This window comes from Zea mays, chromosome 3, assembly GCF_902167145.1.
Source record: "Zea mays cultivar B73 chromosome 3, Zm-B73-REFERENCE-NAM-5.0, whole genome shotgun sequence".
Classification (NCBI taxonomy): domain Eukaryota; kingdom Viridiplantae; phylum Streptophyta; class Magnoliopsida; order Poales; family Poaceae; genus Zea; species Zea mays.
The window spans coordinates 116360286-116432374 of NC_050098.1; positions in this window are offsets into that span (position 1 = coordinate 116360286).

The window sequence follows — 72089 nt, forward strand, 5'->3', positions numbered from 1 at the left end:
ACAACAAAGGCAAAGAGAAGAAAAAGGGCACTAACCAGCGTTAGTTGCCTCCAGCTCGGATACACGACGATGAAGTGACACTGGATTCCAACACGCAAGAGACGAAGCTACTTCTGGGACGGAAGCACCTTGCAATCTCAGCTGGCTGGCCATCCCATCTACCAAAGCCTGATAAGAAGAACAGATGAACATAACGACAAAAGTTCATGCAACGTAAAGGTCAAGCTAAAGTACAGCACAGTACCTGGAGGTTGGAAAAGAACGAAGGGATCCCCAAATCAGGAGAAATCAGCTGATAACCAGGTGCAAGACCACCATCCGAAGCAGTTTGCAACGGACCAGTAGGAATCAGCTCAGTGCCTTCAATAGAGCCAAACGCCAGATCAGCGGGGACGCTGCCCTCTAAAGCGACTCCCTGGTCCGGAGTTTGGGCTACCACCATGCAGCCAGAGTGTGGAGGTGAACCCGCATGAACGTCCATGGAAGTGCAGGAAGGAGACCCTGCTCAGGCACCCTCGGGGGCTGGGTCACAGTTGGCACTGCCCACTTGAGCCGGATCATCCCCGGCAACACCCTCGGGGGCTGGGCAGTGGCTTACACTCTTCGCCCGAGCTAAGTCATCCCCGGCGACATCCTCGGGGGCTGGGCATGTGTCAGCACCATTCTTGGGGCCCAGGCTCTCTGCGGTAACCACCTCTAAGGTTGACAGGCCTTCAGCCACTTCCATGGGGCCAGGACAATACAAGTCAGCATCCTGACCCTCGAGATCGCGCTCTAAAGTCGATGAGGCACAGGATGACCTCAACCTAGCATCAGGCACGGCAGCACAAATCTCTGTTGCATCAACATCCACTGGCTCTGATAACAAGTCCTCCGGGACCATATCCTCAAGAGTTTGATCAAAATTGGCCAGGGACAGCTCTTGCAGACCGATGAGGGCGGACAAAGCAGGAGAAGGAACTCCACTACTTCCACTGCTAGCGATGAACTGCCGACTGTTTTTCCGAGTTAAAGGAGCTTCATCTTCTTCCTCCTCATCTTCCACAGTAACAACGTAAGCAGCACCCCCATTGGGATCAGCAACAGATGGAGCACCCCCATTGGGATCAGCAGCAGTTTGGGCACACCCATTGGGGTCAGCGTCAGTAAGGCCAGTTGCAGGCACTTCTTCAGCAGCAGGAGCTAAGGTACCGGCGTCCTCATCAAAACTGGATACTCGCCGGAGGCGTCTTCTCTTCTTCTTTTGCTCATCAGCAGAAGGCTCAGGCTGACTGGTTTGGCTAGGGCGCCTCGGGCGAGTACTGACAGGTTTCGGGACATCCAAAGTTGTATCAACCTCTGGAAGGGGCACCACTGCCAACGTACCAACAGGAGCAGCGTCGGATGAATCCTCAGCTAACAGATCAAGCATGTCATTTATGTCCGCATCACTAGGGTTCAGGGGCACTTCAAAATAAACCTGCCGTTCATCATCAGGAATCTCCCCAAGCGAAGCAACCAAAGTACTGACCTCTTCAGCAGAGGGTCGCACTCTAAGGCCCAAATTGCCATCAGTCACAGGCGGATTTGACACAAAAAGGGTGAAAGCTTTGGGAGGAGGTAGGTTCCAGGCCGAGTATGCCACTGGAGCACCAACATTTGAAACCTTACCCCTGAGGATCATCTCAAGTCGGCTTACCAAGTCTACAGAAGGAATTCTCCTATTGGTAACCCGGGTTGAGTCGGCTAGCCCTCTATACAGATATGCCGGATAGGCCCTGTCTTTCAGTGGCTGAATGTTCTTGAAAACAAAGTCAGTGACCACAGCTTCAGCAGTTAGACCTCTCTCTTTCAGCAATCCAACTTCAGTTAGCAACACGCCTGCCTCAGCCACTTCCTGATCTGTGGGAGACTCAGTCCAACTCGGAGTGCGAACGTCTGGCTGTCTTCCCGACCGGGAGGGGAGAGAATTTCCATAATTATCAACTATGAACCACTCTAGACGCCACCCCTTAATGCTATCCTTGAGGGGAATCTCAAGGTACTCAGTTTTCCGCCCACGGCGCATCTCCAAACTGGCACCTCCAACCAACTGATGTTGTCCCCCGGCCATCCCAGGGCGACAATGATACAGATACTTCCATAAACCGAAATGCGGCAGCACGCCGAGAAAGGCTTCACATAAGTGGACGAAAATGGAGATTTGCAGAATGGAATTAGGATTCAAATGTGTCAAGTTAATGTGGTAGAAATCAAGGAGGCCGCGGAAAAAAGGAGAGATGGGAAGGCCGAGGCCGCGGAGAAGAAAAGGAGCGTAGACTACAGACTCGTGGGTATCCTCTGTTGGGACAGTAGTCCCGCGGCAAATCCGCCAAGAACAAAGTTCTCGCGGAGGAAGAACCCCGATGGATACGAGGTGGAAAAGTTCAGCTTCGGAAATAATGGACATATGGTTACCTGCGAAAGGCAACTGGCTGTTGGGGTCGATTGGAGGGATCACCGCAGCAGATGAGCTCGCAGTTTTCCTTTTGGGCGCCATCTCGATTTTTACCAGCGAGCGGAGTAGGAGGCGAATGGCAGAGAAGATTCAGATGCGGGAATGCAAGAACTAGGGCACGGAAAGCAAAGGCGGCTAAAAGAGCAACTCTTATGGGATATTCTCGAGCCAGATACCGCTTCAAAAAGTGCCCAGTCATCACCCGGCGGTTATTTCCGAAACCTCAGCATGCCACGTGGTCATCCGGCAGTTATTTCCAAAAAGCCGGCGTGCCACTTCATCACTCGGTTATCATCCTCGAAATAACTCATGTGGCCGGCTATCACTCGGCGTGGACTCTAAAACGCTGAGTTCATCTTCAGTCGCTCGGCATTACCTCTAAAAATGCCGACGTCACCTCCACTCACTCGGCGTTGCCTCTAAAACGCTGATCTCGTATTCAATCGCTCGGCATTACTTCTAAAATGCCGACGTCACCTCCACTCACTCGGCGTTGCCTCTAAAACGCTGATCTCGTATTCAATCGCTCGGCATTACTTCTAAAATGCCGACGTCGACCTCCAACCACTCGGCATTGCCTCTAAAACGCTGATCTTGTGATTCAATCGCTCGGCATTACTTCTAAAATGCCGACGTCGACCTCCAACCACTCGGCATTGCCTCTAAAACGCTGATCTTGTGATTCAATCGCTCGGCATTACTTCTAAAATGCCGACGTCGACCTCCAGTCACTCGGCGTTGTCTCTAAAACGCTGATCTCGTGTTCGAAAGCTCGGCATTACTTCTAAAATGACGACGTCGACCTTCAATCGCTCGGCGTTGCTTCTAAAACGCTGATCTCGTGTTCGAAAGCTCGGCATTACTTCTAAAATGACGACGTCGACCTTCAATCGCTCGACGTTGCTTCTAAAACGCCGATACCGACTACAGGATTACTCGGCAGCTACTTCTGGAAGCGTCAGTGTGATGCACAAGTTATCCATCTACTGTCTCAAAAGAATCAGTTCAATAATCAGGGAAAGTGAGTCATCGAGAAGGGGCCAACGTCAGTTTTTCATTAAAGGGAAGATAATAAGCTTACAAACCAACTCTTTGCGAGTTGGTGCTTCCCTACTATTACTACATTACTACTACTACTATACTACACTATACTACTCTACATTACTACTACTAGTATACTACACTATACTACTCTACATTACTACTACATTATTCTAACTACACTATACTAATATCTAAAGACCAGTGGCGTTTAGCCACTGGCCTTGCTGCTGCTGCCCTTGCCGCCGCCGCCCCTGGTGCTGCCCTTGCTGCTGCCGCCTCTGGTGCTGCCCGTGCTGCTGCCGCCTCTGGTGCTGCCCTTGCCGCTGCTGCCCCCGCCGCTGCCGCTGCCGTCACCGTCGCCGTCGCCACCGTCGTCGTCGTCGTCGTCATCTTCGTCCTCGCCGCCGTCCGAGTCCTCCTCGTCCGAGGAGAACTCAGACTCATCCGAGCCCTCGAGCCCGGAGCGCTCGACGGCCCGGATATACGTCCAGACCTCCGCGGCAATCCCCTAGGAGTCGTCTGAATCATCAGACGACGCCGGGGGAGAGACGGGAGCCGGAGACCCCTCGGACTCGGAGGAGAACTCCTCCTCCGAGTATTCCGAGTCGCCGAAGTCCTCCGACGGAGGAGTCAGCTCACGCTTGCGTTTGTTACTCTTGCCCATGGCGGAAGCAGACAGAAGGGAAGAAAAGGATGCAGTAAGGAACAGCGAAGAGATGTGAAAAAACCAGAGGAGCAACGGCGTTATTTATAGAAGGGAAAGGCAACCGCTCACCTCCAACCGTGGTCACTGAACAGTCGCAAAGCATTCAATAAGCACTTCCACCCGTCTGGAGACACGACAGGCGGCTGACGCCGTTTCATGCAACACTACACCCATTGGGACTCCAGTCAACAGCGCAAAGGATATGATTACACTAGCCATCCCATCACATTACTACTCAGAAGCAGCCGGCTAAAACACTCAGCGTACCAAGTCGTCCCTTGCCCACACCCATTGGGGGGGGGACGCCCAGGAATTATCAGTATATTTTTCAAAACGGTCACATCCGTGCAGGGCACGCAGTGAGTACCTCAAGACAAAAATGAGATATCAGTAAGGATCAGAGGAAAGCCAAATATAGCCAGCAAAGTACAAGATATGGCCGACAGAAGCGACGTGAAGACTAGACAGAGAACGTCCATCAAACGTCCAATCAATCGCAGAAGCAAATAAATTGCACTACCTAGCAAGATATGAATGGATTACAAACTCGGCTGCTAAAGACAAAATATATGCTGACCTCTGCAGCAAGATACTGATGACATAATGTTGACCTCCAAAGCATAATGCAAATAGCTTTATGCCAATTTTTACAAACAAAAGGAAGACCTTCGAATGGATTATCCTTAAAAAAATCCATTTGAAGGTCGAGGGCTACACCCATTGGGTGCACCTCCGGTGCACCCCATGGATTATCATTCCAATCCGAGATAGTGCCGACTTCTAAGGCGTGAGACAAGATTAAAAAGACCAATCCTCAACCAAGATGCAGGAGCACAAATGGAGATAATTTCTGGGGAAGACCTTCGAGTAGATTATCTTCTAAAATCTACTCAAAGGTCGGGGGCTACACCCATTGGGTGCACCTCTGGTGCACCCAATGAAGTTCATAATCCTACAAATCAAAATGCCGACCTCTAAGGCACAAGCACGAAGCTAAGCTTTGGTCAAACGAGTGATCAGAGCAAGAGAAGACAGCAGGAAGTCATTTTTTGGACCTTGGATCTTTGGGTTGATTACCTCCAAATTAACCCAAAGATCGGGGGCTTGTGGGGGATAGATATCCCCCGGGTCCACTAAAGGGGTAAAAGACCTCACGAAAGGCCCAAGGGCCCAATAGATCGTAAGGTCATTCTTTCGTGGGCCTAGGGAGAGACAATCAACAAAGCAGAGAAGACGTAAGACCGGATTGGTGCAAACCCGGACGGCCCACAACGTCGAACGAGTAAATCGCAACAGAGACCCAACTTTCCCGCTCTGAAGCCCCCATACAGCGAAGCCATGCGAGGATAAGTCGGCGAGGGTTACGAAGGGATAAATTCAAGAGGTTCACTACCTTTAGGCTACTTGTTGTTATCATATCCACATGTACTGCCCCACGGTCGAGTATATAAGGCCTAGGGGGCACCCCTTCAGAACGATCGACCCTATCTTACTTAGCCATCCACCTTAACTCTCTGTGCCTTCAATCCAGAGAGCCCTCTTGTAACCTCGTTACATACTCACCAGGACGTAGGGTGTTACGCATTTCTAAGCGGCCCGAACCTGTAAATCTTGTCCACTGTCCCTCGTGTGATCGACACGAACCATTTTGCTACAGTCGTTGACACCGTCCTACTCCTAAAAACACCTTGAGGGGCAACCCCGGGTGTGCGGTCGGACCCAAAACACCGACAATCTCTTATATGATGAACATGATAAGTTTGTAGAAGCTCAAAAATCCCTTGCTTTAGAAATAAAGAGGAATGAAATGCTTTCTTGTGAATCGTCTACATGCCATGACTCTATTTCTAGTTTAAAGAGCATAAACGATGACTTGAGTGCTAAGTTAGAAATAGCTAATAAATCAACATCCCGTGAAGAACATGTTGTAGTTTGCACTAGGTGTAAAGATTTTAATATTGATGCTTGTAGTGAACACCTAGTTTCAATTTCCAAATTAAATGATGAATTGGCTAGTCTTAATGCCCAACTTAAGACTAGCAAGAGTGAAATTGATAAAATAAAATTTGCAAGGGATGCCTACACAATTGGTAGACACCCCTCAATTAAGGATGGTCTTGGCTTCAAGAGGGAAGTCAAGAACTTAACAAGTCATAAGGTTCCCATCTCAGCCAAAGAGAAAGGGAAGGCCCCTATGGCTAGTAGTGCTCATAAGAACCATGCTTTCATGTATCATGATAGGAGACATTCTAGGAATGCTTTTAGAAATTATGATGCTTTTGATTCTCATACCATGATTGCTTCTAGCTCTTCGATTATGAATGATAGAAATGTTGCTAGGAAAAATTCTATGCCTAGAAGAAATATTGTTCATGCTCCTAGGAAAGTAATGAATGAACCTTCTACAATCTATCATGCCTGCAATGCTTCATTTGCAATTTGTAGAAAGGATAGGAAGATAGTTGCCATAAAATTAGGGGCGAAATGTAAGGGAGACAAGACTTGCATTTGGGTCCCTAAGACTATTGTGACTAACCGTGCAGGACCCAACATGAGTTGGGTACCTAAGACCCAAGCCTAAATTTGCCTTGCAGGTTTATGCATCCGGAGGCTCAAGCTGGATTATCGACAGCGGATGCACAAACCACATGACGGGGGAAAAGAGGATGTTCTCTTCCTACGTCAAGAACAAGGATCCCCAAGATTCAATCATATTCGGTGATGGGAACCAAGGCAAGGTGAAAGGGTTAGGAAAAATTGCTATTTCTTCCGAGCACTCTATTTCTAATGTGTTTTTAGTTGAGTCGCTTGGATATAACTTGTTGTCTGTTAGTCAATTATGTAATATGGGGTATAATTGTCTATTCACAAATGTAGATGTGTCTGTCTTTAGAAGAAATGATGGTTCATTAGCTTTTAAGGGTGTATTAGACGACAAACTTTATTTAGTTGATTTTGCAAAAGATGAGGCCGGTCTAGATGCATGCTTAATTGCTAAGACTAGCATGGGCTGGCTATGGAATCGCCGCTTAGCACATGTGGGGATGAAGAACCTTCACAAGCTTCTAAAGGGAGAACACGTAATAGGTCTAACTAATGTTACCTTCGAAAAAGATAGACCTTGTGCAGCTTGTCAAGCAGGGAAACAGGTGGGAAGCTCTCATCATGCAAAAAATGTGATGACCACATCAAGACCCCTGGAGTTACTTCATATGGATCTCTTCGGACCCGTCGCCTATCTAAGCATAGGAGGAAGTAAGTATGGTCTTGTTAAGTTGATGATTTTTCCCGCTTCACTTGGGTATTCTTTTTGCAGGATAAATCTGAAACCCAAGGGACCCTCAAGCGCTTCCTAAGGAGAGCTCAAAACGAGTTTGAGCTCAAGGTGAAGAAGATAAGAAGCGACAATGGGTCCGATTCAAGAACCTTCAAGTGGAGGAGTATCTTGAGGAGGAATGAATCAAGCACGAGTTCTCCGCTCCCTACACACCACATCAAAATGGTGTGGTAGAGAGGAAGAACAGGACGCCTATAGACATGGCGAGGACGATGCTTGGAGAGTTCAAGACCCCCGAGCGCTTTTGGTCGGAAGCCGTAAATACGGCTTGCCACGCCATCAACCGGGTCTACCTTCATCGCCTCCTCAAGAAGACTTCGTATGAGCTGCTAACCGGTAACAAACCCAATGTTTCGTATTTTAGAGTTTTGGGAGTAAATGCTACATTCTAGTAAAGAAGGGTAGGAATTCCAAATTTGTTCCCAAAGCCGTAGAAGGGTTTTTGTTAGGTTATGACTCAAATACAAAGGCGTATAGGGTCTTCAACAAATCATCGGGTTTAGTTGAAGTCTCTAGCGACGTTGTATTTGATGAGACTAATGGCTCTCCAAGAGAGCAAGTTGTTGATCTTGATGATGTAGATGAAGAAGACGTTCCAACGGCCACAATGCGCACCATGGCGATTGGAGATGTGAGGCCAATGGAACAAAAGGAGCAAGATAAACCTTCTTCCTCAACAATGGTGCATCCCCCAACTCAAGAAGATGAACAGGTTCATCAAGAGGAGGTGTGTGATAAAGGGGGAGCACAAGATAATCATGTAATGCAGGAAGAAGCACAACCGACACCTCCAACCCAAGTTCGATCGATGATTCAAAGGGATCTTCCCGTCGACCAGATTTTGGGTGACATTAGCAAGGGAGTAACTACTCGATCTGGATTAGTTAATTTTTGTGAGCATTACTCCTTTGTCTCTTCTATTGAGCCTTTCAAGGTAGAGGAGGCCTTGCTAGATCCGGACTGGGTGCTGGCCATGCAAGAGGAGCTCAATAACTTCAAGAGAAATGAAGTTTGGACACTGGTGCCTCGTCCCAAGCAAAATGTTGTGGGAACCAAGTGGGTGTTCTGCAACAAACAAGACGAGCACGGAGTGGTGACAAGGAACAAGGCATGACTTGTGGCAAAAGGTTATGCCCAAGTCACAGGTTTGGACTTTGAGGAGACTTTTGCTCCTGTGGCTAGGCTAGAGTCCATTCGTATTTTGCTAGCATATGCCGCTCACCACTCTTTCAGGTTGTTCCAAACGGATGTGAAGAGCGCTTTCCTCAACGGGCCAATCAAGGAGGAGGTGTACGTGGAGCAACCCCCTGGCTTCGAGGATGAACGGAACCCCAACCACGTGTGTAAGCTCTCTAAGGCGCTCTATGGACTTAAGCAAGCCCCAAGAGCATGGTATGAATGCCTTAGAGACATTTTAATTGCTAATGCTTTCAAGGTTGGGAAAGCCGATCCAACTCTTTTTACTAAGACTTGTGATGGTGATCTTTTTGTGTGCCAAATTTATGTCGATGACATAATATTTGGTTCTACTAATCAAAATTCTTGTGAAGAGCTTAGCAGGGTGATGACTCAAAAGTTTGAGATGTCGATGATGGGTGAGTTGAGCTATTTCCTTGGGTTCCAAGTGAGGCAACTCAAGGAAGGGACCTTCACCTCCCAAACGAAGTACACGCAAGACTTGATCAAACGGTTTGGGATGAAGGATGCCAAGCCCGCAAAGACTCCAATGGGAACCGACGGACACACCGACCTCAACAAAGGAGGTAAGTCCGTTGACATTCCCTTGGATCGGATTGAAATCTAGCACACATACATACACTAAGCATAATATTCGGTCTACTAGCACATAAATAAAGTGCTGGTATGCCTTTTGATCAACGGACTTACCTCCTTTGTTGAGGTCGGTGTGTCCGTCGGTTCCCATTGGAGTCTTTGCGGGCTTGGCGTCCTTCATCCCAAACCGTTTGATCAAGTCTTGCGTGTACTTCGTTTGGGAGATGAAGGTCCCATCCTTGAGTTGCCTCACTTGGAACCCAAGGAAATAGCTCAACTTGCCCATCATCGACATCTCAAACTTTTGAGTCATCACCCTGCTAAACTCTTCACAAGACTTTTGATTAGTAGAACCAAATATTATGTCATCGACATAAATTTGGCACACAAAAAGATCACCATCACAAGTCTTAGTAAAAAGAGTTGGATCGGCTTTCCCAACCTTGAAAGCATTAGCAATTAAAATGTCTCTAAGGCATTCATACCATGCTCTTGGGGCTTGCTTAAGTCCATAGAGCGCCTTAGAGAGCTTACACACGTGGTTGGGGTACCGTTCATCCTCGAAGCCAGGGGGTTGCTCCATGTACACCTCCTCCTTGATTGGCCCGTTGAGGAAAGCGCTCTTCACATCCGTTTGGAACAACCTGAAAGAGTGGTGAGCGGCATATGCTAGCAAAATACGAATGGACTCTAGCCTAGCCACAGGAGCAAAAGTCTCCTCAAAGTCCAAACCTGCGACTTGGGCATAACCTTTTGCCACAAGTCGTGCCTTGTTCCTTGTCACCACTCCGTGCTCGTCTTGTTTGTTGCGGAACACCCACTTGGTTCCCACAACATTTTGCTTGGGACGAGGCACCAGTGTCCAAACTTCATTTCTCTTGAAGTTATTGAGCTCCTCTTGCATGGCCAGCACCCAGTCCGGATCTAGCAAGGCCTCCTCTACCTTGAAAGGCTCAATAGAAGATACAAAGGAGTAATGCTCACAAAAATTAACTAATCGAGATTGAGTAGTTACTCCCTTGCTAATGTCACCCAAAATCTGGTCGACGGGAAGATCCCTTTGAATCATCGATCGAACTTGGGTTGGAGGTGCCGGTTGTGCTTCTTCGTCCATTACATGATTATCTTGTGCTCCCCCTTGATCACACACCTCCTCTTGATGAACCTGTTCATCTTCTTGAGTTGGGGGATGCACCATTGTTGAGGAAGAAGGTTGATCTTGCTCCTTTTGTTCCATTGGCCTCACATCTCCAATCGCCATGGTGCGCATTGCGGCCGTTGGAACGTCTTCTTCATCTACATCATCAAGATCAACAACTTGCTCTCTTGGAGAGCCATTAGTCTCATCAAATACAACGTTGCTAGAGACTTCAACCACATCCGATGATTTGTTGAAGACTCTATACGCCTTTGTATTTGAGTCATAACCTAACAAAAACCCTTCTACGGCTTTGGGAGCAAATTTGGAATTCCTACCTTTCTTCACTAGAATGAAGCATTTACTCCCAAAAACTCGAAAATACGAAACATTTGGTTTGTTATCGGTTAGTAGCTCATACGATGTCTTCTTGAGGAGGCGATGAAGGTAGACCCTATTGATGGCGTGGCAAGCCGTGTTCACGGCTTCCGACCAAAAACGCTCGGGGGGTCTTGAACTCTCCAGCATCGTCCTCGCCATGTCTATAAGCGTCCTGTTCTTCCTTTCTACCAGACCATTTTGCTGTGGTGTGTAGGGAGCGGAGAACTCGTGCTTGATCCCTTCCTCCTCAAGGTACTCCTCCACTTGAAGGTTCTTGAACTCGGACCCATTGTCGCTCCTTATCTTCTTCACCTTGAGCTCAAACTCGTTTTGAACTCTCCTTAGGAAGCGCTTGAGGGTCCCTTAGGTTTCAAATTTATCCTGCAAAAAGAATACCCAAGTGAAGCGGGAAAAGTCATCAACAATAACTAGTCCATACTTACTTCCTCCTATGCTTAGATAGGCGACGAGTCTGAAGAGGTCCATATGTAGCATCTCCAGAGGTCTTGATGTGGTCATCACATTCTTGCTGTGATGCGCTCCTCCCACTTGTTTACCTGCTTGACAAGCTGCACAAGGTCTATCTTTTTCGAAAGTAACATTAGTTAGACCTATCACGTGTTCTCCCTTTAGAAGCTTGTGAAGGTTCTTCATCCCCACATGTGCTAAGCGACGATGCCACAACCAGCCCATGCTAGTCTTAGCAATTAAGCATGCATCTAGACCGACCTCCTTTTTTGCAAGATCAACTAAGTAAAGTTTGCCGTCTAATACACCCTTAAAAGCTAATGAACCATCACTTCTTCTAAAGACAGACACATCTACATTAGTGAATAGACAATTATATCCCATATTGCAAAGTTGACTCACAGATAACAAATTATACCCAAGCGACTCTACTAAGAATACATTAGAAATAGAGTGCTCATTTGAGATTGCAATTTTGCCTAACCCTTTCACCTTGCCTTGGTTCCCATTACCGAATATTATTGAATCTTGGGGATCCTTGTTCTTGACGTAGGAAGAGAACATCTTTTTTCCCCGTCATGTGGTTTGTGCATCCGCTGTCGATAATCCAGCTAGAGCCCCCGGATGCATAAACCTGCAAGGCAAATTTAGGCTTGGGTCTTAGGTACCCAACTCATGTTGGGTCCTACAAGGTTAGTACAAATATCCTTAGGGACCCAAATGCAAGTTTTGTCTCCCTTGCATTTTGCCCCTAATTTTCTAGCTACTATCTTCCTATCCTTTCTACAAATAGCAAAGGAAGCATTTAAAGCATGATATATTGTGGAAGGTTCATTCATTACTTTCCTAGGAACATGAACAATATTCTTTCTAGGCACATGATGAATATTTTTCCTAGGCATATCTCTACCATGCACAACATGGGAACTAGAAGCAGTCATAGCATATGAAACAACATTATTGCAATGAACATTCCTAGAATATTTCCTATCATTGTATAAGAAAGCATGGTTCTTTTGCACACTATTTGCCATAGGGGCCTTCCCTTTCTCCTTGATGGAGATGGGTGCCTTATGGCTTGTCAAGTTCTTGGCTTCCCTTTTGAAGCCAAGTCCATCCTTAATTGAGGGGTGTCTACCAATTGTGTAGGCATCCCTTGCAAATTTCAGTTTTTCAAATTCACTTTTGCTAGTCTTAAGTTGGGCATTAAGACTAGCCACTTCATTATTCAATTCAGAAATTGAAACTAGGTGTTCACTACAAGCATCAACATTAAAATCTTTACACCTAGTGCAAACTACAACATGCTCTACACAAGATGTTGATTTATTAGCTATTTCTAACTTAGCACTCAAGTTATCGTTTATGCTCTTTAAACTAGAAATAGAGTCATGGCATGTAGACAATTCACAAGAAAGCATTTCATTTCTCTTTATTTCTAAAGCAAGGGATTTTTGAGCTTCTACAAACTTATCATGTTCATCATATAAGAGATCCTCTTGCTTTTCTAACAATCTATTCTTATCATTCAAGGCATCAATTAATTCATTAATTTTATCAACCTTGGTTCTATCTAGGCCCTTGAATAAACATGAATAATCTATTTCATCATCATCACTAGACTCGTCCTCACTTGAAGAAGCATAAGTAGTATTTCGAGTACATACCTTCTTCTCCCTCGCCATGAGGCATGTATGACGCTCGTTGGGGAAGAGGGCCGATTTGTTGAAGGCGGTGGCGGCGAGTCCTTCGTTGTCAGAGTCGGACGACGAACAATCTGAGTCCCACTCCTTGCCAAGGTGTGCCTCGCCCTTAGCCTTCTTGTAAGCTTTCTTCTTTTCCCTCTTGTTCCCTTGTTCCTGGTCACTATCATTATCGGGACAGTTAGCGATAAAAATGACCAATCTTACCACATTTGAAGCATGAGCGCTTCCCCTTCGTCTTGTTCTTGTAAGGCTGTCCTTTGCGTTCCTTAAGCGCCGTCTTGAAGCGCTTGATGATGAGGGCCATCTCTTCATCGTTGAGCCCGGCCGCCTCAACTTGTGCTACCTTGCTAGGTAGCGCCTCCTTGCTCCTTGTTGCCTTGAGAGCAATGGGTTGAGGCTCATGGATTGGACCGTTCAACGCGTCGTCCACGTATCTCGCCTCCTTGATCATCATCCATCCGCTTACGAACTTTCCAAGGATCTCCTCGGGCGTCATCTTCGTGTACCTAGGATTCTCACGAATATTGTTCACAAGATGTGGATCAAGGACGGTAAAGGACCTTAGCATTAGGCGGACGTCGTCGTGGTCCGTCCATCGCGTGCTTCCATAGCTCCTTATCTTGTTGATGAGGGTCTTGAGCCTGTTGTATGTTTGGGTTGGCTCCTCCCCTCTTATCATCGCGAATCTCCCGAGTTCGCCTTCCACCAATTCCATCTTGGTGAGCATGGTGATGTCGTTCCCCTCATGTGAGATCTTGAGGGTGTCCCAAATCTGCTTGGCATTGTCCAAGCCACTCACCTTATGGTATTCGTCCCTGCACAATGAAGCTAGAAGAACAGTAGAAGCTTGTGCATTTTTATGAATTTGCTCGTTAATGAACATGAGACTATCAGTACTATCAAATTTCATTCCACTCTCTACTATCTCCCATATGCTTGGATGGAGAGAGAACAAGTGACTACGCATTTTGTGACTCCAAAATCCGTAGTCCTCTCCATCAAAGTGAGGAGGTTTGCCAAGTGGAATGGAGAGCAAATGAGTATTTGTACTTTGCGGAATACGAGAGTAGTCGAAAGAAAAGTTTGAATTAACCATCTTTCTTTTGTCATAGTCGTTGTCGTCGTTGTCCTTTTGGGAAGAAGTGGACTCGTCACTGTCGTCGTAGTAGACGATCTCCTTGATGCACCTCTTCTTCTTCTTCTTCCCATCTCTTCGTTTGTGACCCGAGACCGAGTCGGTAGGCTTGTCATCTTTCGGCTCGTTGACGAAGGACTCCTTCTCCTTATCATTGATCACAATCCCCTTTCCCTTAGGATCCATCTCTTCGGGCGATTAGTCCCTTTCTTGAAGAGAACGGCTCTGATACCAATTGAGAGCACCTAGAGGGGGGGGGGGGTGAATAGGTGATCCTGTAAAACTTGACACTTAACTCACAAAACTTGATTAGGAGTTAGCACAAATAATGCCAAGTGGCTAGAGAGGAGTCTTAGCAAGACACAATAACCACAAGAAGATCAATCACAGATAGACACAGTGGTTTATCCTGTGGTTCAGCCAAGTCCAACGCTTGCCTAGTCCACGTTGTGGCGTCCCAACGGACGAGGGTTGCAATCAACCCCTCTCAAGCGGTCCAAAGACCCACTTGAATACCACGGTGTTTTGCTTTGCTTTTCTATATCCCATTTGCGAGGAATCTCCACAACTTGGAGCCTCTCGCCCTTACACTTTGATGATCACAAAGAAGCACAGAGTAAGGGAGGGATGAGCAACTCACACAAGACACAAAGATCACAGCAAATACGCACACACAAGACCCAGACTTGAGCTCAAGAGACTATCACGAGTTTCACACTAGAACGGAGCTCAAATCACTAAGAATGTCGAACAAGTGTGCAAGAATGAAGTGTGAGTGATCAACAATGCTCAAAGAATGCTTGATGTTCTCCTCCATGCGCCTAGGGGTCCCTTTTATAGCCCCAAGGCAGCTAGGAGCCGTTGAGAGCATTTCAAGAAGGCAATTCTTGCCTTCTGTCGCCTGGCGCACGGGACAGTCCGGTGCGAATTTCCTTCCTTATTTGGCGAAGCCGACCGTTGGCAGCCTTAGAGCCATTGGCACACCGGACACTGTCCGGTGCACACCGGACAGTCCGGTGCCCCCTACTAGCCGTTGGCTCGGCCACGTGTCCCGCGCAGATCGCGCGGCCAACCGTTGGCCCGGCCGACCGTTGGCTCACTGGACAGTCCGGTGAATTTTAGCCGTACGCCGTTAATTACTTCCCGAGAGCAGCAAGTTCTCCTGAGTCTGCCTGGCGCACCGGACACTGTCCGGTGCACCACCGTACAGTCCGGTGCACCCAGACTGAGCAAACTTTGGCTGAACAAAGCCATCTCTTCTCCAATTTGATTTCTCCTGTTTCCAGCACTTAGACACAATACATCAGTCCATAAAACAATGTACTAAGTCTAGAAACATACCTTTTGACTTGATTTGCACTTTGTGCACCACTTTGCATAGATCAATACTTAGGCACTTGTGTTGGACACTAAATCACCAAAAATACTTAGAAATGGCCCAAAGGCACATTTCCCTTTCACTCTTCCTTTGCAAAATCAACTAAATAGAGTTTGTCGTCTAGTACACCCTTAAAAGCTAATGAACCATCACTACTTCTAAAGACAGACACATCTACATTAGTAAATAAGCAATTATAACCCATATTACAAAGTTGACTAACGGACAACAAGTTATACCCGAGCGATGCAACTAAAAACACATTAGAGATGGAATGCTCTGATGAAATAGCTATTTTTCCTAGTCCTTTAACCTTGCCTTGATTCCCGTCACCGAATATGATTGAATCTTGGGAATCTTTGTTCTTGACGTAGGAGGTGAACATTTCCTTCTCCCCTGTCATATGGTTTGTGCATCCGCTATCGATAATCTAGCTTGAGCCCCCAGATGCATAAACCTGCAAGGCAATTTAGGCTTGGGCTTTAGGTACCCAACTCTTGTTGGGTCCTACAAGGTTAGTAACAATAGCCTTAGGGACCCAAATGCAAGTTTTATCTCCTTTGCATTTTACCCCTAATTTCCTAGCAATCACTTTCTTATTCTTCCTATAAATTGTGAAAGAAGCATAGCAAGCATGGTAAATTGTAGAAGGTTCATTACTTGCTTTCCTAGGTACATGAACAACATTTCTCCTAGGCATATCTCTACCATACACAAAGGAAGAACTTGAAGCAAACATGGCATTTGAATCATAAGCATTACAACTCCTATCATGATGAACATTTCTAGAAAATTTCCTATCATAAATAAATGCATGATTCTTTTGAGCACTATTAGCCATAGGGGTCTTCCCTTTCTCCTTTGTAAAAATGGGAGCCCTTTGGCTTGTTAAGTTCTTGGCTTCCCTCTTAAAGCCAAGCCCATCCTTAATTGAGGGGTGTCTACCAATGGTGTAGGCATCCCTTGCAAATTTTAGTTTGTCGAATTCATTCTTGCTAGTCTTAAGTTGGGCATTAAGACTAGCCACTTCATCATTTAATTTGGAAATGGAAATTAAGTGTTCACTACAAGCATCAACATTAAAATCCTTACACCTATTGCAAATCACAACATGTTCCACACAAGAGCTTGATTTATTAGCTATTTCTAACTTGGTATTTAAATCATCATTGATACGCTTTAAGCTAGAAATAGATTCATGGCATGTAGATAATTCACATGAAAGCATTTCATTTCTTTTAACTTCTAAAGCAAGAGAATTTTGCGCACTAACAAATTTATCATGCTCTTCATATAAAAGATCCTCTTGCTTTTCTAACAATCTATTTTTCTCATTCAAAGCATCAATTAATTCATTGATCTTATCAATTTTAGTTCTATCTAAACCTTTGAATAAGCTTGCGTAGTCTACTTCATCATCACTAGACTCATCATCACTTGAAGAAGCATACGTAATAGTACTTCGAGTACTTACATTCTTCTCCTTTGCCATGAGGCAGGTGTGATGCTTGTTGGGGAAGAGAGACGATTTGTTGAAGGCTGTGGCGGCAAGTCCTTCGTCGTCGGAGTCGGACGAAGAACAATCCGAGTCCCATTCTTTTCCAAGGTGTGCCTCGCCCTTAGCCTTCTTGTAAACCTTCTTGTTCTCTCTCTTCCCATTCTTTCCTTGTTCCTTGTCACTATCATTGTCAGGACAGTTAGCAATAAAGTGTAACGCCCTGAATTTGGGGGTAGAATTTTTTCTTCTTTTCTCTCACCAAATTCGGGCGTTACTCTCTTTTCTCTTCCTGATTCGCTCTTTCTTCCCAATTTCAAACCAGTATAGTGACAAGTGTCCGTGTCGTGTATGAACAAAGACCTAAGTGTCATGGGTGTTGCATCATACCGAAGCACATTTCTTTGTCTGATATTGCGTGTTCGTCTCGTTCTGTCTCGGTTTTCGGTTCACGATTGGAGCCCGTGTCGTGCGTCTCGGATTGGGTCGTGCGTGTCGTGGGTTTCAATCCACGAAGTGGCCCGGCCCAACCCAGCCCAGCCCGGCTTGACCCGGCCCTGCGCGCCCCTGGCGCCCACACCCCCCGTGTGCCCCCTCCTCCTCTCCCTCTCTCATTTGGATTTCCCGCGCAGCAACCTCCCTCTCCCTCTTCCACCTCTCTCTCCCCGTGGTGCCCTAGGGATTGGAGACGGTGATCACCGGAATTTGGACCCCGAGGTGAGCTCCCCTCCCCTTCCCTTCTCCTCTCTCTCCCTCTCCCTGCCCTTCTCTTCCCTGCGCCCCCCTCTCTCCCCTGTGCGCGGCGGCGCCCGCCCCCTCCCCCGGCGCGGCGGCGCCTGCCCCCTGCCCCTCCCACGCGCGGTGGTGCTCGCCCGCCCCCGCCCCGGCCTTCCCCCGCGGTGGCGCTCGCCCGCCCCCTGCCCCTCCCCCGGCGCGGCGGCGCTCGCCCGCCCCCGCCCCCGCCCTGGCCCTCCCCCGCGGCGGCGCTCGCCCGCCCCCTGCCCCTCCCCCGGCGCGGCGGCGCCCGCCCCCTGCCCCTCCCCCGGCGCGACGGCGCCCGCCCCCTGCCCCTCCCCCGCGCGGCGGCGCTCGCCCGCCCCCGCCCTGGCCTCCCTCGTGGCGGCGCTCACCCCCCCGCCTTGGCCCCGCGGCGGCGCCCCCGCCCCGGCCTCCCTCGTGGCGGCGCTCACCCCCTGCCTTGGCCCCGCGGCGGCGCCCCCGCCCCGGCCTCCCTCGTGGCGGCGCTCACCCCCCGCCTTGGCCCCGCGGCGGCGCCCGCCCCTGCCCCCTCCCCGCGGCGGCGCCCCCGGCCCCGGCGTGGTCCGCCCGCCCTTGCCCCGGCGCGGCCGCCCCCCCCCCCCAGCGCGGCCTCCCCTGCCCCCGGCGCGGCCCCAGCCCCTGGCGCGACTCGCGTGCGTAAGCTCCCGGCGTGACTCGCGTGGCCTCGTTTACCCCCTAACACGTTCCCGCGTGCGTAAACCCACGCGCGCGGTGATTATTTCTGGTTTGTAGTTGATTTCAAACTCCATTAATTAGCGTGCTGCGTCGCACGCCTCGTCGCGCGACGATTCTTTTAGTTTATATTTATTAAAGTGTTGTGTCGCGCGCTTCGTCGCACGACGATCTATTTTAATTTCAGGTTGTTTAAGGTGCGATGTCGCGCGTCCAAACGCGCGACGTTCCACTTTAAACTCAGCTCTGTTGGAGTATGTCGTCGTGCGCTTCGTCGCGCGATGCTTAACGTCTATTTATAATTAGTGCAAGCGTCTCGTTGGGCGCTTTGTCGCGCAGCGAGTCGTTTACTTCTTAATGCAATCTAAATGTCGTGTCGTACGTCTCGACGTGTGGCCACTCCCTTTCATTCATGTCGTTTACTTCTTAATGCAATCTAAATGCCGTGTCGTCGTTTACTTCTTAATGCAATCTAAATGTCGTGTCGTTTACTTGGGGAGGAGTGTGGTACATTTAGGAAACCTAACGGGCGGCTACAGCCCCGGGGAATCTTTGTAAAGGCTACGTAGTGATGCCCTGCTGGGTCACCTTGGTAGTGATCAATGGAGAGTCATGATCTCCGGGCAGAAAGGGAATCACGGCTTGTGGGTAAAGTGCACAACCTCTGCAGAGTGTTTGAGAACTGATATATCAGCCGTGCTCGCGGTTATGAGCGGCCAAGGGAGCTCCAGTGATTAGTGGTACTTGATCAGAGATGTTCGGTTTGCAGGTGGCAATGAGATTGATGGTTCTTGGTAGTGACTCTGGTAATGGTATAGTACTCTTTCCGTTTGGAAAGGAGTACGTTTGGGTTAATAACGTGGGTTAAATCTAAAACTTGGCTTTCTCTACTAGTAATAATGATCTGACCAACTAAAAGCAACTGCTTGACTTACCCCCACATAAAGCTAGTCCACTACAGCCAAACAGGATACTTGCTGAGTATGTTGATATGTACTCACCCTTGCTCTACACACCAAACCCCCCATCCCAGGTTGTCAGCATTGCAACCCCTGCTCAGGAGAAGATGAAGCTATGGAAGGAGACCATCAGGAGTTCCAAGTTTATGATGAGTTCTAGGCGTGGGTTAGCGGCAACCCCCAGTCGGCTGCCTGTGAAGGCCGCGTTTATCTACGTTTCTTTTCCACACTTTGATTTATTGTAAAGACAATGTGGATGTCTCAGACATATGATGTAATCGACTATTATTTCCCTTTTTAATACTTTTTGAGCACTGTGTGATGATGTCCATGTTATGTAACTGATGTGTACGTGAATTGCTGATCCTGGCACGTACATGGTTCGCATTCGGTTTGCCTTCTAAAACCGGGTGTGACATAGGTGGTATCAAAGCCGTGCTGACTGTAGGACCGCTAACCTAGAGTAGAATGGTCGTTCTAAGGATTATAGACCTCTGTCCCTGCCTTGACTTTGATATCCCTTCAAAAGTTGGTCATATCGACCAAAACTATGTTCTACTATATATTATACCTTGCTGAAAATTGTGTTTTATTCTAATCCTTCATTTATTTATGGTTCATTACTTGCTGGTCATATTAGTTCTGTTCTCACTCTTTTGCTTGCGGTGTCTTTTGTAGATGGCTCGTCTTAGACACACCGCACGGAAGTCCGTCATCCCCTTCTTACCCTCCCGCCTTGCTGAGCGTCCGCTTCGCCGTCCCGTGGCCAGAAAGTCCAGTCACTTGGAGAGGCTGCACCACCGCCTGCATGAGGAGCAGGAACGTCGACGACAGGAGCAGCATGGCTCTTCTTTCTCGCTCCAGCAGGAGATAGAGTCTGTGAGGAGCTGCTCCCCTGTGCTTCCCCTGGAGGCGCCCCCTACACCACCAATGGACGCCCCAGCCTCTAGAGTAGCTGCTGGAGGAGACCCAGACGATGGAGGTGGCGACGACAGCTCGAGCCACGACACCGTCTTTTCTGCTGACCAGGAGCCGGAAGGATGGGTTGCTCGACCCATCACTCGCGACGCTGCTCGCGGGTGTCACTTCCACGATGCGCTCGACACCCTGCTACGTCAGGCACTTAACCGGCATACTTGGTCCATCGAGTATCGCTGTGTGGTCTACCAGCACAGTCGCGGGGTCTACCCGGACCGCTGGGAGGCGACTTGCTTGGTGTGCCGTCCGGAGAACAGTCTCTAGGGTGCGGAGGCCTGCTCAGAGCACTATTCTATCTCTGAGCGGGACTCAGCTGAGGCGGCCATGCAAGATGCCGCACGGCGTGCGCTTTCGCACTACTGCTCGGTTCTCGGTGGGGTAGCTGACGGTCTCAACCTGAAGTATTACCCCCGCCGTCCATCTGGCAGCACAGGAGGCGTGATTGTCTCACCTGTTGGCGATGACAATCCTAGGTTGAGCAACACAGTCAACCTAGCCGCCGTGCTAAACACGGAGCTGGACCATGCACTAGACGAGCTGAGTAGGGCTCATGCTGAGATCGCCCTGCTGTGGGCTGAGCGCGTGGAATGTCGTCACCTGGATGATGGTTCCCCGCTCCCGTCGGGACTTAGCACCCGTACCGCTCACCTCGGCGTGGACACCAGTCTTATGGCAATCCCGACTGCAAGACCAAGATAAATCTAGAACCATAGATCGTCAGAATTGGATCTTGTAATTAATACAAAATATATATACGTAGAAGCTACAGTCTTAGCGTTAGTCTCGCTTTTAGTTAGTCTTAGTTAGACAGGGTAGTTTGCTATATCCTGTGCATTTATGTTTGTCATGATGAACTATGTTTGATTTGGATCTTTGTAATGACTGTCACCAGAGTGTGGGTATCCCCTACATTTTGGTTTACCGGTTATATGTTAAAGGAGTTAGCTATTTAGTTGGGAAGCCTTTTGTTCCACTTTCCTCTTTATCTAAGAAGCTGTGTTGGTCTGTTTTGGAGATCAGTGAAGATGCTCATCTGTTCAGTGTTGCTGAATAATTCTATACCCTTTTCTTATGCTGCAAGATTTGCAAGATCAGTTCTGATGTATGGTTGCATTCTGTAGATGTCAGAGAACAGGCGCAGAGGAGGAAGGCGTGCTCAGCAGGAGCAAGCCGCTCAGCAGGATGAGGTGCCCCAGCAACAGCAGCTGCCACCCCCGCCCCCGATGTCGATCGAGCAGATGTTTCTAATGCAGACTCAGGCAGTCCAAGCCATCGGTCAGACTCTGGCCACCATTCAGCAGCAGCAGCAGCAGGCCCCACCTCAGCCTCAGATGCCTAGGGACAAACGTGCTGAATTCATGAGAGGTCATCCACCAACGTTCGCTCACTCTTCTGACCCCATGGATGCTGAAGACTGGCTGCGCACTGTGGAGCGAGAGTTGCATACCGCTCAGTGCAATGACAGGGAGAAAGTCCTGTATGGTCCCCGTCCGTTGAGAGGAGCAGCTCAGTCATGGTGGGAGTCTTATCTCGCCACCCATGCCAACCCCGACACCATCACCTGGGAAGAGTTCAGAGGTAGCTTTCGTCAGTACCATGTTCCTGCAGGTCTGATGACAGTGAAGAAGGAGGAGTTCCTGGCCCTCAAGCAAGGGTCATCGTCTGTTAGTGAGTACCGGGACAGGTTTCTGTAGTTGTCTCGCTATGCTCCTGAAGATGTCAACACCGACGCCAAGCGACAGTATCGTTTCCTGAGAGGCTTGGTCGACCCTCTTTAGTACCAATTGATGAATCATACCATCCCGACATTCCAGCACTTGATTGACAGAGCAATCATGACAGAGAGGAAGCGTAAGGAGATGGAGGATCGCAAGCGCAAGATCAGTGGACCCCCGCCTGGAAGCAGCAATCGTCCTCGTTTCTCAGGCAATCAACCTCAGTAGTTCAGGCAGAACCAGTGTCCACCTCAGTAGCATCAGCAGTTCCAAAGGCAGTATCCTCAGCATCAGTATCAGAATCGTCAGAACAATCAGTCAGGAGGAGCTCAGTTTCAGAGGCAGAATCAACAGACACCTTGTCTTCCTGCCCCAGTAGCCCAGCAGAACAGTCAGGCAGCACCAGCTCAGGTTGGAAATAGAGCATGTTTCCACTGTGGAGAGCAAGGCCATTGGGTGATGCAATGTCCGAAGAAGGCAGCCCAGCAGCAGTCAGGCCCCAATGCCCCAGCGAAGCAGAACGTGTCTCAGCCTGGAGCAGGCAACCGCTCTCAGCCGCGCTATAATCATGGGAGACTGAACCACTTGGAGGCTGAAGCAGTTCAGGAGACCCCCGGCATGATAGTAGGTATGTTCCCAGTCGACTCCCATATTGCAGAAGTGTTATTTGATACTGGAGCAACGCATTCTTTCATTACTGCATCATGGGTAAAAGCACATAATCTTCCAATAACTGCCATGTCAACCCCCATTCAAATTGACTCAGCCGGTGGTAGAATTCGAGCCGATAGCATTTGTCTGAATGTATGTGTGGAAATAAGGGGGATAGCATTTCCCGCTAACCTCATAGTAATGGGTACTCAGGGAATAGATGTCATCCTGGGGATGAATTGGCTAGATAAGTATCAGGCAGTTATCAGTTGTGATAAGAGGACAATCAAGTTGGTGTCCCCACTAGGAGAGGAAGGGGCGACCAAGTTAGTCCCGCCTGAGCCGAAGAAAGGAAGTTGTAATCAGATGGCTGTCGATAGCAATGAAGCAAACCCAATTGAGAGTATCAAGATTGTGTCTGAGTTTCCAGATGTGTTTCCCAAGGACTTATCGGGTATGCCACCAGAGCAGAAAGTTGAATTTGCCATAGAGCTTCTTCCTGGAACCGCCCCCCATCTTTAAGAGAGCTTAGAGAATATCTGGACCAGAGTTGGTTGAAATTAAGAAGCAGATTGATGAGCTATCAGAGAAAGGTTACATTCGGCCAAGCACCTCGCCTTGGGTCGCCCCTGTCCTATTTGTGGAAAAGAAAGATGGCACCAAAAGGATGTGTATCGATTATCGAGCTCTAAATGAGGTCACGATCAAGAACAAGTACCCTTTGCCTAGAATAGAAGACTTGTTCGACCAATTGAGAGGAGCCAGTGTGTTCTCCAAGATAGATCTGAGGTCAGGTTATCATCAGCTCAGGATTCGACCTTCAGACATTCCGAAGACGACATTCACTACCAAGTATGGGTTGTATGAGTTCACAGTGATGTCTTTCGGTCTAACCAATGCACCGGCCTTCTTCATGAACTTGATGAACAGTGTATTCATGGATTACCTTGACAAGTTTGTGGTGGTATTCATTGATGACATTCTGATATACTCTCAAAGCGAAGAAGAGCATGCAAGTCATTTGAGGATGGTATTGCAGAGATTGCGAGAGCACCAGCTGTATGCAAAGTTGAGCAAGTGCGAGTTCTGGATCAGTGAAGTCCTGTTCTTGGGTCATATAATCAACAAAGAAGGATTGGTTGTGGATCCGAAGAAAGTGGCAGACATTCTGAACTGGACAGCGCCAATAGATGCCCGAGGAATCAAGAGCTTCATTGGAATGGCCGGATATTATCGGCGATTCATTGAAGGATTTTTGAAGATTGCGAAACCAATGACAGCGTTGCTAGGCAACAAAGTTGAGTTCAAGTGGACTCAGAAATATCAAGAGGCCTTCGAAGCGCTGAAAGAGAAGTTGACTACGGCGCCTGTCTTAGTCTTGCCTGATGTGCACAAGCCCTTCTCGGTGTATTGCGATGCTTGTTACACTGGTTTGGGATGTGTGTTGATGCAAGAGGGAAGAGTTGTGGCTTACTCGTCCCGACAGCTGAAGGTTCATGAGAGGAATTACTCAATCCATGATCTAGAGTTGGCAGCAGTGGTTCACGCACTGAAGACATGGAGGCACTACCTGTATGGACAGAAATGCGATGTTTACACAGACCACAAGAGTCTGAAGTACATATTCACTCAGTCAGAGTTGAATATGAGGCAGCGAAGATGGTTAGAGCTGATCAAAGACTATGAGTTGGAGATCCATTACCATCCAGGCAAAGCGAACGTAGTGGCAGATGCTTTGAGCAGAAAGAGTCAAGTCAATCTTATGGTCGCTCGTCCGATGCCTTATGAGTTGGCCAAAGAGTTTGACAGGTTGAGTCTCGGATTTCTGAATAATTCGCGAGGAGTCACAATTGAGTTGGAACCTACCCTGGAGCGGGAAATCAAAGAAGCGCAGAAGAATGATGAGAAGATCAGTGAGATCCGGCGACTGATTCAAGATGACAGAGGCAAAGATTTTTGGGAAGACGCAGAAGGTGTGATATGGTTCAAAGACCGCTTGTGCGTTCCCAATGTCTAGTCTATTCGGGAATTGATTCTCAAGGAAGCTCATGAGACAGCCTATTCGATTCACCCTGGTAGTGAGAAGATGTATCAGGATCTGAAGAAGAAATTCTGGTGGTACGGAATGAAGAGGGAAATCGCAGAGCATGTGGCTATGTGTGACAGTTGTCGGCGGATCAAGGCGGAGCACCAGAGACCAGTTGGATTGTTGCAACCGTTGCAAATTCCTCAGTGGAAATGGGATGAAATCGGTATGGATTTCATAGTCGGATTGCCTCGCACTCGAGCCGGCTACGATTCCATTTGGGTAGTGGTGGACTGCTTAACCAAGTCAGCCCACTTCATACCTGTCAAGACCAACTACAGCAGTGCAGTATTGGCAGAGCTGTATATGTCTCGGATCGTTTGTCTTCACGGTGTGCCAAAGAAGATAGTATCAGACAGAGGAACGTAGTTCACCTCTCATTTCTGGCAGCAGTTGCATGAAGCCTTGGGCACACATCTGAATTTCAGTTCAGCTTATCATCCACAAACAAATGGTCAGACCGAAAGGACCAATCAAATCCTTGAAGACATGTTGAGAGCCTGTGCGTTGCAAGATCAGTTCGGATGGGACAAGCGATTGCCTTATGCAGAGTTCTCCTATAACAACAGTTACCAGGCTAGCTTGAAGATGTCACCATTTCAAGCGCTTTATGGGAGGAGTTGTAGAACTCTGTTGCAATGGGATCAGCCTGGAGAAAAGCAAGTGTTTAGGCCAGACATTTTGCTTGAAGCCGAAGAGAACATAAAAATGGTCCGAGAGAATCTGAAGATAGTGCAATCAAGGCAGCGAAGCTATGCAGACACAAGAAGAAGAGAGCTGAGTTTCGAAGTCGGAGACTTTGTCTATCTAAAAGTGTCACCGATCAGAGGAGTCAGAAGATTCGGAGTCAAAGGCAAGCTAGCACCCCGCTACATTGGTCCGTATCAAATTCTCGCAAGGCATGGAGAGGTGGCCTATCAGCTCAGTCTGCCAGAAAATTTGTTTGCTGTGCATGATGTCTTTCATGTGTCTCAGTTGAAGAAGTGCTAGCGTGTGCCAGAAGAGCAGTTGCCAGTGGAAGGTCTGGAGGTTCAGGAGGACTTGACCTACACAGAGAAACCAGCGCAAATCCTTGAGACGGCAGACAGAGTCACCCGAAGGAAGACCATCAGAATGTGCAAAGTCAGATGGAATCACCACTCTGAGGAAGAAGCAACTTGGGAGCGCGAAGATGATCTAATGGACAAATACCCTGAGCTCTTTGCTAGCCAACCCTGAATCTCGAGGGCGAGATTCTTTTAAGGGGGATAAGTTTGTAACGCCATGAATTTGGGGGTAGAATTTTTTCTTCTTTTCTCTCACCAAATTCGGGCGTTACTCTCTTTTCTCTTCCTGATTTGCTCTTTCTTCCCAATTTCAAACCAGTATAGTGACAAGTGTCCGTGTCGTGTATGAACAAAGACCTAAGTGTCATGGGTGTTGCATCATGCCGAAGCACATTTCTTTGTCTGATATTGCGTGTTCGTCTCATTCTGTCTCGGTTTTCGGTTCGCGATTGGAGCCCGTGTCGTGCGTCTCGGATTGGGTCGTGCGTGTTGTGGGTTTCGATCCGTGAAGTGGCCCGGCCCAACCCAGCCCAGCCCGGCCTGGCCCTGCGCGCCCCTGGCGCCCACACCCCCCCCGTGCGCCCCCTCCTCCTCTCCCTCTCTCATTTGGATTCCCCGCGCAACAACCTCCCTCTCCCTCTTCCACCTCTCCCCGTGGTGCCCTAGGGATTGGGGACGGCGATCACCGGAATTTGGATCCCGAGGTGAGCTCCCCTCCCCTCCCCTTCCCTTCTCCTCTCTCTCCCTCTCCCTCCCCTTCTCTTCCCTGCCCCCCTGCCCCTCCCCCGCGCTAGCCCCCTGCCCCTCCCCCGCGCGGCGGCGCTCGCCCGCCTCCGCCCCGGCCCTCCCCCGCGGCGGCGCTCGCCCGCCCCTGCCCCTCCCCCAGCGCGGCGGTGCTCGCCCGCCCCCGCCCCGGCCTCCCCCATGGCGGCGCTCGCCCCCCCGCCTTGGCCCCGCGGCGGCGCCCGCCCCTGCCCTCTCCCCGCGGCGGCGCCCCCGGCCCCGGCGTGGTCCGCCTGCCCTTGCCCCGACGCGGCCTCCCCTGCCCCCGGCGCGGCCCCGACCCCCAGCGCGGCCCCTGCCCCCGGCGCGCAGCTCCCTGCGCGCAGCCTCGGCCCCCTACGCGTGGCGTCCCAGCTCCCGGCGTGACTCGCGTGGCCTCGTTTACCCCCTAACGCGTTCCCGCGTGTGTAAACCCACACGCGCGGCGATTATTTCTGGTTTGTAGTTGATTTCAAACTCCGTTAGTTAGCGTGCTGCGTCGCGCGCCTCATCGCGCGACGATTCTTTTAGTTTATATTTATTAAAGTGTTGTGTCGCGCGCTTCGTCGCGCGACAATCTATTTAAATTTCAGGTTGTTTAAGGTGCGATGTCGCGCGTCCAAACGCGTGACGTTCCACTTTAAACTTAGCTCTGTTGGAGTATGTCGTCGTGCGCTTCGTCGCGTGATGCTTAACGTCTATTTATAATTAGTGCAAGCGTCTCGTTGGGCGCTTTGTCGCGCAGCGAGTCATTTACTTCTTAATGCAATCTAAATGTCGTGTCGTATGTCTCGACGTGCGGCCACTCCCTTTCATTCATCTTCAATTGTTTATAATGATTAAATGTGGAACTTGACTTTACTTTATGTCAAACGTAGTATTCAAATTAATTCCTTTCCATTAAGCGAGTAGTTTGATTTACAATCTTGTAACGTGATCGTTTCTCGACTGTCTTTTTCTCTTTCTCTCTTAGCCTTAATTACGAACCCGCGTGGAACGTCTGTTTACTTACTGCATTCTATTGTATGGTGTACTGTTCTTTTGTATTAAATATGTGGATGTATGTATGTTTGCGCTCGCATAGAGAACGATCTGGTTAAGGAGCCCGAAGAACTCGTAGGAGAAGCCCCTGAGCAGCAGTCGGTTGGTGGAGGCAAGTGTCCCTTGACCTATCTCTGTCCTATTCATTCTTTAATTCACCTCCCGCATTACACATTTATGCCTAAGGATTGACTAGCTTTGTTATCCATGTCCTTGTTTACCTATTTGGGTTGGATTATTATTGCTTAGTCTTATGCTATTGCTCAACTATAATCAATGAACATGATGAGAATGATCGATGATACGCTGTTTTCCCCTCTTTTATTATGATGTTATATTTGTGGCCTTTAAGGGGGCTCGAGCGGTTTCTCGAGTGCCTCTCCGTAAGGACCTGTTCTTTGGATGACCACCCGGGAAAACAGTGCAACCATGAGGGTGGAATAGGGTGCCCTTAGCTGAATAATTAGAGGATCCTGGATGTAGTTCGCTTAGCCGTCGTGCCGTTAGTGGGGCTCGGTGTATGCGGCTCGCTCTGCCAAGGTTGATTTGTCCCTTGGGGAGGAATGCGGTACATTTAGGAAACCTAACGGGCGGCTACAGCCCCGGGGAATCTTTGTAAAGGCTACGTAGTGATGCCCTGCTGGGTCACCTTGGTAGTGATCAATGGAGAGTCATGATCTTCGGGCAGAAAGGGAATCACGACTTGTGGGTAAAGTGCACAACCTCTGTAGAGTGTTTGAAAACTGATATATCAGCCGTGCTCGCGGTTATGAGCGGCCAAGAAAGCTCCAGTGATTAGTGGTACTTGATCAGAGATGTTCGGTTTGCAGGTGGCAATGAGATTGATGGTTCTTGGTAGTGACTCTGGTAATGGTAAGTAGTACTCTTTCCGTTTAGAAAGGAGTACGTTTGGGTTAATAACGTGGGTTAAATCTAAAACTTGGCTTTCTCTACTAGTAATAATGATCTGACCAACTAAAAGCAATTGCTTGACTTACACCTATTGCAAATCACAACATGTTCCACACAAGAGCTTGATTTATTAGCTATTTCTAACTTGGTATTTAAATCATCATTAATACTCTTTAAGCTAGAAATAGATTCATGGCATGTAGATAATTCACATGAAAGCATTTCATTTCTTTCAACTTCTAAAGCAAGAGAATTTTGCGCACTAACAAATTTATCATGCTCTTCATATAAAAGATCCTCTTGCTTTTCTAACAATCTAATTTTCTCATTCAAAGCATCAATTAATTCATTGATCTTATCAATTTTAGTTCTATCTAAACCTTTGAATAAGCTTGTGTAGTCTACTTCATCATCACTAGACTCATCATCACTTGAAGAAGCATACGTAATAGTACTTCGAGTACTTACATTCTTCTCCTTTGCCATGAGGCAGGTGTGATGCTCGTTGGGGAAGAGAGACGATTTGTTGAAGGCTGTGGCGGTGAGTCCTTCGTCGTCGGAGTCGGACGAAGAACAATCCGAGTCCCATTCTTTTCCAAGGTGTGCCTCTCCCTTAGCCTTCTTGTAAACCTTCTTGTTCTCTCTCTTCCCATTCTTTCCTTGTTCCTGGTCACTATCATTGTCAGGATAGTTAGCAATAAAGTGACCAATCTTACCACATTTGAAGCAGGAGCGCTTTCCCTTCGTCTTGCTCTTGTTGGGATGCTCCTTGTGACCTTTGAGCGTTGTCTTGAAGCGCTTGATGATGAGGGCCATTTCATTCTCATTTAGCCCGGCCGCCTCAACTTCCGCCACCTTGCTAGGTAGCGTCTCCCTGCTACTTGTTGCTTTGAGAGCAACGGTTTGAGGCTCGTGGATCGTCATTGGGCCATTCAACACCTCATCAACATATCTTGCCTCCTTGATCATCATTCGCCCGCTTACGAAGTTTCCGAGTATTTCCTCGGGCGTCATCTTGATGTACCTAGGATTCTCATGAATAGAGTTTACAAGATGAGGATCAAGGACAGTGAAGGACCTTAGCATAAGTCGGACGACGTCGTGGTCCGTCCATCTCGTGCTCCCATAGTTCCTTATCTTGTTAACCAGGGTCTTGAGCCTATTGTACATTTGAGTTGGCTCCTCTTGCCTGATCATCGCGAACCTTCCTAGTTCGCCTTCCACCAACTCCATCTTGGTGAGCATGGTGGCGTCGTTCCCCTCATGCGAGATCTTGAGGGTGTCCCAAATCTGCTTGGCGTTATCCAAGCCGCTCACCTTATTGTACTCTTCCCTGCACAAGGATGCTAAAAGAACAGTAGTAGCTTGTGCATTTTTATGGATTTGTTCATTGATAAACATGGAGTTATCCGAACTATCAAATTGCATTCCATTTTCTACTATCTCCCATATACTTGGATGAAGAGAGAACAAGTGGCTACACATTTTGTGACTCAAAAATCCGTAGTCCTCTCCATCAAAGTGTGGAGGTTTACCAAGTGGAATGGAAAGCAAATGAGCATTGGAATTATGCGGAATACGAGAATAATCGAAAGAAAAGTTTGAGTTAACCGTTTTCTTTTTCTCCTTGTATTTGTCGTCCTTTTGAGAAGAGGAAGATTCATCGCTGTCGTAGTAGACAATCTTCTTGATGCGCCTCTTCTTCTTTCCATCCTTCTTCTTTTGACTTGAGCCAGAGTCATTGGCTTTGTCGTCCCTTGGCTCGTTGAAGATGGACTCCTTCTCATTGTCGTTGACCACCATACCCTTTCCCTTAGGATCCATCTCTTCGGGCAATTAGTCCCTTTCGTGAAGAGAACGCCTCTGATACCAATTGAGAGCACCTAGAGGGGGTGAATAGGTGATCCTGTAAAAACTTGAAACTTATAGCCACAAAACTTGATTATGTGTTAGTAGACTAAATAGCAAGCTCTTGTGAACACAAGTATCACAGAAAAGCAATCACAAAAGACACGTGAGTTATCCCGTGGTTCGGCCAAGTACAACACTTGCCTACTCCACGTTGTGGCGTCCCAATGGACGAGGGTTGCACTCAACCCCTTTCAAGTGATCCAAGGATCCACTTGAATACCACAGTGTTTCTTTCTTTCACTATATCCCATTCGCGAGGAATCTCCACAACTTGGAGCCTCTCGCCCTTACAAATGATGATCACAAAGAAGCATGAATGTAAGGGAGGGAAAAGCAACACACACAAGTCTCAAAAGCAACAGCTCAAACACACACACTAGTCACAACTTGAGCTCTAAGTTCACACACGGAGTTCTCAACTCAATAGGAGCTCAAATTGCTATCACAAAGAATCAAACGCGCTAGAATGAAGTATTGGTGCTTAGAGATGATCAAGGAATGCTTGGTGTACTCCATGCGCCTAGGGGTCCCTTTTATAGCCCCAAGGCAGCTAGGAGCCGTTGGAAACAATCTGGGAAGGCAATCCTTGCCTTCTGTCGTGTGGCGCACCGGACAGTCCGGTGCACCACCGGACATGCACTGTTCACTGTCTGGTGCAGATCACCTTCCTAAACTGGCGCAGCCGACCGTTGAAGATTTGGAGCCGTTGGCGCACCGGACACTGTCCGGTGCACACCGGACAGTCCGGTGCCCCATCAGACCGTTGGCTCGGCCACGCGTCACGCGCGGATTGCGCGGCCGACTGTTGGCTCACCGGACAGTCCGGTGCACCACCGAACAGTCCGGTGATTTTTAGCCGTACGCCGCCGACGAAATCCTGAGAGCGGCCAGTTTGACCAAAGCCAGCCTGGCGCACCGGACACTGTCCGGTGCACCACTAAACAGTCCGGTGCACCCAGACTGCGCAGAGTCTTGGCTGCACAGCCAAGTCTTTTTTTCTTTTGTCTTTTCTCTGATTCTAGCACTTAGACAAATATGTTAGTACACAAAAAAACAATGTACTAAGTCTAGAATCATACCTTTGTGTTGATTTGCACTTCATTCACCATTTGGCACAGTTTAACACTTAGACCATTTGTGTTGGCACTTAATCACCAAAATACTTAGAAATGGCCTAAGGGCACATTTCCCTTTCACTAATGCAATTCTTCTCGGATTATAGCACTCTGTCTAGTTGGTCTTGTATCTTTTTTTAATTCTAAATTAACTTAAAAATAATATGGATGTCATGGTTGACAAAACATTGAGCATAATAAGGAAACCAAACAAAGCAAATACTGTAATTTCTAGTTCTAGCAAAGATAAAGGAAATCACCAGAACAATCTCCCATGCAAAAGCACCACTGTCACGAGCAGCAATTCCACGCTCGTTGCTTGGGATAGCAAAAGCATCCTATGAGCAAACAAGTAAAATCAACACACCAGAAATGTAAATATATTGCACTGCGATATAAACGAAAATATGTAGTATCAGATATGGAAAAAATTCTCAGAGATCAAATATATGGTCATAAGAAGAAAAGTGAAAACATGTATAGAAAAATAACTGAGGTATCAATGTATAATGTTATGTACTGAAAGGCATAGCATGAAGAAGGATAGGGACACATATAGTACTCATTTTGCATGGCACATCTACTTCCATATTTGGGAGCAAGCAAATAGATGGTTTCATTGAAGATCCAGAGTATCAATTAAGCCCACCCTAGCAATCATGCTACAATCATGATGTTCATTGCTCCTAGAAGGGTCTGAATGACTAATTCACAGCAGAGACTGCGAATGAATATGCTAGTCCAGACAATTCAAGGTGTTAACAACGATTAAAAAATAAGAATAGAAGATATTCAGATTATACTGATATGTGGTGATGAATTAAAATTCAAGACACCCACAACAAATGCCAACAAGAAATTCAAACTCTAAGGCGCATGATGGTATAAGAAAAATCAAGAGTAATCAAAAGAATAATTACCAATATTGACCAATTACTAAAAACTACCACCTATGTGTTGACAAACATAGGAATAAAATTATAACAAAAGGCAGTGAGAGACCTTTTTTCTCTTGTGAGGGCATCATTGTTAGCACAAAGCTCGGCACATATTCCCATGGCACAGTCATTGTATACATCCCAAAGTCCATCCTTATGACCGACTCCAATAGATATCGGATTCACATTCCCATTTTAGGATGTACAGTACGTGTAGGACCCACACAAAACTCGTCCTATCTATTTCTTTTCTCCAGCGGCTGTTCGTATTCCAGCTCGTATTTGTAACTTCTGGGCGGCGGGATTTGCTGCCTCCCGCCAAGACAAGAAAGCCGACGGCCTCCGGGCAGCGCGACAGTTTCTGGGCGGCGAGTTTGCTGCAAGCTCGCTTCCCGCCATGGCGTCCAGTATGATTTCATTGGCTGGTTCACACCTACCACTGGATCCTTCGACACATTTAGGTACGCCGAGCATAATGTTTCATCCTCCAAATTGGAGTAGTTCTTCTCACGCTTGGCAACCCCCTTCTTTCTTCGATCATTGACAGGTTGAGACACTTGTGAGGTAGAGCTGAACGAGTGGTTTTCCTGAAATAAAAGAGAGTGAGCATTCTTCTTAACAACCTGTATAATCATGTGCAACCAAAGGTAATGAAAACAATGTAGTACCTGAATAATTGGAGCTGGGCCATGCACAACAGCTAGATCTTGGAACTGAGTCAAGTCATTTCCCGGGGAGAGAGTCAAGTTAATTCCTGGGGTGTAGGTGACATTACCATAAGCTTGGTTGGTGTCTCCGTATTGCTGCCAAATGTTGTCCATCCCACCAAATCTTGCAAATGACAGTGGATACATTGTTGTCAGAGCAAAAGTAAATTTTAAAAAGCTTGTTTGGGTAGGTCATTTCTTTCAACTATTTGTAAGAGTCAGAAAAAATCAAAACTTGTTGAAATATAGCTTTCAAAGTTTCTAATTTTTGTCTCCTCGGATACATACAATCAACAGTGTTGCACTACTGAACCGAACAAGGCCTACCAATAGGCATCGTTGTGCTCACGGAGATGAAATATAACCTAAAAAGATGAGGCAACATCAATTAGATGTACTGGGAGCAAACTGGTGCGGTTGCATGCCAAAACAGGGGAACATGCCCAGATCTACGGAGAGGAAATTATTTTTATCGTCCTGTAGTCGGAGGAAGACGACGAACTCGCGGAGGATGCAGACCTTGTGCGCCGCCGCTGTTCACTCCGGCTTTGAGGTCTCGAGGCACGTGCCCATCGAGAGTTTCTTGGCGCTCCAGCTCCAATCGTTCTGCCATGCGAGGAGCCTCGCTCCACATGCTGGTGCGACTGCCGGACCGAAGAACAACGACGTTCCGGCGGCGCGAGATAGAGGGCGAAGCAAACAGAAGAGAGGCGAGGCAGCCATACTGTGGGACAGTTGTTTGATTTGGATTTAGGGGGAGGAGAGAGAAAGCGCAGAAAAGGGAAGCGTCGCGAGCACCTCGCAATTTGCGAAGACGGATACGGGCTCCGTTGGAAGGGTAAACAGTAGCCATTCTTTACCTATTTTACGCATGCGAATCTAAATAGGAACTCTGCTGGGCTCAGCCTAAGCATGGCATCAACAAGTGTGTCATGTCCAAAACGAGACCCTTACCCGCATTTGTAAGTAGCAGGTTTGTCAGATCGTAGCAGTTGGGATCTGTTTTAACCAAGAACATATATAGGGCCTGTTTGGTTCGTGGCTAATTGCGCCACACTTTGCCTAAGGTTAGTCGTTCGAATTGAAGAACTAACCTTAGGCAGAAAAGTTAGGCAAAGTGTGGCAAGTTAGGTAGCGAACCAAACAGGCCCATAGTTTCAACATAAAACTGGCCACTTTTAAATCACCTTGCTAGTTGATGGTGAATGCTCAAATCACTAAAACCAGGTGTAGAAAGTGTAATTTAAATAAGTAAGCAACTTTTATCTATGAAATAACTTAAGATTATTCTTTGGTTATGCACAAGCACCACTGGATGTATCAAAATAATACTTTGCATACCTAGCTTTGACAATGTACTTTGGGGCATTAGACAGTATCATTGATACCCAGCTGAATTGACTGTGCAGCGAACATAGTAGCTGTAGAATGTGAAGAAGAGGAATAACATGGTCAGATGATAAATATATGCCTCACATGTGTAAACAAACAATAAACAATGAACAAATTAATTATACAAACATGACTACATGAAAAGATGAATTATCTTCAGACCTTTCATGCCAGATGCACATACTTTGTTAATAGTGGTGCAAACAATAGTGTTTTATATCCTTGCACCTAGAGCAGCTTGCCATGCAGGAGCTTGATCAAAATTAGCACTCAAGATGATTCCGAAAAAGACCTCCTGCATGAGGGCCATATCCACATTTGCTCTTTTCAAAGCAACTAACGACCCCAACCATGCTAATGTCAGTGCTATTATTAGGGCGAAATAGAAAATCATTGTTCATAGCTCAAAGAAAAATTATTATTTGGATGTCACCTTCAATTGCTAGAGCCAAGTTTTGTTGCGGCTAAGGAAGACAAGGCACCATGGAAACCACCCATAGGAGTGCATGCAACGCCAACAACACATACATATGTAAGGAAGAAAAGATTATTGACTGCTGAACATAGATTTTTCTTTATAGAAACATGTAGAATGCACCTTCTTCACACTGAATTTATAATATAAACCATGGTTGCTTATACATCCTCTAATGGTACGAAGGTACAAAGAGAGAAAAGAAACATGAGGAGGAAATCACATATTGCACTGCTAATGAACCACCCTGTTCTATTTGATTAGCGCTATAACATACATAATAAAGTTAAATGCCTGAGTAGCTTCCGCTAGATTCTTCTAATATCTGTTCAACTATCTCTCTCTAGAAAGAAATAAGAAAATGCCTGATCTACCAGGAACAAAATACAGATTCATTTGATTCTACATTCCAAGCTCTAGTATTTTAAAGAAGAGAGCAGAGCACACCTCTTTTATCACATCTGTTCTCTCCATTTGGATGGAAACTATGAACTCCTAAAGTTGTATGTTCTGTTGCTAAACAACCTCAAATGAGAAAGCAGAATATACGTGTACCTTAGAAAATATGGGCACCTATCAAATGACTCAGAGATGTCACTCAAATCAAGAGTTGCATTAATCTAATCCTCCTTTAGTAGCTGACACCGATCAGATGGTATATTATCTTCTGAGATAAAGTGGCTCCGGCACACTGTCGTTTTATTACATATATTAATTGGATCTATTGATAGACCTGCAACAATGTGTACATAATAAATGGTGAACCAATTGCGAACAAAAAAACATTGTGCGGCAAGCACTAAAGAATACTTGGGGAGACGTTATGTCTGTATTATCATATAAACCGTTGTGAATTCAAAACTCTAGGACTAAGAAGCAATAGTATATAAAGAAACAACGATGACAAATATGAAGTCTCACCACAAGATAATAATGAATACCAACCTCTTCCAAAGAAAAGGATGAGACTTTGTGCCCTTTGGATGACAAATGATCCTGAATATCTTTGGCCACAGCGGCCAGGTGAGCCGTCCAGCCCTGGTAGCCCACGGTGGAGGACTCGAGGGAGCCAATCGACGCCATGGGGCTGGGGTGGTGGTGAGGAGCGCACACTAGACGTGGGCATTGAGGGAGGAGAGGACCGCCTTCTTGGCCCACGGTTGGTGCTTGGGAGAGACGCGGTTGGCAGACATAGACGGTCGGCCAACGACGACCGGTGACGCGGGCTTGAACTGGATCTAGGACTGCATGTGGCTGCACGACGGCGGCATGGTGGCATCGGCGCCACGCGTTGTGGTGCCACCCCGATGGATCTGCTTCTCTCGGGCGTGCCACGCGTGAAGGGGAGTCGGCTCGGTTGTCGCCGGCTTCGTCCTGGGAGCCGGTTTCGGGTTCCTCGGGGGCTCTCGATGCGTAGTGCCGGTAGCCATGACGATGATCCGCGCGAACTGGTTGGCCTGGATGATCTCGTCGAGTAGCATTGTGGCAGCGACATTTGTCGCCGCTGCTCTCTACCGTGGTTAACCTGTTTCTTGGGGTCCTATTCTGCGCCGACACGCTGCCTTCATCCAACGATGGCAAGAGTTCGAGTAAGAGACATAATTTGCACACTTGAGCCAAGAATCTAGGTCTGAATTTGAAGGGGGCACACAACCAAAACACTTACCTAACGATCTCCTGCTTGCATCAGAGGTTGGTTCAGAGGTACCCGCGCATGCTGCGGGGGCTAAGACTGATGCCGGAGACAACCTTGGTGTCGTCGACCACCTTGTACTGTAGCTCCTACAGCCACGCCATGAAATGTTCATCAGCGTAGTGCTCTTGACTAGCCGTGTGATGGTTGGTGATGCGCGAACGCGGCCGCCGCGGGTCTCGCCAAAGAAGCACAGGAGACCCGCGAGGACGATGCATGGGTAGAGCGGCTTGGACACGAGCAGGAGGAGCTAAGGGTAGGGAGGTCCTTGGGATCTGTACTTAGGAGGATAGATATGATCTTCCTGAGCAAGGCGGGGATGTAGGTGCGTAGGTCGACAGGAGGTCACAGAGTAGTGTAGTGAGGACGAAGAGCGTGGAGGAGGGCCAACTAAGCATGGAGAGGATAGCGGCAAACGTGGAAGAGACAGAGGAAGGGGGAAGGGGAGGGCAAGAGAGTGAGGATCACAGGGAGAAAGGAGAGGTGGTCCACGGGAGAGGTGGTGATGAGGGAGGTGGCCCACGAGAGAGGCAGAGGAAGGGGAGGGCAAGTGAGTGAGGATGCGGCGATTCCTTCCATGGGCGAGGCGTGGATTGGGACGATTTCTTCCAGCGGTCGGCGAGACAGTTGTGGATACCTTTGTGGATTTGGGCAAGAACAGAGATTCCTTCTAGCCGACACGCGGGCGACAATCGCGTGCCTTCCTTGCAGCGAGGCATGGAAGGGGAAAGTCGTCTATGGAAGGCGCAGGCGCAGGCGCCGCGACGATCTGATTTAGAGGCGGTGGAAGGGGAGCAGGGCAGAACACATGGTGCACGGTCTACATTAGGGTCTTATAGATTAGTAGAGACTAGTAGAGATTTTAGATTGAAAATAAAAGGAAATAGGACCAATTAGATAATATGCTACAAACTGAGAAAAAAATACATTTTTCGATAAACAACGCTTTATTAAGCTCAAGAGTTAGCATCACGTCGATACAACACTAAAGAGTTCACACCCAGCCTCTGCACAACTAGAGTGCACATAGCCTGATAACACAAAACATGAAAAAACAACACCAAGCCAAATATGAAAGTTGCCTAAAGGGGGTGAATAGGCGAAACCTGAAATTTATAAACTTAAACTTGCATTAAGACCAGGGTTAGCGTTAGAATTAAATTGGAGTGCGAAAAATTGTTTCTCTTCCTATGAGTTGCTCAAATTGATGCGGATAACTTTGGGAGCAAACTCAAATCAATATTAGCAAGGAAACTTTAGAGAGAGGAAATAGGGAAAACAAATCAAATGGAAATCAATACAAGTGCACACGGTGATTTGTTTTACCGAGGTTCGGTTCCAAAGAACTTAGTCCCCGTTGAAGAGGCCACAAAGGCTGGTTCTATTTCAACCATTTCCCTCTCTCAATCGGTCACTCAGACCGGTCGAGCCTTCTCCTTAATCACTTGGGTCACTAAGACCCCACAAGGATCACCACACACTTAGGTGTCTCTTGCTAGCTTTACAAAGCACTTAGAAGAATAAGAATGGGAAGGAGAAAGCGGTCCAAGCAACAAGAGCAACAAAAGAACACAAAACACACTCTCTCAAGTCACTAAGGAATTGAGTTGATTTGGAGGCTTGGAGAGGATTTGATCTATTGAATGTGTCTTGGAGTGAAGTCTTTTTCTCTTGCAATGAATGTTGAGTTTAGAAAAATTTGGATGCCATTGAAGGGGTGGTTGTGGGGTATTTATAGTCTCCAACCACTTCCTAGCCGTTGGCTATTTTTGTTGTCGATGGGCACACAGGGCAGTCCGGTGGCACACCGAACAGGGCACTGTTCACTGTCCGGTGCGTGCCACGTCTGCGCACCGTTGGGGTTTGGAGCGGTTGACCGTTGGAGTCCTTTGTCTTGTAGTTGCACTGGACAGTCTGGTGGCACACCGGACATGTCCGGTGTGTTCTTACTTCTCTGCTCTGACTTCTGACTCGCACTGTTCACCTTTTGTAGTCGACCATTGACGCATGTTACCGTTTGCTCCGTTGGCTCACTGGACATGTCCGGTGCACACTGGACAGTCCGGTGAATTATAGCAGAGCACGTCTCTGGAAAACCCAAGAGTGGGCAGTTCGCTTAGTGCTCGGCCTGGGGCACTGGACACTGTCCGGTGCGCCACTGGCAGCACAGTCTCAAGTCTTTGCTCCAAACTTTTGTTGAGTCCCCAACTTAATTTCTTTCTTGGTTTATGTTGAACCTTATGCACCTGAGATCAAGGACATCTAGGCAAACTAGTTAGTCCACGTGGTTTGAGATAGACGTCAACCACCAAAATCGATTATAGGGAATGATTAAGCCCATTACCCTTTCAATCTCCCCCTTTTTGGTGATTGATGCCAACACAAACCAAAGCAAATATAGAGTGTAAAAATGTAACTAATTTGCAATTGTGATAGATGTGCATAGGTTACTCAGATTTAAATCAATTGAAAGACTTTCTTCATAAGTCTAAGAATAAACGTGATTGCTTTCTTCTATTTAACATTTTGGACCACATTTGCACCACTTGCTTGTTTTTGCAAACCTTTTGGAAAAATCTTTTCAAATTCTTTTGCAAATAGCCAAAGGTATATGTAACACACCTGGTGTTACTGCCACTAAAACTTGAGCATAACATCATAAGCATTAGCATATCATGTGATTGTTACACTTAAAATGCATTCACTAGGCAAAAATTTCAAATAAGTTGTATTGATGTGACTAGTCTTGGGTGAAACCCTAGGGTAGGGTACTTAACCCTAACCTGAGCTTAGGGTGTCAATAAAGCCCAAATGAGTTAAATTCTCAAAACTTATTAGAAATGGTCATAAGATATCAACTCTAATAGGATTTGATAGCATCCAAACTCTAGAAATGCCAGAAACCCTAAAAAGGATCACTGAAAACCCCAAATAGAAACCCTAGGGGGTTATATGCAAATGTTGCACACTTTTGGACCCAAGTGCAAAAACCATGGAATTATGGTACCTTAAGTCATATGGTTCACATATTTGAGGATTTTCAAATCAAACCATGAGATTTGGGCTTATTTACAAAAAGCCACTCTACACCTCTCATGTGACTAAGTCTGAAAACAGTTGAACAAGGCTGACTTTGGAGCTCTGTAGTTTTAAATATATAAAGATTTTGCCTAGGGTCAACACATCAAAGGTCTAGAGCTACTATAGGAGTACAACTTTGCTTAAGGGATCAAGCATTGTGTTGTACAAAAAGATGAAGATAATTGGTCCTAAAGTTTAGCTGTCAGACAATTCAGAAACTGAACATGGACTGTCAGTGAGTTTTGAAGAACTTTGGGCTTGATTCATGCTCAAAGGGGTAAGCAAATGGGCAAGATCTCTATAGTAGAATTGTAGCTGGTATGTATGGCTACAAGTTTGCTACAAATGGATTGGCAAGTTCTTGCACAAAAATCCAAGATCTTGGAGCTGTAATTTGGTATGTAAGGCGCTCTGAACAAGTGCTCATAGTACATTAACTGAAAAAGGTCCTGGGTTCAGATCCCCTCGCCGCCGACGAGCCGTGCGCTCGGATTCGCGCCAACCGTGGTGATTCGTGCCCAGCGCAGATGGATAACGAAGAAGGGTAAAAATCTTGGCGCTCGGATTAGCTCGGACTTGCTCACCGTCGTGCAGTGCCGCCATACCCACTTGGACCGCGACTGGTCGGAATCATCATCGCCGGCGTTAGCCGCTCAACGGTCGTGCGCCATGTGCCTTGGTGTATTACCACGTCGCAGTATCTCGCCTTGGCGTGTCCGTTCATCGCTGGTGAGCTCGCCACGAAGAAAGCCACCAAACTCTCGCGACAGTGCTCTCCTCACTCTCCGACCGCCACCACGCCAATTCAAATTCACTGGCCACCGCTCAAGCACGCTATAAATTGAGCACACCCTCGGCTCCGCTAGGTAAATACGCATCTAGTGCTCTAGCACCTACCTCCAATTGTTTACCAGAGCCGCCCAATTTCCTATTTCCCCCAAATCAGCCAAAATACCGCCACATGAACACCTCACCGTGGCCACCCTTCTGTATGTCAGTTCAAGCTTCCTTAATTGGTGTTCTAGCCTTCCTCATGTTCCCTATAGCTCACCGACCCATTCAATTGAACTAAACCGTCTTAAATTGCCTAGAACACCTTGGATTATCCTCGGTTTCCGCTGTCGTCGTGGGCAGACGTGCTCCAGTCTGGATCAGTGAAATTAGCTGAGGGATTAGTGTTGCGGAGGGTTGAATTTAGTGTCAAGCAAAGGAGAAGTCTAGCCATTTCGTTCTCCGGCCAGTACGAGTTCAGCGAAGGTGTGTCGTCGCCGTCCACCGTCGTGGACTTGGCACTGCAAAGAAACAGAAGTAGAAGGGGTTTCCCGTAAACGTCAGTGAAACATATAAATAGTGTCGCAACCCCTTTTCTAGTTGTTTAAAATGCCAGAGGTCTCTGTGCAAACTGTCCACCGCGGGCGCGCGCGGGGGCGTGTTCCGCCTAGACTGGGCTGGCTTGGGCCAGTTTCGGCCCACTACTGTTGTTTTTTTCTTTTTCTTTTTCAATCAGAGTTAGAGAATTTCTAGAAAATTGTAGAAAAATGCTAAAAATACATGACCAATTTTGCTAGGTTCCTAATTTTCTATAGTATTTAATAAAAATAGTAGCATGATTTTTAGTCCAAATAGAGAATTATGGAGCATTTAAATTAGCCAAAGCTTATACCCCTGGAATTTTAGAAATTGATTAATAACTCCAAAAAATCACTGAACTTTTTGGATAAGCTTTAGATGTTATTTAGAAGCCTTGAGTAAAGTTTGGTGTGATTTGGACCATGTTTGGTACCTAGAACCCAAAACTCTAGTCTTCTAATAAAACCTGCCCTGTGAACTTCACTACTGACTCCAGAAACCCTAGTTTCCTGGAGATGCGTGAAGGAAAATTGTATTCAAGACCTAAGATATAGTACTTTTATTATCTTTGCATTTGCATAAGCATTACATGATTATATATGGCTATATATAGAAAACGAAGAAGAGATATAAGTTGAAGAAGCAAGGACTACACCACCACCACCACCACCTGAAGAACCTCAGGCAGGGAACTGCTTTTATTTTGACATCTGCGGAGTAGAGCCTGACTCACCTATAACATAAGGCAAGCCTCGGTGCATTTGCCACCTCCTTGCTATTTTAAAATCTTTCACACTTGCTTGATGCATTAGGTAATAGGAGTTGTGTGATAAACCAGTTGGTGCATTTCCTTCCTTAAGGATTTGATTACCTTTCCTTAATTCCCTATTTTACCAAAAGGTTTTTCTTATGCTTAGCTTTGCTCTAGAAAAACAAAATGTTTTGTTTTGATAAAAGATGATGCTTCAAAGTGGGTGGGATGTTTTCAAAAATAAAACTTGATGGTGGATCCATCAAGGCCGTGATGGGTTCAACATCGGAAAAGATGTACCTCTTCCAGGTACCAAACTTTGGGTTTGAAATGATAAAGCTAAGACCGGGCAGGTGACTTGCACGAGAGGAGAGTCTCGGTGTAGTGTCTCCGTCTGAGTCGATTAAGGACCTTCTCGATGTAGGCTTGCTGATCGAGGACCCTTTAACTGGTCACATGCCTCATCATGGGTAAGCTTTGCCTCGGGCAGACTAATACCAGAATAAGATAACACGCAATGGGAGTGGAGGGATGGCGAGAGTAGCGTGTACCCTCCGTGGAAAGAGGCTGGACGGTGGTGTATCTGTGCTCTCGGTTGGCGTGAACCTGATCTGGTCTTAAGAACCCCGGTGGCGAGTTGACATATGCAAGGGTTAAGTGCTACATATGTCGTGTGATTGGAGATCCTCAGCTGAGTATTAATCGATTCGGATCGCCGTTACTTCTCATGCATGAAGACTTGGTCACTGCCATGCACGTAGCAATCCAGTAAACAAGAAAGGTTGATAGGAAATTGGCTAGTATAGGTCAAGTGCTTGAACTAGGGTAGAAAGAACTCTAGAACTTAGGTAATGATTTAACTTGCTAATAAAATTGAACTTTTAAGGATCCACTATTAGTAAGCATTTCTGCAAACAGAGTCTTTGATTCCTGATAAGACATACCTTGATTCCCAAAGGCCAGCATATCCTTGAGAGTCTTTTTATTTTGACGAGTAAGACTTGCGAAAGTACACTTCATACTCAGGGCTTTGTCCTATGTTGTTTTAGGTGAGGAAGCAGCAAATTTTTGTTTGTTCCAAGGTGGTGCCTAAGCTAGGAATAAAGTCAAGACTGAAGCTTCGGGAGGAAGTGTCTTCCTTTAAAACTTTTTACTGTTTATCGGGAGGGGTTTTTGCCTCCTAGGTTATGTAATAATATTACTCCAGCACTCTTATATTTCTCTAGTCTGTAATAATACTACTCTTTCTATACTTTAATCTAAAATAAAGTTGTTGTAATTGCTTCCTAATACTCGTACCTCCGATGTGTTGTAATATCTGCGTGACCGGTGAAACGCTCTTGGGCAAGGTAAATATTTCTGATACCGAACTTGTCAAGTGATCCGGTGCACCTGCAGGGTTGTCTGAGGTCAGATGGACAAGGACAACTGTAGGTGGGCCTAATGACTTGGGAGGTTCCGTCACAGTATAGGAATATGATTTCAAGAAGCATTTTCAAGATTTGAAATTGTCCCCCTGTTTCAAATGCTTTTCCTTTGACTAAATAAAAGGTCCCCCTGAAGAAATTTTCCCCTTAGCTGTCAAGAGAGTTTTTGAAATGATTTCCATTCTTGAAGCAGATACCAAATGAAATTATATCAATTGAAATTTTGAAACCAAATGAAATACCAAATGAAATAATTTCTTCTTTTAGTTTTTTGTTGAAAATTTTAAAATGGTGGTGCGGTTCTTTTGCTTTGGGCTTAATGCTTTCTCCCCCTTTGGCATTAATCGCCAAAAACGAAGAACTTGAGAGCCCTTTGAATTCTCCCCCGTTGTTAAAAGAAATATGAGTGAAGGATTATACCAATTGAGAATTTTATGAGTAAGGCAAAGGATAAATGATACCGACAGAGTTGGAGTGGAAGCCTTGCCTCTGCCGAATACTCTATTTCCCTTTCAATCTAAGACTAATCATAGAGATACTCATGGAAGCACATTAGTCATAACTTTGGCACAAGATAAATAAGAAATATGTATTCGTACCAAATGAAAGAGACATGATCAAAGGTATAAAGATGATTAATGTGTGCAATGTTTCAATCAAAATTCCGAGAGTCAAGTATATTTAGCTCATTCCTAAGTTTGCTAAAAGTCTTTTCATCTAGTGGCTTGGTAAAGATATCGGCTAATTGGTTGTGGGTGCTAACATAAGCAATTTCGATATCCCCCTTTTGTTGGTGATCTCTCAAAAACTGATACCGGATATCTATGTGCTTAGTGCGGCTGTGTTCAATGGGATTATCAGTCATGTGGATTGCACTCTCATTATCACATAGGAGAGGGACTTTGCTCAACTTGTAGCCATAGTCCCTAAGTGTTTGCCTCATCCAAAGTAATTGTGCACAACAGTGTCCTGCAGCAATATACTCGGTTTCGGCGGTGGATAGAGCTACCGAGTTTTGTTTCTTTGAAGCCCACGACACTAGGGATCTTCCCAGAAACTAACAAGTCTCTAATGTGCTCTTCCTATCAATCTTACATCCAACATAATCGGCATCGGAATACCCAATTAAATCAAAGGTAGATCCCTTGGGGTACCAAAGCCCAAACTTAGGAGTGTAAACTAAATATCTCATGATTCTTTTCACGACCCTAAGGTGAATTTCCTTAGGCTTTGCCTGGAACCTTGCACACATGCATACTGAAAGCATTATATCTGGTCGTGAAGCACATAAATAGAGTAAAGAGCCTATCATCGACCAATATACCTTTTCATCTACAGATTTACCTCCCGTGTCGAGGTCGAGATGCCCATTTGTTCCCATGGGTGTCTTGATGGGTTTGGCATTCTTCATTACAAACTTCATGAGTATATCTTGAATGTACTTAGTTTGGCTGATGAAGGTGCCCTCTTGGAGTTGCTTGATTTGAAATCGAAGGAAATACTTCAACTCCCCCATCATAGACATCTCGAATTTCTATATCATTATCCTACTAAACTCTTCACAAGATGACTTATTAGTAGACCCAAATATAATATCATCAACATAAATTTACATATAAATAAGTATTTAGCAATAGTTTTGGTGAAGAGAGTACGGTCAGCTTTACCAACTTTGAAGCCATTAGTGATAAGAAAGTTTCTCAGGCATTCATACCATGCTCTTGGGGCTTGCTTAAGCCCATAAAGCGCCTTTGAGAGTTTATAAACATGATTAGGATACTCACTATCTTCAAAGTCGGGAGGTTGCTCAACATAAACCTCTTCCTTGATAGGGCTATTGAGGAAGGCACTCTTCACATCCATTTGGTATAGCTTAAAGCCATGGTAAGTTGAGAGCACCTAGAGGGGGGGTGAATAGGTGATCCTGCAAAATTCAATACTAATAACACAAACTTGGTTTATAATACGTCAGTTAGCTTAAACCAAGTGGTTATAAAGTGAGCTCTTGAGATGAAATCAATCACACAGAAAAGCAACACAAGGGACACACTGTTTTTATCCCGTGGTTCGACCAAGTAACACTTGCCTACTTCCACGTTGTGGCATCCCAATGGACGAGGGTTGCACTCAACCCCTTTCAAGTGATCCAATGATCAACTTGAATACCACGGTCTTTTCTTTTTCAAGTTCTCTTCCTGTTTGCGAGGAATCTCCACAAGTTGGAGCCTCTCGCCCTTACAATGTTGATCACACAAGAAGCACAGAAGTAAGGGAGGGAAAGCAACACACGCAAGACTCAAATCGCAGCAAACACACACACAAAAGCCAAGACGTGAGCACGAGATCACGACGTAGGGAGTTTACAACTCGAACGGTGCTCAAATCTCTAACACTATGAACGGTGCTCAAATCACGACGTAGGGAGTCTAGGAGTCTTAGGATGTTTTGTGAAATCTTGGTGTACTGCTCCATGCGCCTAGGGGTCCCATTTATAGCCCCAAGGCAGCTAGGAGCCGTTGGAGATCAACTTGGAAGGCAATTCTTGCCTTCTGTCGGGTGGCGCACCAGACAGTCCGGTGCACCACCGGACATGAACAGTAGCTGTCCGGTGCCCGATCTCCTTCCTTTTCTGGCAAAGACGACCGTTGGGTCTTCGGATCTATTGGCGCACCAGACACTGTCCGGTGCATACCGGACAGTCCGGTGCATACCGGACAGTCCGGTGTGACCATCCAACCGTTGGCTCGGCCACATGTCGACCATTGATCACGCAGACGACCATTGGCCGCGGGCGCCGTTGGCTCATCGGACAGTCTGTGCACAACCGGACAATTCGGTGATTTTTAGGCGCGTGCCTTCTCCTTTTCCCGAGAGCGACGAGTTCATCGCCGGAGTCTTGGGCGCGGGCGCTGATGACTCACCGGACAGTCCGGTGCGCCACAACACAGTCCGGTGATTTATAGCCACGCCACCCCACCGATTCCCGAGAGCAGCGACTTCGCTGCCGGGCTAGCCTGGGCACCAAACACTGTCTGGTGCACCACCGGACAGTCCGGTGTGCCAGGCTGGTGCTGGTTTGGCTTATAACAACCACTTCTTCACCCCTTCTTCTCTTTTCTTGGCCATGCCTCTAGCACTTAGATAAACATGTTAGTACCCAAAAACAATTTACTAAGTCCGGAGACATACCTTATTCCTTGATTTGTATCTTGGCACTTATAAACTTAAAACAATGTGTTGGGCATCTAATCACCAAAACAATTATAGAAATGGCCCAAGGGCACATTTCCCTTTCAATCTTCCCCTTTTTTGTTATTTATGCCAACACATTAAAAAGCAACTAAGAAGTGCAAATTTAAGACAAAATTTTTCTTCACTTAGTATTTGGCATATTTGGATCACTTTTGCCACCACTTGGTTTGTTTTTGCAAATCAAATTCTTTTTCCTATCTCTAAGTCAAACACACTTGTTTGGGCAAATATAGAGATATTTCAAGAGTAAAATTGATCAAGTGCCAAAACTCCCCTTTTTCCCATAATCAAAATTCTCCCCCATAAGAGACCAAATTTTGCAATAAGAGTCATTTGGGCAAAATACAAATTCTAACTCTACCATTTTTGAAATTCACAAGTGGTTGGTTGATCCATTTGCTCTGACCCCTTAGTTTCTCCCCATTTGGCATTAAGCACCAAAACGGGAAAACTTTTGGCCCTTTAACCTCATTGCCTCACCAAAATGTCAAATAAGAGCAAAAAGGCAATGAGAGTATTAGTATGAACTTGGAATTAAATACACTTACACCGGAGTGCAGTGGAAGTCTTTTCGTCGTCCAAGTTCATTTTCCCTTTCAATGGTCCTTCGAGACTATTTCAAGTGTACTCAAACAAACAAGTTAGTTTCAATGGAGTCAAGTTGTAGCACATCTCCCCCTAAATATGTGCATTAATTGCATAGGGACTTGTGAGGTCCAGGGATAACTTGTACAACTTGAGCACCACAAATAAACACTGAATGATGTAAAAGCACAAAGTAACATGATCAAAGGCATAGAACACATGTATGCTATAGATCAATCCAAGTTACGCGAATCTAAGACATTTAGCTCACTACACAACCTGCAAAACCTTTTCTCATCTAAAGGCTTGGTGAAGATATCAGCTAGCTGGTTCTCGGTGCTAATATGGTAAATATCGATATCTCCCCTTTGCTGGTGGTCTCTCAGGAAGTGATGTCGGATGTCTATGTGCTTAGTGTGGCTGTGTTCAACAGGATTATCTGCCAAGCAGATTGCACTCTCATTGTCACATAGGAGTGGGCCTTTGCTCAGATTGTAGCCAAAGTCCTGGAGGGTTTGCCTCATCCAAAGCAGTTGCGCGCAACACTGTCCAGTGGCAACGTACTCGGCCTCGACGGTGGATAGGGCAACAGATGTTTGTTTCTTGGAGCTCCAGGACACCAGGGACCTTCCTAGAAACTAGCACGTCCCTGATGTGCTCTTCCTATCAACCTTGCACCCGGCATAGTCGGAATCTGAGTATCCGATTAAGTCAAAGGTAGACCCCTTTGGATACTAGATCCCAAAGCAAGGCGTAGAAACTAAATACCTAAGAATTCGCTTAATGGCCACAAGGTGACACTCCTTGGGGTCGGATTGAAATCTTGCACACATGCATACACTAAGCGTAATGTCCGGTCTACTAGCACAAAGATAAAGTAATGAACCTATCATTGACCGGTATGCCTTTTGATCAACAGACTTACCTCCTTTGTTGAGCTCAAGATGTCCGTCAGTTCCCATCGGTGTCTTCGTGGGCTTAGCATCCTTCATACCAAACCTCTTGAGAAGATCTTGAGTGTACTTCGTTTGGGAGATGAAGGTGTCGTCCTTGAGTTGCTTTACTTGGAATCCAAGGAAGTAGGTCAACTCGCCCATCATCGACATCTCAAACTTTTGCATCATCACCCTGCTAAACTCCTCACAAGACTTTTGGTTAGTAGAACCAAATATAATGTCATCGACATGTATTTGGCAAACAAACAGATCACCATCACAAGTCTTTGTGAAAAGAGTGGGATCAGCTTTCCCAACCTTGAAAGCATTAGCAATAAGAAAATCTCTAAGGCATTCATACCATGCTCTTGGGGCTTGCTTAAGTCCATAGAGCGCCTTAGAGAGCTTATATACATGGTCGGGATACCTGTCATTCTCAAAGCCAGGGGGTTGTTCCACATATACCTCCTCCTTGATTGGTCCATTTAGGAAAGCGCTCTTCATGTCCATTTGGAACAACTTAAAGGAATGGTGAGCGGCATAGGCTAATAAAATCCAAATTGATTCTAACCTAGCCACCAGAGCAAAAGTCTCCTCAAAATCCAAACCTGCGACTTGGGCATAACCTTTTGCCACAAGTCGAGCCTTGTTTCTTGTCACCACTCTGTGCTTGTCTTGCTTGTTGCGGAACACCCACTTGGTTCCCACAACGTTTTGCTTTGGACATGGCACCAGGCTCCAAACTTCATTCCTTTTGAAGTTGTTGAGCTCTTCCTGCATGGCCAACACCAGTCCGAATCCTGCAGGGCCTCTTCTACCCTGAAAGGCTAAATAGAAGAGACAAACGAGTAATGCTCACAAAAATTAGCTAATCATGAGCGAGTGGTTACTCCCTTGCTGATGTCACCCAAAATCTGATCAACGGGGTGATGTCTTTGGATCATCGCTCGGACTTGGGTTGGAGGGACCCGTGGTGCTTCTTCCTCCATAACCTGTTCTTCCTGTGCTCCCCCTTGATCTTGCCCCTCTTCTTGAGGTACCTGCACATCGTCTTGAGTTGGGGGATGCACCATTGTAGAGGAGAAGGGTTGATCTTGTTCTTGTAGTTCCTGTGGTCGCACATCACCTATCGCCATAGTTCGCATGTAGCCATCGGAACTTCATCCTCATCTACATCATCAAGATCAACTTGCTCTCTTAGAGAGCCATTAGTCTCATCAAATACAACGTCGCTAGAGACTTCAACTAATCCTGATGATTTCTTGAAGACCATATACGTCTTTGTATTTGAGTCATATCCTAGTAAAAACCCTTCTACTGCCTTGGGAGCAAATTTTGAATGTCTATCTTTCTTCACCAGAATATAGCATTTGCTCCCAAATACACGAAAATAAGAAACATTTGGTTTGTTACCAGTTAGGAGTTCGTAGAAGGTCTTCTTGAGGAGACGGTGCAGATAGAGCCGATTTATGGCATGGCAAGCTGTGTTCACAGCTTCCGACCAAAACCGCTCAGACGTCTTGTACTCTTCAAGCATCGTTCTCGCCATGTCGATTAGCGTCATGTTCTTCCTCTCTACCACACCATTTTGTTGTGGTGTGTAGGGAGCAGAGAACTCGTGCTTGATGCCTTCCTCCTCAAGAAACTCTTCAACTTGAAGATTCTTGAACTCGGACTCATTGTCGCTTCTTATCTTCACATTTAGCTCAAACTCATTTTGAGCTCTCCTTAAGAAGCGCTTTAGGGTTCCTTGGGTTTTGGATTTGTCCCGCAAAAAGAATACCCAAGTGAAGCGGGAAAAATCATCAACTATCACAAGACCATACTTACTTCCCCCGATGCTGAGATAGGCAACGGGACCGAAGAGATCCATGTGAAGGAGTTCCAGTGGTCTTGACGTCGTCACCACATTCTTGCTGTGATGAGTGCTTCCCACCTGTTTTCCTGCTTGGCATGCTGCACAAGGTCTGTCTTTCTCAAAACAGATATCGGTAAGTCCTAACACATGATCTCCCTTTAGAAGCTTATGAAGGTTCTTCATCCCAACATGTGCTAGATGGCGATGCCAAAGCCAACCCATATTAGTCTTAACGATTAAGCATGCATCTAGATCGGCATTCTCCTTCAAAAAATCAACTAAATAGAGTTTGTTGTCTAATACACCCTTAAAGGCTAATGAACCATCACTCCTTCTAAAGACAGATACATCAATATTTGTAAATAAACAATTGTAGCCCATATGACACAATTGACTTACAGACAGCAAATTGTACCCGAGCGACTCTACTAAAAACACATTTGAAATCGAGTGCTCGTTCGTGATGGCAATCTTGCCCAATCCTTTAACCTTGCCTTGGTTCCCATCTCCAAAGATAATAGTATCCTAGGAATCCCTATTCTTGACGTAGGAGGTGAACATTTTCTTCTCCCCCGTCATGTGGTTTGTGCATCTGCTGTCGATAATTCAGCTTGAGCCCCCGGATGCATAAACCTGTAAGGAATTTAAGCTTAGGTTTTAGATACCCAACTCTTGTTGGGTCCTACAAGGTTAGTCACAACAAATTTTGGAACCCAAATGCAAGTCTTATCTCCCTTGCATTTAGATCCCAATTTTCTAGCAACTACTTTGGCATTTTTACATGAAAGCACAAACGAAGTATTGCAGGCATGATAAACAGTAGTAGGACCATTGCAAACTTTCCTAGGTGCATGGGACACCGCATGATTACGCCTAGGCCTATTACTACCATAAGCATAAGTAGAGCTGGAAGCAACCAGGGCATGAGATATATGATAAACAAGTAAAACAACATGATCATTACTCCTATCATGATGAGAAATTTTCTTAACATGAGTATAAAGATAAGCATGGTCCTTTTGATCATGTAAAGAATATGAACTACTAGCCATAGGAGCCTTCCCTTTCCCCTTGTTGAGATCGGAAGTCCTTTGGCTTGTTAAGTTCTTGGTTTCCTTTTGAAAACAAAGTCCATCCTTAATTGAGGGGTGTCTACCAACGGTGTAGGCATCCCTAGCAAATTTTAGTTTCTCATAATCATTTTTGCAAGTCTTAAGTTGATCATTAAGACTTGCAACATCATTATTTAATTTGGCAATAGTGGCAGCATGTTCATCAAAATCAACATCTTTACACCTATTGCAAATAACTACATGTTCTACACACGAACTAGTTGCATTTACTTTCTCTAGCTTAGCATTCAAATCATCATTTAAATTCTTTAAGCCAGAGATAGATTCATGACAAGTAGACAATTCAGAAGACAACAGTTCATTCTTCTTAATTTCTATAGCAAGAGATTTAACAAACTTACCATGTTCCTCATATAAAATATCTTCTTGCTTTTCTAGTAGTCTATCCTTTTCATTAAGAGCATCAATTAATTCATTTATTTTGTCTACTTTAGCTCTATCTAATCCCTTAAACAAATAAGTATAATCTACTTCATCATTAGACGATTCTTCATCACTAGAGGAAGTGTATTTGGGAGTGTCTCGAATACATACCTTCTTCTCCTTAGCCATAAGGCACGTATGGCGTTCGTTGGGGAAGAGAGAAGATTTGTCGAAGGCCGAGCAGCCAGTCCTCCATCGTCGGAGTCGGATGAAGAACAGTCAGAGTCCCATTCCTTTCCAAGGTGCGCCTCGCCCTTCTCCTTCATGTAGTTCTTCTTTTTCTCCTTCTTCCCATGCTTTTCTTGTGCTTGGTCATTCTCATTATTGGGACATTGAGCTATAAAATGACCAGTCTTACCACATTTGAAGCAGGAGCGTTTTCCCCTTGACATGTTCTTGTTGGGGTACTCCTTTCATCCTTTTAGTGCAGTCTTGAAACGCTTGATGATGAGCGCCATTTCATCTTCATTGAGCCCGGCAGCCTCCACTTGTGCTACCTTGCTAGGTAGTGCCTCCCTACTGCTGGTTGCTTTGAGAGCAACGGGCTGCGGCTCGTAGACGGGAAGTGGACCGTTCAAGGCGTCATCCACGTATCGTGCCTCCTTCACCATCGTGCGCCCGCTCACGAATTTTCCAAGAATTTCCTCAGACATCATCTTGGTGTACCTGGGGTTCTCACGGATAAGATATACAAGATGGGTGTCAATAACTGTAAATGACCTGAGAATGAGTCGGACGACATCATGATCTGTCCATCGTGTACTCTCGTAGCTTCGGATTTTGTTGACCAGGGTCTTAAGCCTATTGTAGGTCTGTGTTGGCTCCTCTCCCCTGATCCTCACGAACCTCCCCAGCTCGCCTTCCACCAGTTCCATCTTGGTAATCATGGTGGCGTCATTACCCTCTTGTGATATCTTGAGAGTATCCCAGATTTGCTTAGCGTTGTCCAAGCCGCTCACTTTATTATATTCATCCATGCAAAGAGATGCTAACAAAATAGTAGTAGATTGGGCATTTTTGTGTATTTGTTCATTAATGAATACAGGGTTATCAATGCTATCAAAGTGCATTCCATTTTCTACAATCTCCTAGATACTAGGATGGAGGGAGAACAAATGACTACGCATTTTATGACTCCAAAAAGAATAATCTTCTCCATCAAAGTGTGCAGATTTTCCAAGTGGAATTGATAGTAAATGTGCATTTGAATTGTAAGGAATGCGAGAATAGTCAAAAGAGTAATTCTGATTGACCGTTTTCTTTTTCGACGAGGAGTCATCGTCATCCCTTGGTGAATAAGAGGAGGTGTCGCTGTCATAGTAGATGGTCTTCTTGATGCGCCTCTTCTCCTTCTCGTCCCTGTTCTTGTGACTCGAGCCTGAGTCAGTGGGTTTGTCGTCTCTTGGCTCGTTGAAGAGGGACTCCTTCTCCTTGTCGTTGATCACCATCCCCTTGCCTTTAGGATCCATCTCTTTGGGCGGTTAGTCCCTTAGATGAAGAGTACGACTCTGATACCAATTGAGAGCACCTAGAGGGGGGTGAATAGGTGATCTTACAAAATTCAATACTAATAACACAAACTTGGTTTATAATACGTTAGTTAGCTTAAACCAAGTGGTTATAAAGCGAGCTCTTGAGATGAAATCAATCACACAGAAAAGCAACACAAGAGACACATTGTTTTTATCCCGTGGTTCGGCCAAGTAACACTTGCCTACTTCCACGTTGTGGCGTCCCAATGGACGAGGGTTGCACTCAACCCCTTTCAAGTGATCCAATGATCAACTTGAATACCACGATCTTTTGTTTTTCAAGTTCCCTTCCCGTTTGTGAGGAATCTCCACCAGTTGGAGCCTCTCGCCCTTACAATGTTGATCACACAAGAAGAACAGAAGTAAGGGAGGGAAAGCAACACACGCGAGACTCAAATCGCAGAAAACACACGCACAAAAGCCAAGACGTGAGCACGAGATCACAGTGCAGGGAGTTTACAACTCGAACGGTGCTCAAATCTCTAACACTATGAACCGATTGCGTGATTGCGGAGTCTAGGAGTCTTAGGATGTTTTATGAAAGCTTGGTGTACTGCTCCATGCGCCTAGGGGTCCCTTTTATAGCCCCAAGGAAGCTAGGAGCCATTGGAGATCAACTTGGAAGACAATTCTTGCCTTCTGTCGGGTGGCGCACCGAACAGTCCGGTGCACCACCGGACATGAACAGTAGCTGTCCGGTGCCCGATCTCCTTCCTTTTCTGGCAAAGCCGACCGTTGGATCTTCGCATCTGTTGGTTCACCGGACACTGTCTGGTGCACACCGAACAGTCCGGTGTGACCATCCAACCGTTGGCTCGGCCACGTGTCGCCCGTTGATCGCGCAGACGACCGTTGGCCGCGGGCGCCGTTGGCTCATCGGACAGTCCAGTGATTTTTAGCCGCGACGCCTTCTCCTTTTCCCGAGAGCGACGAGTTCGTCACCGGAGTCTTGGGCGCGGGCGCTGATGACTCACCGGATAGTCCGGTGCGCCACCGGACAGTCCGACGATTTATAGCCATGTCGCCTTGCCGATTCCCGAGAGCAGCGACTTCGTCGCGGGGTCAGCCTGGGCACCAGACATTGTCCAATGCACCACCGGACAGTCTGGTGTGCCAGGTTGGTGCTGGTTTGGCTAATCACAGCCACTTCTTCTTCACCCCTTCTTCTCTTTTCTTGGCCATGCCTCTAGCACTTAGATAAACATGTTAGTACCCAAAAACAATTTACTAAGTTCGGAGACATACCTTATTCCTTGATTTGTATCTTGGCACTTATAAACTTAAAACAATGTGTTGGGCATGTAATCACCAAAACAATTATAGAAATGGCCCAAGGGCACATTTCCATTTCATAAGTAGCATAGGCAAGTAATATGCGAATTGATTCAAGCCTAGCTACGAGTGCATAGATTTCATCAAAGTCCAAACCTTCGACTTGTGAATATCCTTTAGCAACAAGTCAAGCTTTGTTCCTAGTCACCACACCATGCTCATCTTGTTCGTTGCGGAATACCCACTTGGTACCTACAACATTTTGGTTAGGACGTGGAACTAGATGTCATACCTCATTCCTTGTGAAGTTGTTGAGCTCCTCTTGCATTGCTACCACCCAATCCGGATCTCTTAGTGCATCCTCTATCCTGTATGGCTTAATAGAGGACACAAAAGAGTAATGTTCACAAAAATGAGCAACTCTAGATCTAGTGGTTACCCCCTTATGAATGTCACCAAGTATGGAGTTGACGGGGTGATCTCCTTGAATTGCTTGGTGGACTCTTGGGTGTGACGGTCTTTGATTTTGAATCTCTTGATCATCTTCCTTGTCTTGATCATCTTCATACCCCCCTTGATCAATGTCCTCTTCCTGAGATGGCTCATCATCTTGGTCTTCATCCTCTTCTTATTGAGCCATGTCATCTTCTTGAGTAGGTGGAGATGCTTGTATGGAAGATGATGGTTGATCTTGTGTTTGTGGAGGCTCTTCGGATTCCTTTGGACACACATCCCTAATGGACATGTTCCTTAGCGCGACGCATGGAGCCTCTTCATCATCTAGTTCATCAAGCTCAACTTGCTCCACTTGGGAGCCATTAGTCTCATCAAACACAATGTCACATGAAACTTCAACTAATCCAGTGGATTTATTGAAGACTTCATATGCCCTTGTGTTTGAGTCATAACCAAGTAAAAAGCCTTCTACTGCTTTAGGAGCAAATTTTGAATTGCTACCTCTCTTAATAAGAATAAATCATTTGCTTCCAAAAACTCTAAAATAAGAAACATTGGGCTTTTTACCGGTAAGGAGTTCATACGATGTTTTCTTGAGAATTCGGTGTAGATATAAATGGTTGATGGACTAGCAGGCGGTGTTAATTGCCTCTGCCCAAAATAGATCTGGTGTCTTGTACTCATCAAGCATGGTCCTTGCCATATCCAAAAGAGTTCTATTCTTCCTCTCCACTACACCATTTTGTTAAGGTGTGTAGGGAGAAGAGAACTCATGCTTGATGCCCTACTCCTTAAGAAATCCTTCAATTTGTGAGTTCTTGAACTTCGTTCCATTATCGCTTCTAATCTTTTTATTCTCAATCCAAACTCATTTTGAGCTCGTCTTAAGAATCTCTTTAGGGTCTCTTGGGTTTGAGATTTTCCTGCAAAAAGAATACCCAAGTGAAGCGAGAATAGTCATCCACAATAACAAGACAATACTTACTCCCGCCGATGCTTATGTAAGCGATCAGGCCAAATAGATCCATGTGGAGTAACTCAAGTGGCCTGTCGGTCGTCATGATGTTCTTGTGTGGATGATGAACTCCAACTTGCTTCCCTACTTGGCATGCGCTACAAATCTTGTCTTTCTTAAAATAAACATTTGTTAGTCCTAAAATATGATATCCCTTTAGAAGCTTGTGAAGATTCTTCATCCCAACATGGGCAAGTCGACGATGCCAGAGCCAGCCCATATTAGTCTTAGCAATTAAGCAAGTGTCTAGTTCAGCATTGTTATCATTAAAATCAACTAAATATAGCTGACCATCTAACACTCCCTTAAATGCTATTGAATCATCATTTCTTCTAAAGATAGTAACACCAACATCAGTAAAGACACAGTTGTAGCCCATTTTGCATAATTGAGAAACAGAAAGCAAATTGTAGTCTAAAGAATCTACAAGAAAAACATTAGAAATGGAATGGTCAGGTGATATAGCAAATTTACCCAAACCTTTGACCAAACCTTGGTTTCCATTCCCGAATGTGATAGCTCTTTGGGGATCTTCATTTTTCTCATATGAGGAGAACATCCTTTTCTCCCCTGTCATGTGGTTTATGCACTCGCTATCGATTATCCAACTTAATTCACCGGATGCATAAACCTACAAAACAAATTTAGGTCTTGTTCTTAGGTACCCAAACTTTCTTGGGTCCTTTGACATTAGAAACAAGCACCTTGGGTACCCAAACACAAGTCTTTGGACTTTTGTGTTTGCCCCCAACATATTTGGCAACTACTTTGCCTGATTTGTTACTGAGCATATAGGATGCATCAAAAGTCTTAAATGAAATGTTATGCTCATTTGATGCATTGACAATTTTCTTTTTAGGCATTTTGATATGAGTGGAATGCCTAGAGCTAGATGCCTCATTTCTATACATAAAAGCATGATGAGAAACATCATGAGGTTTTTTAGCATGAAACTTTCTAAGCTTATGCTCAAGATAGTTTTCAAGGTATAAAATGTAACCTTCTCTATCCTGAACCATGGGAGCCTTACCCTTAACAAAATTAGATAGTTTCTTGGGGGGCATTAAGCTTGATGTTGCTTTGGCTCCCTTGTTGGAAGCTAATGCCATCCTCAATGCCAGGGTGTCTCCCATTATACATCATCCTTCGAGCAAATTTAAAATTCTCATTTTCTAACTCATGCTCGGCAATTTTAGCATTTAATTTAGCTATGTGATCATTCTGTTCTTTAATCATGGCAAGATGATCATCAATAGCTTTAACATTAATATCTCTACATCTAGTGCAAGTGGAGACATGCTCGACAGTAGATGTAGATGGTTTGCAAACATTCAATTCACCAATCTTAGCATTTAGACTAGCTTTCTCATATCTAAGACAAGAAATCAAATCGTTGCAATTGCTAAGCTCCTTAGATAAGTTTTCACATTTTCTACTTCTAGAGCATAAGCATTTTTCAATTTCACAATTTTTTTATTTTCCTTAACGAGCAAGTCCTCTTGGCATTCTAAGAGATCATCATTCTCGTTAATGGTTTCTATTAATTCATTTAATTTTTTTCTTTTGGTCCATGGTAAGGTTGGCAAAGAGAGATATTAAATCATCATTATTATCACTAGAGCTACCCTCATCATCAGAAGCAGTGTATTTGGGGGTATCTTTAGAATGTGGCCGACGTTAGGGAAGAGGAGGCCTTTGTTGATGGCGATGTTTGTGGCGTCCTTGTCGGAGGAGGAGTCGGTGGAGCTCTCATCGGAGTCCCATTCCCGTCTCATGTGTGCCTCACCACCCTTCTTCTTGTAGTACCTTTTCTTATCCATCTTTTTCTTTCCCTTCTTGTCGTCGTCCCTATCACTGTCTCTTGTATATGGACATTTATCTATAAATTGACTAGACTTACCTCACCTATAGCACACCCTCTTAGAACAGGGTCTGTAGTCCTTCCCCTTCCTTTGTTTGAGGATTTGTCGAAAGCTCTTCATGATAAGAGCCATCTCCTCGTTGTCGAGCTTGGAGGCGTCAATTGGGAGTCTACTTAGTGTAGACTCGTCTTTCTTCTCTTCCGTTGCTTTGAATGCAACGGGTTGCACCTCAGGTGTGGAGGTGGCACCTTGCTCCAAGTTGACAATATGTTTGGAGTCTTTGATCATTAGTTCAAAGCTCACAAACTTGCCAATTACTTCCCTAGGGGACATCTGTTTGTATCTAGGATCTCCACGAATTAATTGAACTTGAGTAGGATTACGAAAAACGAGAGATCTTAGAATAACCTTGACCATTTCATGGTCATCCCATTTGGTGCTCCTAAGGTTGCGCACTTGGTTGACCATTGTTTTGAGCCGGTTGTACATTGCTTGTCGCTCCTCCCCTTTGTTGAGGATGAATCGATCGAGCTCTCCCTCGATCGTCTCGCGTTTGGTGATCTTGGTCACCTCGTCCCCTTCGTGTGCCGTCTTGAGGACATCCCAAATTTCTTTGGTATTTTTTAACCCTTGCACCTTATTATACTCCTCTCGACAGAAGGAAGCGTGGAGTATATAAGTTGCTTGGGAGTTAAAATGCCTAATTTGGGGGCCTCATCTGAGTCATAATCCTAGTCGCCCACCTGTGGTGCCTGCGCTCCAAACTCAACAATATCCCAAATGCTTTTGTGGAGTGAGGTTAGATGGTGCCTCATTTTATCACTCCACATACAATAATGTTCACCATCAAAATATGGTGGCTTGCCTAGGGGTACCGAAAGCAAAGAAGCGTGTTTAGAAATGTGAGGATAGCGAAGAGTCATCTTACTATACTTCTTACGCTCGTGGCACTTCGAAGTTGTGGACTTGGCGCCGGATGTGGAAGGTGATGAAGAGTCGGTCTCGTAGTAGACCACCTTCTTCATTTTCTTTTTCTTCTTGTCACCCTTCCTATGTGACTTGATGGAGGAAGAGGATTCCTCCTTGTACTTGCTGCCAGACTCTCTTGATAGAGTCCTTCCTGAGCCTATGGCCTTGTCACCGGTGACGATCTCCCTCTTGGCATGATCTCCAGACATCACTTCGAGTTTGTTAGACTCTTAATGAAGCACTGACTCTGATACCAATTGAAAGTCGCCTAGAGGGGGGTGAATAGGCGAAACCTGAAATTTATAAACTTAATCTTGCACTAAGGTCAGGGTTAGCGTTAGAATTAAATCGGAGTGCGAAAAATTGTTTCTCTTGCTATGAGTTGCTCAAATTGATGCAGATAACTTTGGGAGGAAACTCAAATCAATATTAGCAAGGAAACTTTAGAGAGAGGAAAGAGGGAAAACAAATCAAATGGAAATCAACACAAGTGCACACGGTGATTTGTTTTACCGAGGTTTTGTTCCAAAGAACCTAGTCCCCATCAGTGGCGGACCTAGGATTTTTACATAGGGTGTGCCGCAACAAAATTTTCATGTAGAATTTTATCTATTATACATATAATTTCATAGTAAATTTGGTAAACAATTTGATATATAGATATAAAGTTTGACACTCAACAAATAAACATGAAAATTGCATATATTAAACAAAAAGATTGCAATAATACTACTTATCTGGCCTGCGCATCCTCAACGCCATAAAAGTTTCAATTATATCTTCTTCATTCACTTCGAATTAAAATGGCGATCTCTATCTCCAATTTTCCTATTTGGGAATTCATGTGCATATGGTTGAAACGGACCTCTAAGAATATATGCTCTTCGAATTGCATCGTTAGCATGGTAACTTGCAATATGTTGTCTTTCACCTGGATCATGTGGAAGACGACTGACATCATAAAATGTTGGCGGAGGCGGTGAAAATGGCATTGGATTCACAATTTCTTTATTTATCCTGTCTTCCTCTTGTTCTTGAGGTCTCGACGCAATAAACTTCTGTTTCTTTGCAGCATGATTGCGAAAAAGAGAGGCAATATCTCCCTGCTTCTTCATATTTTAGTCACTACAAAAATAATGGTAGTGAATCAATAATCAATAAAATAAAAATCAACAGCAGGGGCTGAGGGGCGCGATGTTCCTGCGCAGTGCGCACCTATACTCGGTATTGCCGTTGGCCCTTGGCCCTTGCAGTTACAGACCGTGAGACCGAGCACTCGAGCAGAGCAAGAAATTGCCAAATCAACACCAAGAAACTGTAGCAGCAAGACCGAGCAGCAGCAAGATGAAGATGCCAATTGCCTAATCGCCAACGCCAAGATGCCAGCAACAGCGGTGCTGCCTTGCTTGTGGCCTTGCGGGACGCCGCACGCCGCAGCGGAGTAGCAGACAGACAGCGGGTCAGCGGCTCAGCGCATGGGGCCTGGGCGCCCTCGCATGTTCCTGTCGCCACTCGCCGGCTCGCCGCTGTCGGCCAGCGGGCTAGGTCGCTAGACGCGGAGTTGTCGAGACGCTAATCGCCACCCTAATCGCCAGCCGCCAGGAAGCCACCAAGGAAGTCGAACGATCTAGAATTTGAAATGCCAGGAACGAGATTACGGGATGGTCGGGCGGGGTCCCTGGTGGGCCTGGCTTAGGGTGTGCTAGGGCCCACCCGGACCCCCCTGTGGGTCCGCCCATGGTCCCCATTGAGGAGGCCACAAAGGCCGGGTCTATTTCAACCCTTTCCCTCTCTCAATCGGTCACTCAGACCGGTTGAGCCTTCTCCTTAATCACTTGGGTCACTAAGACCGCGCAAGGATCACCACACACTTAGGTGTCTCTTGCTATCTTTACAAAGCACTTAGAAGAATAAGAATGGGAAGGAGAAAGCAATCCAAGCAACAAGAGTAACAAAAGAACACAAAACACCCTCTCTCAAGTCACTAAGGAATTGAGTTGATTTGGAGGCTTAGAGAGGATTTAATCTATTGAATGTGTCTTAGAGTGAAGTCTTTTGCTCTTGCAATGAATGTTGAGTTCAGAAAACTTGGATGCCATTGAAGGAGGTGGTTGGGGGTATTTATAGCCTCCAACCACTTCCTAGCCGTTGGCTGTTTTTGCTGTCGATGGGCACACAGGGCGACAGTCCGGTGGTGCACCGGACAGGGCATTGTTCACTGACCGGTGTGTGTGACGTCAGCGCGCCGTTGGGGTTTGGAGCGGTTGACTGTTGAAGTCCTTTGTCTTGTAGTTGCACCGGACAGTCCGGTGGCACACTAGACATGTCTGGTGTGTTCTGACTTCTCTGCTCTGACTTTTGACTCGCACTATTCACCTTTTGCAGTCGATCGTTGACGCATGTTACCGTTGCCCCGTTGGCTCACCGGACATGTCCAGTGCACACCGGACAGTCACCGGACATGTCCGGTGAATTATAGCGGAGCGCGTCTCTGGAAAACCCGAGAGTGAGCAGTTCATTTGGTGCTCGACCTGGGGCACCGGACACTATCTGGTTTGCCACTGGCAGCACACTCTCAAGTCTTTGCTCCAAACTTTTGTTGAGCCCCCAACTTAATTTCTTTCTTGGTTTATGTTGAACCATATGCACCTGAGATCAAGGACATCTAGGCAAACTAGTTAGTCCACGTGGTTTGTGATGGACGTCAACCACTAAAATCGATTATAGGGAATGATTAAGCCCATTTCCCTTTCAAAATATAACTAAAATAACGAATGACTGATCCGTAGACTAAACTGCCAACGATGTCGGGTAAAAATGTCCCTCACCACACGCTCCAACTGTGTACACACCTCCAAACGCTGAAGAGGTAACCACAAACGAAGCAAAGAAGTACAATGATAAATAACCTGCAAGACAGATGGATTTTTACCCTTAAAAACCAAATCATTTCTACATAGCTAGAGCGACCATATTAAGGCAAACACTCCCACCCTAATGAGAATCCTATACTTGTCATCAATTCCCCACAACCAGTTATCAAACATATTAGCAATATTACGAGGTGGGTACAAGTTGGAAGCCATTTGGATAATTAACTGTATAGAGCGAGCGAAACCAAATTGGAAAAATAAATGTTTATTTGTCTCGTTATGTTGACAAAAAACACATTGCAAACTCCCATGCCAATTTCGCTTTGCAAGATTATCCTTGGTAAAGATTACACCTTTGTATGGAAAATGGACCCCGGGCCATTTGGCTAATTGAGTTTTGGTGTTTGATGATCAACACAATCCGTGAACTAATAAGTTTTCTAGTGTTTGTAGTTCACAGGATGCAAGATTAACTTGGACTAAGGAATTGAGGAAAGCAACACCTCAAAAGAAGACATTAAAAAGATCCAAGAAAAGTCCAAGTGTGCTGCCTGCGGACTGTCTGTGCGTGGAGCACCGGACTGTCCGGTGGCACACCGGACTGTCCGGTGCACCAGGGAACCGCAGCCCAACGGCTAGTTCTAGGTGGCACCCTGTCCGGTGTGAGGACCGGACTGTCCGGTGTGGAAAGTGAAAGGGAAATAGGGTCAAACCTTTTCCTAAATGATTTTGGTGGTTGAATTGCCCAACACAAATAATTGGACTAACTAGTTTGCTCTAGATCATACATTCTACAGGTGCCAAAGGTTCAACACAAACCAATCAAAAGAACAAGTTAGGCTTCAAAAGAAAGGAGAAAAAAGGAAACCGAAGTGTGCCCTGGTCTGGCGCACCGGACTGTCCGGTGTGCCACCGGACAGTGTCCAGTGCACCAGGGTGAATTAGCTCAAACTCTTCACCTTCGGATTTCCCAGGCGCAGCTCCGCTATAATTCACCGGACTGTCCGGTGTGCCACCGGACTGTCCGGTGCACCAGAGGAGCAACGGCTACCTGCGTGCAACGGTCGACTCTGACAGGAACAGTGCGGAACAGTGAACGCGGTAGAAGTCAGACAGTTGGTCAGAAGGGGCACCGGACTGTCCGGTGCCACATGAGGACGAAGCCTCCAACGGTCGACCAGCTTCAGGGCCTAACGAGAAGATGACGTGGCGGCGCATCGGACACTGTCCGGTGCGCCCATCGCCAGCAGACTTCACCAACGGCTAGATTTTGGTTGGTGGCTATAAATACCATCCCAACCGGCCACTTCAAGGTGTGGGAGCCTAAGCAACATTCCAAGTCATCTAGTTGACATACTCAAGCCCTCCCAACCACATATATTCATTGATCCATCCTATACACAAGATTTAGACCACTACAACCAACACAAGTGCCACAAAAGAGAAAGCAAGCAAGAAAGAGCTTCTCATTTGAGTTTAGCATTAGTGCCTTGTGAGATTCATTGAGAGATAGTGTGCGCTACATCTTTGTGTTCATTTGTGCGTGGAGTTTTGACTCCCATTGAACTTCCTCCAAAGTTTTGGAGGCTTGTATAAGCTAGCAAGAGACACCAAAGAGTGTGGTGGTCCTTGCGGGGTCTTAAGTGATCCTTGAAGAAGAAGAAGAAGAGCTCGCCGATCTTGAGTGATCGGTGGAGAGAGGGAAAGGGTTGAAAGAGACCCGTCCTTAGTGGACTCCTCAACGGGGACTAGGCCTTCGAGGGCTGAACCTCGGTAAAACAAATCACCTGTGTCTCGTGTGCTTATTGCTTGTGATTTGTTTGTTCTTTCCCTTTCCAAGTTTTTCTTGCACTAATCTTTGCTCATACTATTTGGTGTTGCTTTAAGTTAAATTCTCATTTAGTGAAGCAACACCTTGCAAGGAAGAACTTGTGCTATTGCTCTTTTTATCTAAGCCCTCGTGAGTTATTCTCATAGACTCATTAGCAATATTGATTTATCAATTCCGCATTATTTGAAAGCAATACTCTTTACAAGCAAGGACTTAGTCTTTATACTCCGATAATTGTATATCTTGTTCTAACCACTAATCAAGGAATCTAGTTGGGGGATAAAGTTTTAATTTTCAGGTTTCACCTATCCACCCCCCTCTAGGCGACTTTCAATTGGTATCAGAGCTAGGCACTTCATATTGAGTCTAACAACTCGAAGTGATGGCTCGAAGAAGAACCCAAAAGAACAAGAAGACCAAGGAGAACAAGGAGGTAACTCTTGAGATATTACTTCCCGATTGTTCTAATTATAATTCATGGTCTACTAGGATGATAAATGCTTTTAGGACCGTAGATCCTCAATTAGAACAAATTTTAGACAAGAGTATTATTCCTCCTAGTTATGATAAGAAAAATGCTTCCGAGGAAGATCAAAGATGTATACGCTTAAACTATCTAGCTTATGACATCTTAAGTAAATCTCTTAGCAAAGAAGATTATCATGCCTTTATAATGAATCTATTCGTGATGCGCATGGTATTTGGACTAGAATTAAAACTAAATTTAATGATTCTAAACATGATAGTTCATATTGTGCTTCTACTTCCTTTGGTATTTGTGAAACTAACCCTTTGAAGGAAGAAGAAGAAAATGAACGATGGAGACCAAACGATGAATCCACCTCTCCAAAAGGTTTGTCTTCCCATTTCGATTCCCACATATATTGTGTGGCTAATGAAAATGATAGCGGAAGCACAAATGAGGATGAGGAGGAAGAAAGAAGCTTCATTCAACTCTACGCTCACCTAAGCCAAGAAGATAAGGTGGTCATGCTCAAACTTCTAGAAAGAGCGAGAGAGCAAAGCGAAGCTCGTCAAATGCTAGAAAATGTTCTCTCCATGAAAATGCTATACTTTGACGAGTTGACTAAAGAACATGAGGAGCTAAAGTGCTCTCATGTTGATTTGGTCCAAAGGTACGAAACTATTTCAATTGAGCAAGATAACGCTTTACATTGTATCGCTCAATTGGTAAATAGGAATGCCTTGCTTAAGGACCAAGTAGAAAAGCTAAAAGATGAAAATCTAGCTTTTCAAGAAAAATATGATATGCTCCTATGTTCTCATAAAAATCTTATGGATGATCATATCATATTAAATATTGCTCATGAGGTTGTGATAGAAAACTTAAAATCCCAACAACCTCACTCATGCACATGTATTCAAATTAAAACTATATTACCATGTGCTAATGCATGTTGTCCTTCGACAAGCAAATCTTCCTTTGAGCTAGAATTTGCAGGAACAAGCAATGATACATATCAAAACCTCAAATAAGAAAATGAGAGGCTAAAGATGAGCTTGACACAACTTAAAGGGAAGTGCATTGCTCAACCTTCTCAAGATAACTGTGATCACATGGTGAAGAAGCTCGAGACAGGAACAACCGAGGCATGCACTAAAACCCTTAAAGAAAAAGTCAAGGACTTGAGGATTTCCAAGAGGAGGGAACAAAAGAAGAAAATCAATACCTCTTCCAAAAGCCTCAACCATGCCTCCAAACAAGGTAACATTCAAGGTAACAATCAAGTCACACTTCATACTAAGAAAAGTAAGAAGTGTAGTGAATGCTTTAAAAAGGGACATTCGATTAGGTCATGTCCCTATATTAAAAATGACTTGATTAGTTACAAGGATGATAAGCTTTGTTTTAAATGCTCAAAGAAGGGACACTTAATTAAGTCTTGTCCCTATTTGAAACAAAAAGGCATAGTGTTAGAAAAGAAAATATTAACTAACCATGTAGCAAGCAAGAAACAATGAAGGAAGAAATCTTCAAGGCTTGAAGACCGCCTATGCTACATATGCCGAAGGAAGGGACATCAATGCAAAGATTGTCCCATTGGTAACAACCCCACTCCTAGCTTGTCAATTAATTCTCATGTAACTAGGCAACCCAAAATTGTAACTTGTGCTAGAAAGGTAATGAGTTTACCTAGCGCTAACACAAAGGACATTTGGGTTCCTAGATCTTTGTTGACTAACCATGATGGACCCATCAAGCGATGGGTACCAAAATATGCCTGACAAGCTTTGCAGGAGAAAGAGATGATATGAAGCCTTGGGGTGCTTGAGAGAGTCAAGACAATTCTTGTTAACTTAAGCTATCAATCTTCAAAGTTCGATATCCATGATTGACCCAAGGTTATTTTTCAAATCACTATGTCTTAAACTCATATCATCTCGTGGGAAGATATTAATGTTGTAGGAAATGAAGAATTGTCCTGTGCCAAAAAGTCAAGACCTATAACATGGAGGAAAGACAAAGATGGTAACATTTATGCTTTTAAGTGCAAGTATCTTAAATTGTCATTTCTTATGTGTATTGTGTGGTCACATAGAAAAAGAAAGCACTTCAAATAATTTTAAGTTATGTCACCATTTTTTGAAGAAATTCTTCTCATATGGTAGATTGCATGTTCATCATTTCTATTCTACAGCAATCTACATGCTTTAAATTGTTGTAAGTATCCCATGGCATGTTTTACACTAATCACCTTTTTATTGCCATGATTCTAGATATAGAGAGATATTCCAAGTTCCTAATAGAATAAAGTGTCATGTAAGGAATTCAAATCCTTAGGACATTTATAAAAAGAAAATTCTCTCTATAACTAGAATAGTGAGACTAATGCTTTTATCTAAATAACCTAAGTAGTCTCACATACAGAGAATATGTTTCTCTTTGGAAGTGTGCAATATAACATAAAAAGAAAAATCAATCCAATAACTTATGTTGTTGTGCTTCTTGCTTATATTGGATATGATTCTTCTACATTTATCACTCTCCATGTTATGAATTAGATTTATTCCATAATCTTAAAGAATTATCTATGCTTGTTTTTGTAAGCAAAATTAAGCATACACCATGGAATAACCTAGTTCATAGTATAAAGTTTCCATGCTTTAGTGGTCTATTTTCCATTCCTTATCAAAATGATTTCACAAAGGGAAACTAGTGCTTGTATTACTAATAACATATCTCTTGAGCTTACTTATGAAAATCTACAAGAAAGTAAGTGCAAGCCACAAGCCTCAAAGGTTACTCTTCACCCAAAGGAAGAAAGGTAAAAGCGAAGGTATGGGAACTCATCTTCTTAATCAAATATAGTTCCCATCAATGGTTGTTTACTCTAATTTATCATATTCTACCTATGTGAAGAATAGATTCTTTATTGGACCAAAGTCGGCTAGATGTGCATTCAATCTCATTCTCATAAAATGCACTTGTCCATTATAATCTATTTCATGCCTTTGCTATATATGTTATCATATTGACTTGCTTCTAAGAAATGATTAATGAATTCAATATGAAGAAGTAAATTTCCTATGTTTGATCAAAATATTTACAAAGTGTATATTCCTCTTTCTTAATGATGTGCACTAATGTTAAGAAGTTTACTTCATGTCTATGTGACTTATGAATGATGAATTGTCTTTATTTTCTATCTAAAGAAATCATCATTTACTCCCTTGTGCTATTAACATCTCTCTTGAGTATTTTTAATAAGTTTGGAAGGAAAAAGAGTCAACTATAAAGGGAGGACACTCAAATGAAAAAGGAAGACATCAAGAGCACCAACACCTCCTTGGATAATGAGATCTTCAAAACATTCAATGGTGTGGTTGTAAGCATTCTAAATCTTTTTCATTATGAGAATACTAGGCAAAAATTGTTTATTACAAATTTTTGTAAGCCTTGATCAAATTGAATAGTGCTTCTCCCTATTTGTCTTTAAAAGTGAGTCCATCTATCAAAATCTTTCATTCTTGATGCATATTTTTAGGGGGAGCCTATTTCTATATCTTAATTATATTGAGACTAGCACTTTATCTTAGTATTCTCATATAGTCTCATGTATGAGAACAAGTTTCTCATAAGGCATGCTACTACATTTTAATCCAACTTGGTAAAATAATGTCACATTTATCAAGGATTGTAGCTTTCATTGTTAAAGTAACATATTCACTGGATTCTCCCATTTTAAGCTTGTTTAATGATCTAATACCTATGTTGTTCTTTTTGATCGCATCTATTGTGTGTTTGATCATTGAATAGCTTCAATTAACACTTATGCTTCTTAGTGCATCATGTAATCTCAATCGATATCTCTCTTGTGCACTAAGTTAAAAGGAGAATTCATGATACTTTTTATGCAACTTGTGATCTACTTGATATATAATGACTTAGAAAAAGATCACTAGTTGTAGAACTCTCTCTTGTGCAAAATATCTTCATACATTGTCTTGAGTATAGGTCTTAAGCGACTAAGACTAAGGACAAAGCACAATGAAGAGATCATCTCTATGTAAAGGTACAAAAGGGTAAAACAACTTCCTTTCATTTTAACTTGTACCTAATTCTTCCTTTCTGTGCATATCTTGTATAAAAGGAAGAGAAAGCATGTTTATGCATTAACCCTGCTTCATACCTAGTTTAACTTCTCAAACATTCATTCTTGCATCTTTGTTAAAACTGGGTGAAGTAATTTTAATTGTCAAAGAGCTTAAAAATTGACCTTGTAACGAGGATAAGCTGCCTTTGTTCCAAAGGTGGATGGTCCTTAAGTCTCTTTGAAATCCTTAAGGGTAAATGCTTGAGATATTTATAACATGCTTTCATAAGTGCATAAACTGTCATGAGCATCACACTTATACTATGACACAATGCACTTCACATTCTCTATGATATAGACATGATCTCATTAACCTAATTATGTGCACTTGGCATTTAAGACCAAAAATTTGTATTCCTCTCAAAGCACATATTTAGGGGGCGCAATCTATATTATATAGAATTGTTTAAAATTAATTGACATATCCTTTTAATCATGTCTCTTTCCTTTGGTACATTTGCATATCCCCTATTTCTATTGTGCCAGGCTAATACTAATATGTTTCCATGAGCATCTCATGTATTAAGTCTTAGATTGAAAGGGAAATAAAGTATTCTGCAAAGACATCGCTTCCACTCTACATCTTCGGTATTATTCTTCCTTGCCGGTATTCCGCCAGCCCTCCAATTTGGTATAATCCTCACTCATATATTGTTTGCCAAAGGGGGAGAGAAAGTAAAAAGGGCTTATATTTCACTCACAAGTATCCGTTTTTGGCGATTCATGCCAAAGGTGGAGAAAGTATTAGCTCAAAGCAAAAGGACCGCACCACCACCAATTTCGTAAATGTAGTCTTTCAAATTTTGGGTTAAGAAAAGAATTTTCAATTGGTATCTTATTTTTGATATAATTTCAAATTGGTATACCCTCTTCAAAATTAATATCTAAAACCCTCTTGAACACTAAGAGGAGGATTTCATTGAGGGGGAGTTTTGTTTAGTCAAAGGAAAAGCATTTGAAACAGGGGGAGAAAATTTCAAATCTTGAAAATGCTTCTCAAAATCTTATTCATTTACCTTTGACTATTTGCAAAAGATCTTTGAAAAAGGATTTCCAAAACATTGCAAAACAAAACAAGTGGTGCAAGCGTGGTCCAAAATTTTAAATAAGAATAAAGCATCCATGCATATCTTATGAAAAGAATATTGGTTTAATTCCAAGTAACCTTTGCACTTACCTTATGCAAACTAGTTCATTTTCGCACTTATATAGTTGCTTTGGTTTGTGTTGGCATCAATCACCAAAAAGGGGGAGATTGAAAGGGAAATAGGGTCAAACCTTTTTCTAAATGATTTTGGTGGTTGAATTGCCCAACACAAATAATTGGACTAACTAGTTTGCTCTAAATTATACATTCTACAGGTGCCAAAGGTTCAACACAAACCAATCAAAAGAACAAGTTAGGCTTCAAAAGAAAGGAGCAAAAAGGAAACCAAAGTGTGCCCTGGTCTGGCGCACCGGACTGTCCGGTGCACCACCAGACAGTGTCCGGTGCACCAGAGTGAATCAGCTCAAACTCTTCACCTTCGGATTTCCCAGGCGCAGCTCCGCTATAATTCACCGGACTGTCTGGTGCACCAGCGGAGCAACAGCTACCTGCGTGCAACGGTCGACTCTGACAGTAATAGTGTGGAACAGTGAACGCGGCAGAAGTCAGGCAGTTGGTCAGAAGGGGCACCGGACTGTCCGGTGTCGCACCGGACTGTCCGGTGCCACATGAGGACGAAGCCTCCAACGGTCGACCAGCTTCAGGGCCTAACGAGAAGATGACGTGGCGACGCACCGGACACTGTCCGGTGGCGCACCGGACTGTCCGGTGCGCCCATCGCCAGCAGTCTTCACCAATGGCTAGATTTTGGTTGGTGGATATAAATACCACCCCAACCGGCCACTTCAAGGTGTGGGAGCCCAAGCAACATTCCAAGTCATCTAGTTGACATACTCAAGCCCTCCCAACCACATATATTCATTGATCCATCCTATACACAAGATTTAGACCACTACAACCAACACAAGTGCCACAAAAGAGAAAGCAAGCAAGAAAGAGCTTCTCATTTGAGTTTAGCATTAGTGCCTTGTGAGATTCATTGAGAGATAGTGTGCGCTACATCTTTGTGTTCATTTGTGCGTGGAGTTTTGACTCCCATTGAACTTCCTCCAAAGTTTTGGAGGCTTGTATAAGCTAGCAAGAGACACCAAAGAGTGTGGTGGTCCTTGCGGGGTCTTAAGTGATCCTTGAAGAAGAAGAAGAGCTCGCCGATCTTGAGTGATCGGTGGAGAGAGGGAAAGGGTTGAAAGAGACCCGTCCTTAGTGGACTCCTCAACGGGGACTAGGCCTTCGAGGGCCGAACCTCGGTAAAACAAATCACCTGTGTCTCGTGTGCTTATTGCTTGTGGTTTGTTTGTTCTTTCCCTTTACAAGTTTTTCTTGCACTATTCTTTGCTCATACTATTTGGTGTTGCTTTAAGTTAAATTCTCATTTAGTGAAGCAACACCTTGCAAGGAAGAACTTGTGCTATTGCTCTTTTTATCTAAGCCCTCGTGAGTTATTCTCATAGACTCATTAGTAGTATTGATTTATCAATTCCGCATTATTTGAAAGCAATACTCTTTACAAGTAAGAACTTAGTTTTTATACTCCGATAATTGTATATCTTGTTCTAACCACTAATCAAGGAATCTAGTTGGCGATAAAGTTTTAATTTTCAGGTTTTGCCTATCCACCCCCCCTCTAGGCGACTTTCAGAAAGCCTGCGGCGCCAACGGTCACCTGCTCTGACAGGGCAATGGCTAGGCGCACCGAACAGGCTACATTGCGCTGTCCGGTGCACCACCGGACTGTCCGGTGTGCCGCAGAAAGCAGCAGCTTTTCTCTAATGCTTCTATTTGTGTTGGGGGCTATAAATACACCCCCAACCGGCCATGTCCATTTGTGGGAGCCCAAGAGACATACCAAGGCATATAGTAGACATTCTCAAGTGCTCTTACACCCAAGTGCTTAATAGAATCACTCGGTGATTAGCGTAGGTGCTTTGCGAAGTGCTTAGGTTAGTTAGACCGCTTTAGCGCTTGCTCTAGGTGAACCCTAGATTGTTGAGTGAGTTTAGATAAACCTCACAACCCCTCGGCTCTTGCGCGAGCCGTTGTAATTGTACCGAGTGGGGCGAGAGTCTTGCGAGACCGTGACAACCGAGTTTGTGTTACGGCCGCCACCGTGTATCGGAGGGAACGAGGCCCGCGGCGTTTCGGCCGGAAGCTCGATAGTGGAGACGGCGGGGAGCGTCCGAGAGGAGCCGGAAGCGGAGCACCACTTGCGCGTGGAGAAGGCCCGCGGCTCTCTACGGAGTTACTCGACCGAGGTGCTTGGCCCTCGTGTGGGCTTCCCTTTGCTTAGGGGCACCAACGAGGATTAGTCGGGACCTTGCGTGGTTCCGAATACCTCGGTAAAAATACCGGCGTCATCCATGAGAGTTTGCTTCTCTACTTTGCTCTTTAAGTTTCCGCATTTATATTAAGCATTTAAGTTTCAATCTTGTATTCATGCTTATATAGTGTAGATTGAAACTTAGACATTGTGGTAGAGATAGCAACACTTAGATAAAACCTAGTTTGCACATTCTAGTTTGATTATTTGCATAGGTTTTGCTCTAAAGATTTATTTGTGGCCTAGTTTAGCGAAAATTTTAGAAGTCCTAATTCACCCCCCCCCCCCTCTTAGGCGTCACCCGTTTCCTACAACCTTTACGAAGGTACCATACAAAAATTTTAACTTTTAAAGGTATCTTCATTTTGCATATTTTATTATTGTCTTTGATTAGCATTTCGGTATGAACAAGAGCTCTATACATGGAGTCCACAGTGAATCTTCCATTCACATTTAAATTCCAGTAGAATTCATCGGACCCTTCAGTCAATTGGACCGAGTCCAACTTCCCCAAAAGTGTATTCCATGTTGCCAACCGTGGTCCGGCTAAGTCTCGTCTGAATGATACATTTG